This window comes from Phragmites australis, chromosome 3 (genome assembly GCF_958298935.1).
Source record: "Phragmites australis chromosome 3, lpPhrAust1.1, whole genome shotgun sequence".
NCBI lineage: Eukaryota > Viridiplantae > Streptophyta > Magnoliopsida > Poales > Poaceae > Phragmites > Phragmites australis.
In genome coordinates, this window is record NC_084923.1 from 25,504,824 (window position 1) to 25,576,912 (window position 72,089).

General features: G+C 45.0%; 2 protein-coding genes and 1 long non-coding RNA gene across 4 annotated transcripts in view; all 3 read right to left on the minus strand.

Moving 5' to 3' along the window:
• Positions 1-18,244: 18,244 nt before the first annotated feature.
• On the minus strand, positions 18,245-21,580 carry LOC133911114 (uncharacterized). Its single transcript, XR_009908600.1, has 2 exons — positions 21,365-21,580; positions 18,245-18,462 (listed from the first exon to the last, which is right to left on the minus strand). It is a non-coding gene; the product is annotated as an uncharacterized LOC133911114 (long non-coding RNA).
• Positions 21,581-25,680: 4,100 nt separating this feature from the next.
• Positions 25,681-30,299, minus strand: LOC133912733 (protein argonaute 7-like). Its single transcript, XM_062355621.1, has 3 exons — positions 29,542-30,299; positions 27,483-28,734; positions 25,681-27,356 (listed from the first exon to the last, which is right to left on the minus strand). Exons 1-3 carry the CDS (start codon positions 29,960-29,962, stop codon positions 25,901-25,903), a joined length of 3,129 nt encoding a protein of 1,042 aa, XP_062211605.1. The 5' UTR covers positions 29,963-30,299; the 3' UTR covers positions 25,681-25,900.
• A 27,853-nt stretch (positions 30,300-58,152) lies between these two features.
• Positions 58,153-72,089, minus strand: part of LOC133912734 (uncharacterized) — a 24,763-nt gene continuing 10,826 nt past the window's right edge. Inside the window, exons 6-19 of one of the 2 annotated variants that reach the window (XR_009908887.1) lie at positions 70,474-70,535; positions 70,170-70,360; positions 70,028-70,088; positions 69,741-69,918; positions 69,054-69,092; positions 68,914-68,975; positions 68,793-68,829; positions 68,043-68,092; positions 67,879-67,948; positions 59,555-59,630; positions 58,984-59,054; positions 58,820-58,888; positions 58,626-58,744; positions 58,153-58,454 (exon numbers count right to left, since the gene is read on the minus strand). Coding sequence is in view for 1 of the 2 variants with exons in the window: in XM_062355623.1 (XP_062211607.1) it covers positions 58,685-58,744; positions 58,820-58,888; positions 58,984-59,054; positions 59,555-59,630; positions 67,879-67,948; positions 68,043-68,092; positions 68,793-68,829; positions 68,914-68,975; positions 69,054-69,092; positions 69,741-69,918; positions 70,028-70,088; positions 70,170-70,360; positions 70,474-70,535 (1,026 nt within the window). In the remaining variant the exon portion in view is untranslated. Of the gene's footprint in view, positions 58,455-58,493; positions 58,745-58,819; positions 58,889-58,983; positions 59,055-59,554; positions 59,631-67,878; positions 67,949-68,042; positions 68,093-68,792; positions 68,830-68,913; positions 68,976-69,053; positions 69,093-69,740; positions 69,919-70,027; positions 70,089-70,169; positions 70,361-70,473; positions 70,536-72,089 lie in introns of those variants that run through there. The other variant, XM_062355623.1, reaches the window with a different exon arrangement.

Here is a 72,089-nt window from a genome sequence, read left to right on the forward strand (position 1 = left end):
GAAAAGCTGGACAAACTCTGCAGAGTGTAAAAACTATTATAATAGGAGACTTGGATCCTCACATGATTAGTTAGTTTGGGTTACGGTTATGGTTATGATTTTGGTGGTGGAATGGTTTTGGTATGGTAGTACTGGTGGTACGGGATGGTCATGGTTGGCAGGGTAGCTAACCTTGGAGATTACTAAAGGTTGGTTTAATTGGGTTACAATCAATGCTTTTTTAAAAGTTTAATTGTTTTCTTTACTCGCATTTATACAAATAAACCTTTGTGTTAGTCTATCATTGTTGTAAGTCTGCATATCATTATTCTCTTGTACACTTGTTGAGCGCATCATGTGCTCACACTTGTTATTTTTCCTATATCATATGACACGTGTTGTGCTGCTTAGTGAGTGAAGATGTTGAAGATTATCAAGACAAGGCTGTGACATTCTAGGTCCCGGTTAGTTGTCTGCGATGTTGTTAGGCATCAGTGCTTCTGTTCCACTGCAGATATCTTCATAGAAGACAATATGGGTCAATTGATGTAAGAGTTTAACGTTTATTTTATAAAAGTATTACTTTTTTTACTTCACCTGTGACGTCTTTATGTGTGTTAAACATCCTGGGCACACATAAGCTGAATCTGACTTTGTTCGTTAAAACCGGGTGTGACAGCTTCACCCAAATATGTCTTCTTGTGGGTCTTCTACTTGTCCTTCTTGAAAGGATTGCTCTTCTTTTCTTCCTTGTCCTTGATCTTCTTGTTAGGACACTCGGTGATGAAGTGGCCAACTTCGCCACACTTATAGCAAGCTCTCTTAGATGTTATTCGTTTGGGCATGTCTCTCTTGTACTTGCTATAGTCACATTTCTTCATGAATTTTTTGAATTTCCTCACAAAGAAAGCAATCTCTTCATCATCAGAGCTCTCATCTTCACTTGAGCTCGATTCTTCAATTTGTTTGCTCTTGCTCGCTTTGAATGCTACTACTTTGTTCTTGCATGTTGAGCTTTGATTGACAAGGTTCTTGACTTCATTTGCTTCCTCCTCCATAAGCTCATAAGCAAGAATTCTACCAAGCACATCACTTAGTATGAGCCTCTTGTAGTCTCTTCTTTCTCGGATGAGAGTGATCAATATGGGATTTCTTGGCATAAAAGCTCTTAGCGATCTTCTCACCACTTTGTGGTCATCTAGCTCTTCGCTTTCAAGCTATCTAATCTTGTTTACTAGCATCATCATGTGGTCATACATTGCTTGAGGGGTTTTATCATCTTCCATTTTATATCTTCCCAATTTCCCTTCAACCAACTCTATCTTGAATTCTCTCACGCTTGGTGCCTTCATGTGAGACTTGGAGTGTGTCCAATATCATTTTGACCTCATCAAGATGTAACACCCTAATTTTTTCCATTTTTAAAAATTCTCAAAATTTGCTAAAGTTTAAAATGAGTTTAAATAATTTTAAAAGGGAGAAAATCCTATTTTATATGAAAGAATGTATAATTGACATAGGATATAAATGATTATTTTGCATTCATGCTGAGTTAGGCAAATAGGATTTTTATTTGGTTTTTGATGAAATTTATTTGATGAGTTTTGCTCTGATTTTGAATTTGAAGTTGATTTTGAATTTAGAAAGAAAAAGAAAAAGATTAAAACCTCTCGCGGGCTGCCTTTTCTTTTTCCCGGCCCGTTTTCTTTTCGGCCTCAGCCCAGCAGCCGCTCCAGCCTCTCCTTCCACCCGGGCCGCGCACTTGCCTCGGCCCACTCGCGCGCGCCAGCCAGCACGCCGAAGACGCCCCGCGCCGTGCCGCTTTCCTGTGTGCAGCCGACGTGTGGGGTCGCGTACCTGTTATCTTCAACCCGGACTCCGCCGTCGTGTCCGAGTAGAACGCGCTGCACCGCTGCCCTGGAGACCGAGTCGAATACGCCGGCGCCCTGGATGTCCCGAGCCGCCACCTAGCACTCTCTGCTGATGTGTCGCCCCTGTCACCATGCCACGTCAGCCAAAGCAGCCCAGTCAGTAATTCAAGCCTTTTTCAGTATAAAAATAAATCTGACAATTCCTTTAATTGGTAATTTTGCAATTTAGCCCCTGGACTTTTCTGAAATAACAACAAGAGCCTATCTTTTTGCAGTTAGGTCCCTATACTTTTTCATAATTACATTTAGGTCCCTCTATTTTTACAAAAAGGTCCCTGAACTTTCTGTTTAATTCAAAATAAGCCCTTTTCTTTTTCCAGATTTAACCCTAGACTTGTTTTAGCCCTAACTTTTTCATCGTAGCTCCGATTTAAGCAATTCTTGCGCCGAGATTCGTTTTTCAGTGCTCTTTCTTTTTAACCAGTTTTTATCTCGTTGTTCTTTTGTTTTGTGCTCTATTATTAGTGTATCTTGTTTGTTTATTTGTCGGTTATTGTGCGATTAGCCGACAACGTTCCGGATCAATTTGAGGAACATCAAGACCAGGAGCAAGAATACACTGAGCAGCAACAAGGAGAAGGCAAGTGTCCTTGATCATATTGAACCTATATTTTTAAATGTTTTTTTTACAAAATTGCATGCAGTGTCAATATGATGGGTAGTCACCTATGTTAGGGTTTTCCCTAGATTTTCCCTTATCATCCCTTGGAACCTAGAAGGTTTATGGTTAGGTGTCTTTTATAGGTAGATTGCTTAGCCATGCTTTTGGGATGTTGAAAAGTGTCATAATCTTGACTAATAAACATATGCAATAATGATGGTTAATGTGTTAATGGTCTAGCAACATAGAACCTTATGCCTTGAGCAAAGTGGTGTTGATGGTTGTCATGGCTATGATGTTGGTTTAGTGTTTGCTCAAGTAACCTAAGTAAGAACCGGTTCGTGGAGCGACAACCCAAGAAGTAACTTACCAACCACGAGGCAAATATAGGTAAGGCGTGACATACTGATTAGAGTCTGTCCAGTGTGCGTTGGGTTAGCACAAAAGGGGGCTTCTGGGTAGGAGCTTTGCTTGCGTAAAGCCTGACGGTGAAACCTAGTGGGCAGACACACACTGGATTAGTCTCTGGTTAGTGGAAAGTATCATACAGTGATTCTTGACGGCACACCACTGGCGTGTGTTAAGTGTCTTGCAAACACGGTAACATGGAATTCACTAACTCGTGGGGAAAGCTGGACAACCTCTGCCGAGTGTAAAACTGTTATAACAGCTGTGCTCACGGACATGAGAGACTTGGATCCTCACATGATTAGAGGGTGGATGGTTTTGGTTCTGGTACAGGGAGTACTAGATGGTGTGGTTTTGGTCTTAGTACAGGGAGTACTGGACGGTTGTAGTATGCAGGGTGGGGAACCTTATATGCTAGATGATGGATTGTTTGGGTTACATACATTTAATACTTGTTTAATGCTTTTGAGTCCAAATGTGTTTTCATTACTCGCATTTATGCAAATACTACCATGTGTCAGCCTATTCTTGATATAAGCCTGCATGTCATTATTTTCCCACACTTGCTGAGTACTTTATGTGTTCACCCTTGCTTTCTCCTACAAAAACATATGCTGCTCAGTGGAAGACTTTGAGGATTTTCAAGACGACGACCTAGTGTTCTAAGGAGCGTGTCTTCCAGTCGGTGCCTGTGGAGTATTGGTCGCCAATGTTTTCGTCCCGCTGCCGTCGTTTAGAGCTGTCGTTTAGGATAATTTTGAGGTTGCTTAGGTGAAGTCTTTTATTTGTAAGAAGTGAACATTTAATTAAATAAAGTATTGCTTTTGCTACTTCACCTATGACGTCCTTATGTGTGTTAAACTTCCTGGGCACACATAAGCCGTTAAAACCGGGTGTGACACAAGACCATCCACCTTGTTGAACTCTTTGAGGCTCAAGGCACCAAGTAATACACTTGCGGCATGTGCATAGCGGTGGAGATTTTGCTCTTGTTCAGGAGTGAGCTCTTTATCTTCATCCAGTAGCTCAAAATTAGTACACACAATCTTCCAAATACTTTGATGAAGAGAAATTAAGTACAACTTCATTTTGTACCTCCAAGAGGCAAAGTGCCTGCCATCAAAATATGGCACTCGTCTGGACGATATGGAAATATAAGAATTAGAAGCATTTAATTTATCATAATTGAATTCAATTGCAACACCCTTGCCTTTACTGCTGTCTGACTTCAAAGCATCATCTTTGGGATTCTTCAGGCTTCCCAGACCTTCCGAACTTTTCTCCTCGGGTGTCGACATCTTCAATTCTCCAAGCGGTGAAGCCTTGTAGGATATTAGGCTCTTATACCAAATTGAATGTACTAGATGTCACCTAGAGGGGGGTGAATAGATATTTTCTGAAAAATAAAACTTCACAGTGGATTAACAGAATCTGGATACTCTGGGTTCAATCCAGAACTTTCAGGTTCTGAAAGTTTTGAGCTCAACCCGGATAGTTTGACTGTAACACAAAATTGAAAACTAAGAACACCTATGCAAGTCTAGTTGGTTCTAAATGTTACCACAGGTTCCAAAGGTCTCATAGAGGCTATTCCACCAAATACCTACAACCACAAACTCACAAACACATAGAACATGGGAAATTACCTAAAATACCAACTAGAACATGTATGAACTCAAGAAAGCAAAGGAAACATGAATTTGTTTCCTGAAGTTCAGATCCAACGATCCTACATCTCTGTTGAGGTGCTCACAAAGAGTCGAGTCTCTTTCAACCCTATTCCTCACCAAGCGACCACGAAGATCGAGTTTGGGCTTACTCAAGTGTTCCTCTTCCCTTGCGGAGGCGAGAATGATCTTCACAAACTTCCCGGGATACTTCACAAGCTTGGGTGCTCTCTGGGTGATGCCTAGCCATCTAGGATCTCCAAACTCCATGAGTAATAAACGTGAATCGATGGCTTGATGATGAACTCAAGTGCTCAACGATTGAATTTGGCTCACTTGCACTCAATCTCTTGACCTCACACCTAACTATCAAATCGTTACAAGAATTAAAGCACTAAAGAAGTGAGGAGAGCTATTGAAGGGCTATGAATGCTTTTATCTCAACATAGTTCAACAGCAAAAGAAAGGAGGAGATTGAAGGGGTATTTATACCCTTCCCCCCAAAACTAACCGTTACAGACTTTTCTAGCCTAACTCGGATACTCCGGGTTCAACTCGAAACCTCCGGGTTGGCACTTCAACGCGTAAATGAGAACCCTTGGCCGCAACTCAACTCAGAGGGTCTGAATGAAACACTAGAACCCGAAACATCTGGGTCAACCTGAAATCTCCAGGTAAAATATTTAGACCTTAACCAAGCACCCTTGCTTGGAGCATCCGGGTCTGAAAACTCCGATAACCTGGAACATCTAGGTCAACCCGGAGCATCCGGGTTGGCTTAAAAACTAAAACCGAGCACCCCTACTGGAGGTAAGCTCAAAGTCTTTGGCAACTTGGAGTATCCGGGTCAGCTCAGAACATCCGAGTACAAATAAAGACATAGAACTTCCTGATGTTCATGTGGTGATTTGTGTCTTTCATCTTTGGTCTAAATGGGTACTCTGAGCATTGAGACATCTTCAATTCAGTCTAAATGGGTCCCTCTTAATAGTACGACACACCTATACTTAAATTCAAGGATAAAATGAATTTAAATCTATTGAGTAACTACCTTTTTTAGGAACGTCAACACCTTTTAACATCTTCAATGGGACTAATACATGTTCATATTCTCATTAAACTCATTAGTCCCTTAATTATTTGTCATCAATTATCCAAAACCCACTCAGGGCGCCTAGATGCACTTTCAAAGAGTCACCAGGCAATCAAGTGGTCAAATCTCAAGATCTCCTTTGACCAAGACAACTGTTCTGAGAACTTCATCCGGCTCAGCTGCTTCCCAATCGTGATTAAGCCCACCATCAACAACTGCAAGATTTCCCAATAGCTCCTGGACAGGGAGAGTTCTCTGAACATCCTCTTCAGTAGCACACTTAGTGCGATGCAGATCCTCTGATCTGCCATCAAGCTAGTGTCACAAGCCTTCCACGACATACTACCTGGATCCTTAGCCACACCAATTGGTTAGGTCACACTTTTCGTCACCTTTGGGAAGCCAAACAATTTCTAAACAGAAAAAATTCTGTTCGATGTGGTCGAATTTGAGACAGCGTACAACGCCATCTTAAGATGACATAATCTAGCCAAGTTCATGACCGCTACATACTATGCTTAGTGCGTAAAGATCCCAGAGCCCGAGGGCATCATCATTGTTCGAGGTTGTGCCAAGTCAGGCCTATGCTACAATAAGTGGAGTTTAGACATGGAGAAGAAGCATCAAGCTAACAAGGAAACCAAGAACTCGAGGCCCAAAGTAGCCGTGAAATCTCACGGCAAAGTAAAGATTGTTCCTCTGGACCCAACTGAGCCATCAAATACTGTTTGGATCAACTTCAGCCTAAACCAAAAATAGGAACACAAGCTCATCACCTCCCTCTAGGAAAACACTTACGTGTTTGCATGGCAACTGTCTGACATGCCCAGGATCCTCAGGGAGGTGATTCAGCACAAGTTGGTTGCCCGGCCCGATGCCAAGCCTGTCAAGCAAAAGCTCTGGTGGTTCACTCGCGATCAGGAAGAAACAATCAACATGAAAATTGAGAGGTTGTTGAAGGCGGGATTCATCAGAGAGGTGGAGCAGCCCGAGTGTCTAGTAACCCTATCATGGTGAGAAAGTCAAACAGCAAGTGGCGCAAGTGCATGGACTTCATAGACCTCAATGAAGCCTACCGAAAAGACTCATTCCCTCTGCCTAGAGTAGACCAGATAATTGAGTCCACATCTGTGTGTGACTATCTAAGCCTTCTTGATGCCTACTATGATTCCAGAGTAGCATGTGTTCTGAGGATGAGGAGAAGACCTCCTTTACAACCCCTTTCGAGGTATTTTGCTATGTAAAGATGCCATTTCGATTAAAAAAGCGTCGGTGCTACGTACCAGTGTGGTAAGCATATAACCCTCTATGACTAGATTGGCCGAAATGTTGAGGCTTATATCGATGGCCTTGTCGTCAAATCGAAAAGGAAGGAAGATCTTCTCTCCGATCTACACGAAACCTTCAACAATCTACGCAAACATCTTGTCATGTTGAATCCAGAGAAGTGTGCATTTGGAGTCAACGTGGGAAAGCTACTCGAGTTCCTTGTGTCACAACGGGGAATCGAGGTTAATCCTGAGAAGATCAAGTCCATCAAGGAAATGCAATACCTTAGGTCAGTACAAGAAGTTCAAAAGTTAACCGGGTACATGGCGGTACTCAGTTATTTTATCTCCCAACTAGGAGACCGAGGGCTTCCCTTTTCAAGCTGCTACGCCAACAAGATTGTGAGGAACCGTCCAAATAGTATTCTAATTAATCATCAGGAGGATCATTGTTCATAATCACAACCCCGACGATTAACCAGAATACCATTCCGGTAGTCCCGGCACGTGTTTTGTGCCCAGGATCGGAACACATGCCTTCCAACTCAAATATCACAACACAGTTTAATAGAGAGCAAGTAATTAAGCTGTATTACAATACTTAAACATGCAACTGCTTCCACAATTTATAACAAAAGAGGAACAACAACAACTACGCAGCGGAAAATAAACCTATACAACAAAAGAGTATGGAGCCAGATGCCCTTAGGCTCCATACCAAAAGCGCCGGAGTTCGGAGTAGAAGGTGCTACTCCTGCCCGCCACCCTGATCGGCAGGCACAAAGTAGCCGAACACTGCCTCTTCCTTGCCAACCTGAGAACCTGAAACTTAAGGGCAGTACCCTTAGTACGAAGGTACTAGCAAGTCTTACACAGTATGAGTATATATATTCTCGACTCCAAGGATCATGCATTTAAAGCTGTAGCAAGGATTAAGACATGTTTAAGTTCATTAAGCGGTAAGCAACCTAAATTCTAGGTGTAAGCAACTAACTTAACCAACCACCCACTCAAACCCTGCCAACCAACTGATCAGAACAGATATATAAACAACAAGTGTATAAGAGTAAACCATTACCACCAAACCACCGACCACATACCGACCAAACCACCCAAAACAACCATGCCACAACCCACATCGAAAATCTACGACCAAAACATGGTCGCTCGGTGGAGATAAGCGATAGCAATGCTCATGACCGAGAGCGCGGCAGTTCGAACTGATTATACACCCTGCAGGGGGATACTCCTGGACCCACACGACACAAGGACCATACGGCTTATGCCACCCGCTAAGATGCACACAAGGGGGTACCTGTGACAACCTTTCCCAACCAGGCCCAACCATGTGGATCAACCATAGCTCGACGCGACGGTATTAGAACCGCTAAAAGCCCGGACTCAAACCGGACTCACACCGTCTATGACGAGGCCCACATGACCACGTCTGCGAAGGTAATCAGCTCGCCTACCATTATATCAGCATGTGGTGAGTAAGGTAAGTGCTAAAGCCGACTACACCGACGGTCGGTGCTTAACCGGTGCAAGCGGTCTATGGTGTCCGGGTTCCCTCCCCGAACGGCCTGAGGACTCCTCGTGAGCAGATGAAACCTCTAACACCACCCACACCTCGTCTCAACTCACCACTCACCAAACCGACTCATCATCAACACAACCACAAGTGTGAACAAGTAATAAGCCCTAGGCTCGCGACAACGGTGGACGCCGTCGTCGACTTCTACCGGAAAGCCTAAGTACCATTAAGCATAGCGAACTATAATTAGACCTCGACGACACCATTAGGCTCCAAGGAATAACACATGATTGAAATGGGAGAATGCATCGGCATAGGTTCTACCCGACTCGGTACCCGACACATGCAATGTATACATAAGCGTAGATATCATATTAGATTTTCAAGTAGACACGGTGCAATATGAACGATGCTTGCCTTGCTGCCCTAACTGCTGCTCACAGCTACCCGAACCACGATCACCACCGTTAGAACCTCCGGGAAAAGCCTCGCTCGCCTCTGTCGTCGAATCGACGTTCTCTATAAGAATAATCGCGCGCAATGATGAGTATGAAAGCCATACAAAAACGAAGGTGACATGCATTATGCCCTGCGCTTAAAACATCAAATATTTCCTAATTGCAATTAGCGTTAACCATTTAAACATTTCCCGAAATACTTTAAAGCATAAACCAAAGCTTAAACCAAAATGGAAAGTTAATTATGCTTAACATGAGGGTGTATATTTTTACTGAATAGGACACAATTTAGCAAGATTCACAAAATTGGATTCATCAATTTTGGGACTACCAAGATTTAACTATGAATTATCAAAGCCTAGATATATTCCATTAATTCAATAATTCACAGCACACATTTCATGGACACTGGTATTTTTAATTGATAGATCATGTCATAATAAAGCCAAAAAAATTGGTTTCATGAATTTTGGAGCTCTACACAATTTCCTACGCATTTTTCAAGATTTTAGCCGATTTATCAACTCAACAGATATTCATTTCGCAATTTCTGATTTCCTCTAATATTAAAATGGGCCCACGTCTTTTTCTACCTGCGCCCAACTAGCCACAGGCACAGACAGTGGGGCCGGGCTCATTTTGACTAGGGTCAAAATTGAACCCCGCCCAGCACACAGCGCAGCGCGGCCGGCCGGGGCTCAGGTTGTGCCCGCCGACGGGGAGCGGCGCAGTCCAGGCGGCCGGGAAGGGCAGCTGCGGCTCCAGCATGTGCGCGTGGGCCCAGCTGAGGCATACGTGGTCACCGGCGACGGCCGGAGAATGGCCAGCGGCGGCGGACGGCGGAAACTACACGGCGGCGGCACGGTTTTGACGCGCCAACGGCGAACGGCGACGCAACAAACTCGAACAAGGGTGGCTATAGCTTTTACAAGGACGCGCGGACCCAACGGCGTGGCCAAACACTGAGGAGCCCGATGGTGGCTCGGCCGACGACGTGCGCCGTAGGCAGCGGCTGCACGGCGAAAGGCGTGCCGGCGACGGGCAAAGCCCCAACGGACACGCGCGCTAGACTCAGTGGGGGACGGTGATGCTTACGGTGAGTTCGGTCACCGGGGAAAGGCAGCGGTTCGCCGGTTCAACGGAGAAAGGTGGAGACGGCTGCCGCCGTTGGGGAAGAAGACGCGGCCGGCTCAACCTGTGCGGAAAAATGACTGGGGGAGGAGGGGAAACGGCGGAGGAGCTTGGGGCGCTCCTCCCTGCGGCTCCACTGGGCTCGGGCTTGACGGAAACCATCGGCGGCGCGGTGATTCTTGCCAGCGGCCGGTGCTTGTGTGCGTGTGCTCTGCGCCGGCTGTGCGACAGGAGGAGCAGAGAGAGAGAGAGAAAGCAGAGGGCGGGGAGGGGAAGATAAAGGCACGGTGCCGTGTCCCGGTTTTCCGGTGACGTGGCCTAGCCACCGCAGTCAACAAGGGTGGCGCCGCTTGCTCTGTGAGAGGAGATGGCAGAGAGAGCAGAGAAACCGGAGGGGGGATGACAATCGGGCCCGATGAACAGTAACCGGCCGGCAAAATATCCTCACTACTTTAGCCATCCATTTGAATGCCTTCCCAAGGTCCAAAACTGGTAAAACAAATTTTGTTTGAAACTAAAATTCATAAGGAACCCATTTGAACTTGTTTGACCCAGAATGCTTGAGCCAATTTTGAATAAAAATTGTTCAAAGATGCTATCTTTTCCAACTTGTGATAATTTTTATGCCTTCTAAATATTTCCCAAAAATTTGGGAAAATTCATTTATATTCTTCTCCTGGCATCTACTAATTTCTAAAATTATCACCAGCCTTATGTTCCATAGAAGTTTTGGGAGATGCTTTACAACGCATCAGTTAAACCTGGTTTAACCAAATTCGGTTTAATCCACATTGCATGTCTATACTGCTCAAACAAAAACAAACAATGCTAATGATGCCCATTAGCACTTAATTACATGTTTAGAAACTCTGGGCCGTGACAATGATGGATTCAAGTGGTCGAATGAGGCAAAAAAAAAGGCTTTCTAGAATCTAAAAATGTATCTTTCATCCCCTATACTAGTCACTCCCAACCTAAAGGAGGAACCCCAACTCTACATAGCATTTGGACCACGAGCCGTGAGTGGAGTATTGGTGGTAGAAAGAGAAATGCTCAAACAGAAAAAGAGCTAGAGACTGGTATACTATATCAGCGAAGTTCTTCAAGGTCCAAAGGAATGCTATCCACAAGTGCAGAAATGACCATATAGAGTATTGATGGTTATCATGATAGGATAGGCTGGGTTGTACAGTTAAGCATTTCATTGAATATACGATAGATACCAATCTACCATGTTTGTAAGTGTAATTGGCTCAGTTTGTGAGACGTATGTAAGTATATAAACTTGTAATCAACTATGTGCACCTGAGTACTTGACTCTTGTAAGTGTTTTAAAAAATATAACTATGTAAATAATTTGATAATGTTATAACTTGTAAGTTCATAGTGAATGGTAGCATAGTCATTTCACACACTTCCTTAATTCTTGTGCCTATGTTTAAAAATACTAACATCACTTTTATTTGTGGTTGGAGTAACGGTTAGATATATGAGCCTAGCCCATTATATTTAAAAAAATTCCAAATAAATCTCAAAGGCCCAACTAAATAGAGGTGGGATGTATCTTTTAGTCTCGCATTGCTAGTAGAGGTGAAGGGGGTCCAACTTAAAGGAATTGTCTACGTCACCTACTTAGTAATGTGTGGATGAGAAGACTAGAAGAACACACGTGCGTGCTTGCCTCACCTCACCAGACCATGGTCGGGCTGGGGGCCAAGGGTGCACAACACATGCGTGAAAGGTCCACCGAAATCGGGTCTAGTAGCCTTCACATGTGCAGCCTTCTTTTGTAGTTTCATTTTTTTGTTGCGTGGGTAAACAGATATAGATGGAAACCGTGTTAGTTAAGAATCTGATCATGGCACGTAACAGAGTCTGATCATGACACATCTCAATCATGCAATTTTCTTTATATATATGCAATTAAGTTTTTGCCTCTTCCTCTGTTGCACCGCCACCGGTAGAGTAGATTAATCCATCCTGTTGCGTCGACATGCATCGACAAATGGGAGAGCATGTCTTCGGAACCCATTGCTCTGGGGATCCTGTAATGGGAGAGGGCAAATAAGGTTTTTGGAAAGCGCTTGGCGTGAATGCTCACGATCTACTTTCTCTATATCATCATAGTCTACTTCCTCTACATCCTCATCGTCATCATCTATTGCATTGTCATCACGGGGGCCTCTGCATCTCACACTGCCGACAGGTATTTTCACTATAATCTATCATGCCTGTCATGCATGTTTTTCTGATTCTTTCGTCCTGGAATATATTACAGAGATATATGTCTAGGATAGAAACTTGCAGTATGATAATGCTAGTCCATATATTCTTATTCATGTTATATTTTGAAATTAAATTAAATCTGAAAGTGCACTTTTATCTAGCAGTAACTAATCATGGTGCATAGGTGAGGTGAAGACCTTCTGGTGTCTATATAATGACTTGTACTGCCTAATTATTGGTCCATTAACATATTTTGCTTCCATAAAGTTAGTCATAGACTCCTTACTCGTAATAATGCAAGAATATGAAATAAAAACTAAGTAGAGGGAAGCAAATATACACTTTGCATTCATGTACAAGCCTCAAAATAACACTTCAGCTCCAAAAACAATCACTAAAAGCACACCAAGGCAAACCCTGCCTACCTCAAAAGAAAGAAAATCATTGTCTACCTTGCCAAAATCCAAACCAAGCCAAGGAGCCAAACATTGTGTACACAAGTGTAAACAGTTTTTGTTCCTTACAACTTAGAATCCATGCATTTCCTTAAACCCTGGTGTCAACGATTGTTGAACCGTCGATCTTACAAACTTGTGGGAAAAAAAGGGATACTTTGAGTAGACAAATCAAAGGAACATATAGAGGGGCTTTTAGACAGATTAAGGCCTCCCTTAAGATAATAACCCTACATCATATTTGTCTTGTATTGATATGAGCTTGCATAAGTGGGGTGCATGGCTAGCCTAGATGGATCTAAACCTAATCGGTGACATCCTTGCTCAACTCGTAGGGTCTTCTAGCTTGTGCGACTTCTAAACCCTCGTCTTCTATAGGGGCCCTAGGCTCCATATATATAGGGGGTGTACATACTCTGGAGTCTTTCTTTCCATTTTCAAAGATAAACTTCCCTATTTACGAGATACCTTGGGTACCTACAGTTAGTTTCCTTTCATCTAGGGATCCCTTTCCCAAAGATAGAGATATGCCCAAGAATTACAGAAAACCCTGGGGTGCTTAGATATAGTAGTTATCTAGTAATCAATGGCAAGCCCTTCATCAGTACATGAAATGAGGCTTCGACGAATCAAGTACATGGTAAGCAAAGACTAAAATTTTGTCCGACCATGTCATTGAGTAAGACTCGAGTTTCCGATTAGGATGTAGCATCTAACCGGATTCTAAGATCATCTATTCAGGATTTCGAGCACCTTTGAGTTGTCAAGCAAGTCCTCAAGAAGGTGTTGCATCCGAGTAGGTTTTTTGTTTACCCCATCCCCACGACATGATAGGGAGGAAAAAACTTATCACTGGTTGGGTTCGAAAGTTGGACAGTTGTAGCAAAAATTTTGAATAGTAGTGAGAATCTTTTTACCTGGTAGGAAATCATTATTGCAATGGGAAAATGCACATGCTAGGTGGCATGGTGTGTCAGGCTCCCCGGGCCAACATTCCAACTACTCTGTATGCGACGGGCACTAAATGCGACGTGATAGTAAAGCAGGAGATCATCTCCTCCAGTCATGCCATGATGTCAGTGAAGAGACGACTTGTGTTTTTGGAATTATATGAAGTCAGTCAGCTCCGCACAACATAGGTATTGGTACGCTTGTAAACCTCCAGCTTCCTTGAATTTTTCAATATGACTGTCAAAGCCTTCATCACCAAAGCAGTAATCCTAGTCACCTTCGTCACCAAAGCATCATGACCAATCAGATGGCAGACCTTTTGGGGGTTCCTCCACCAAATTTTAATACAGAATCATCTCCATGTACAGACTGACGGGGTCATAGAAGATGCTTGCCTGCCTTCAGTTCATGCCATTAGGCTAGCTGAGACTAACAGCATAGATTTCGCCCAGCCGGGGCGGATTGAATCCGAGCCTGAGCTTAATGCACAAGAAAAATGAGAGATTAGAAGATATGCGGAAGATGGGAGATTTCCTCCTTGTTGTGCGCCTTAGTGCAAAAAGACAGTGCAGTCCCCGGGCACCGTCTCCTTGTATAAAAGCAAAGAGGGATCCCACTTCACTGTTCACCCCACCGTCATTGTTTGCTTTCCATCATCCTCTTCATGCTCATCGCGCCTTTGCCTCCAAACCCCCCCCCCCCCCAAAAAAAACCCTCCTCCTCCAATCCCTCTGCCACCATGGGTCGAAAGAAGATCAAGAAGAAGAGATCCAAGACAGATGAGAAGGTGAGCACGATTCCGGCCTGGCAGGAGTCCAAAATCATGGAGGAGGCTCTGATCAAAGCAGAGATTGATGAGGTGATCCCTCCTCCAAATCCCCTGCTCACTAGAGGTGGGGTAGATGATATCAAGCCCGAACACCACCTGGTCAGTAATGTTCCTTGGCTTCTTCCGCTGCAGATTCCGCTTCCCCCCTTACAGTTTTCTCCTTGAGGTGCTTGACTCTACAGTGTGAAGCTCATCCATCTCAACCCCAACTCCATCATCATGTCGACCATCTTCATCCATCTATGTGATACCTTCCTGGGCTTCCCCCCGTCCTTGACCTATTCAGGTACTTCTATCTACTATAGGGGTTCTAGAACAAGGTTGTCGGTGGCACTGGATTTGGCTTCAAGAGGGCAAGTCGGCGGAGTACATCGACTTCTCCGCCAAGTGTTCCTAGTTGGTGTGGCATAGGAAGTGGTTCTACTACCAACCCAGTCCATCTGGACTCCCTTACCAGGGTCTTGCACTATCACTGAGGCCCGCTAAACAGAAGAGCCAACAATGACCACCCTCCGCTGGAGTCTCATCGAAGAGATCCAGCATCTAAAGCAGAGGAAGTTGATGGTGTATGACGTCACTAGAGACTTCATCAGGCGCTGTCTGAGTCCTCTGAAGTTGAGGATCACCGGTACCTGGCAAAATTTCGGACCAAGATGGATCCAACCCGAGAAGGGGAGACCTGTACCTACTGAGTAGTTGTTTTTTAAAGAATTGCGAGCTTGTTCCTTACAATTTGCTTGTCGCTTTCTGTAGTTCTCTCGTTGGAGGCAGTTGATAAGAAAACCAAGCTTCTCTTCGATGCCATCCACTTGTCCAACCACCTGGACATCCCGATCCCCACCCTACAGATGGATCTCGATGCCCAAAAGAGGATCATGTTGGTAAGTCTCACAAACCTTCTCATGGTTTGATTTTGTTTTCTTGTCGAGTAATCCCAACCATAGTGATGGCCATTGTGAGCTTGCACAACTTTGAAAGAGTGGGTAGCTTGACCCTAAGGCTGAGAATGCAGGAGCCCCAGCCGCGCACCCGGATGAGGTCATCATCACAAGGAGTACGGGTTCAAGCAGGAGTGGCGGCGACGGCGTTGTGTTGCTGGACACATCTCTCACCAGTGGCATGGTGCTAGAGGGGGATGTCTAAGTGGACGTTCAATCACCGGCGGGTGATTCTAGGCCGCCGACGCCAATAGCTCAAACCCCATTAGCTCCCGCTAATCCAGTGTTGACCTGACCAGCTAGGGATCCGATCCCTGTGATGGTCTCCAGGGGTCCCATTACGATGCGAGTACTTGGAGCAGCGGCCTCGACTCTAGTAAGTTGAGATTTTATCCAGAGCCTTTGTAACTAGATTATTCTTGACTTTTTGTGCGTTTAGCCTTTGGCCTAGGGCCGCTGGAAGGCCATCATTACCATGGTTTCGTTGGGTAGTGCTCCCCTAGCCCCTACAGGATCAAGGGCTGAAAGAGACGCCCCCGAGAAGACATTCAAGAGGTCGGCACCCCTCCTGATCCTAGTGAAGCCCTCCCTGGTCAAGAAGCAGCCTAGGTATGCGTAAGTATCATAAATACCTTTCCTAGGTTGATAGGAACATGTTATTCAAACGCTTCTTTTGGCAAGCTACTCGGAGCACCGCCTGCAGCCCCCAAGCCCCGACCCCCTCAGCCTCCGAGCGTCACCTCCTCCGTGGAAGGTGGGAGCAAACCTGGCAAGCCCTTGGCATCAGTGGGCATTAGGTAGGAATTAGATTTCGTCACCCCAGAGGCCGTTGCAACACTTATGCAGGGAAGGTATGGGATCCCTCTGGACCCAACTTGGGGCACATGGTCAAAGGAAGGCTAGGCCACCACCCGAACTCGATATTCAACGCATGCTTTATGATAAGCATCTACTTGAAGGTTAGCACTTTAATTAGTGGAATAATAGGTACTAACCTGACGCTTTATATAGTTGTTCATGCACCACCTGGGCAACTCCTGTAGTGATGCTGAGAAGGAGGATCATGTTGGTAAGTCTCACAAACCTTCTTGTGGTTTGATTTTATTTTCTTTCCAAGTAGTCTTATCCATAGCGATGGTCATCACAGGATTGCACAACTTCCTAGGCATGGGCAGCATACCCCAGATGCTGAGAACGTAGGAGCCCCAGCCGCGAGCCCGGATGAGGTCATCATCACGGGGAGTACATGTCCAAGTAGGAGTGGTGGTTGCAGCATCGCGTTGCTGGCCACATCCCTCGCCAGCGGCGTGGTGCATGTGGGGGACATCCACGCAGAGGTCTAGTCGCCAGCCGGTGATTCCATGCCACTGAAGCCAATAGCTCCATCCCCCTCAGCTCCCACTTATCCATTATCGAACCCTCTAGTTGTGGATTTGATCCCTATGATGGTCTCAAGGGTTCCCATTATGATGCGAGCACTCGAAGCAGTGGCCCCAACTCTGGTAAGTTGAGCTTTTATCTAGAGCCTTTATACCAGATTATTCTTGACTTTGGGCGTATTTAGCTTCAGCCCAGGACCACTAGAAGATCATCATTACCATTGGTTCATCGAGAGGTGCTCCTAAAGCCCTGACAAGATCGGGAACCGAAAGAGGCACCCCCAAAAAGACACTCAAGAGGTCGGCACCCCTCTTGATCCTGGTGAAGCCCGCCCTATCCAAGAAGCGGCCCAAGTATACGTAAGTACCATGAACGCCTTTCCCATATTGATAGGAGCACGTTATTCAAACTCTTCTTTTGGCAGGTTACTCGAAGTGTCGCTGATAGCCCCAAATTACTTACCCCCTAAGACTCCAAGCGTCTCCTCCTCTGTGGAAGGTGGGAGCAAATCTAGCGAGCCCCCAGCATCGGTGGCCATTAGTCAGGAATTGGAGATCGCCGCCCTAGAGGCTGCCACATCACTTACGCCGCCCCAGAGACTGCCACCACCCGGACTTGATATTCAACTCTTGCTAGTAAGCATCTACATGCAGGTTAGAAGTTAAATTAGTAGAATCATGGGTACTAACCTAACGCTTTCTGTAGTTGTTCATGCACCACCAGGGCAAGTCTTGCAATGAGAAGGAGGCCACTGAGTTGCACCTTTAGCTCTACCAGATTGTGGCTGAGAAGGAGAGAGCGGACGCTGTACTTGAGGTAAGTCTATGGTATTCCCTAGGGTGCCCGGATATGGTAGTTATCCAGTAGTCATCATCACTTGATGATTCCCGGTGCATAATGTATGTAGACACCGAGACTAAGTGATGTAGCAGAGGCAGAGAAGCCATGAATGTTGCTCATTTGGAGGCAGAATGGTGAGACCCATCCCCGATGGTAGCTACCGAGCCAAACATGTCACTACTATAGAAAATGTCATCGCTGCCCCTCATTCATTACTGATTTGGAAATAACGTGCAATGATAAGGTCTCACTATCAGTTCATAAGCTAAACCAGCAGATCTAACCTTGAGCTGTTAATCACTACCGGTTCTAGCTACAAATAGATAGTGAAGTATCACTGCCGACTCATAAGCTCAACGACAGAGCAATAATTGAGCCAATACAAACTATAAGTGATAAACCTTATCATTGCCAGTTCATAAGCTCATCTACAGAGCAATAATTGAGCCAATATGAACCGGTTGTAACACTCCGGGAGCTACAAACATGCCGAACTACAAAAAAATTGGCAACATCTTCCCTAAAAGAGAAGCTACGCGAAAGCATCAACATATATAACCAAGATATAACATAGCAAACTAGCATTTTAAAACATCCCTAACAAGAACTAAGAGTAAACATTAAGTTTAACCTCACGGCCATAGTTTAAACTTCAAGCACATGCCTCCACCAACTAAACATCCTTATTAATATAGCACAGTGGATTTTATGTGAGGACATGATGTGCAAAATGTGCTATTATTCCTCTTCCCATCATGCCAAGCATCAGGTACCTGAAAAGATTAATGCAAGGGTGAGATTAAAAATCCCAGCAAACGAACTACTATAACAAACTATTTAAACCACAAGTTCATTAAGCATCAATTTAGATATGAGGTATAACAAGTAGAGCGTAAGCCCTGTTGCTTAGTAATTTAGTTAGCCAATTGCACGAGTATAGCTACTAACATGGTAACAGATAGACTCATATAAGAAAAATAAACAACTACATAATAACTTCTAGAGAAAAGAACTCCTCATATTAATTTTTTTGTACATACTTTCACATGTATTACGCTATAAACAAGGAACTGCTTACAGCATATGTCATGAAAAGATCACCTTAACTAAAACTGAGTTTTAAGACCAAAGAAAACATAGGACTCTTAACAGACCCTCTACCTCATGCATCGTAAACAACATTCCAACCACATGGGGAAAAATGCAACACCACAAAGGTCAACTTCATAAATATATCCGCAAGTAACAAGATAACTATATATACACACTTCAACTCAACCAATCAAAAATGCAAAACTGCTTATGCAAACCAATCAAAAATGCAAAACTGCTTATGCAATGTGACATGGTGCATATGAATAATATGCAATGCAGGTACATACGTAAGCAATCATCAAGTCTGCATAAATATGTCGAACATGATCCGCAGCATATGATTATTGGAGAAATAACACTTCACAAATAACTTTTAGAACATACTTCAATAAATATGACTCCACTTCATACTTCACTTCCATGGCTTCACTTCCAACGCATAGAAATCACTTCAATTTACAAAACTTTAATGCATTCATATGCGATGCAAATGCCATGTCCACTTTTATATCGCAGCCCTCCTTGGGAATGTATGATGCGTACCAGTACGGTCGCCGCCATAAGACGGTGACATAACTTCAAATGCTCAAGAGCACTCCAAAATAGTCATATAACTTTCTCACTGACCTAGCTCCAATGCACTCCGAAATAGTTAGATGACTTTCTCACCGACCTGGCTCGGATGCACTCATGACATGAATGTGCAAGATACAATAGTATATACTGCAATACTTCAAATACCGGAAGGTAAAGGATATATATACCATGATATTCATCAATGGACAATGGAAAGAGGGGTATAAATGATGCATTCTTCATATGCATCCATCAAGGCATAAATAAAGACCTTAGGATCATGCAGCGACATATTAGGTATGAACTGAACAATAGACCACTTTATTGTATAACCACAAATGAAAAACTTATTCTATGCAAGGCTTCAATAAGACAACTAATCCCCATAAGCTAACCCATGATTAACCTTTTTTGTCTAAAAGACAACAAGATAACTCCATTCCCCTGAGACAAATAAAAAAGACAACCCCAAGATATGATCTTTAGTTGCTCACCTATCTCAATGCTTCCATTGACCTAAGATGATCATACCTCAAAACGTATTTTGAATGGCAGGTTCCTCATCAATTCAGGTCATTAAGCATAAATATGTGTGTTGCATTTTAGATTATAGGAAGTAAAAATAACAAGTTAAAGTTGTAGTACAACCGCTAAGTTCACTTGCCTTTACCGATGGTGGAGACGAGACATACACACCATGACGCAACATCTGCTCAAGCACTCATATATCAGCATCATAGCTCACCACAAGACATACAAACAGCAAGGAACACGGTCCTATGTCTGACAACCTATCAAACATACAAACTGACATCTCCACATTCATTGGACTCCAGCAGTGCTGCTTTACTTTTTCTACTACACCAAACATAGCAAACCATAACATCCCTGAAAACTAGAGAATGAAAGCTAGAACTTTCACAAAGACACTTTATTTTAGTTATGTCATTAAAGGCCTCTAATCTGCAGTGGAATACTGCTAATTGAGACTACCCATGTAGTCTGACAGAAACATGTTGATAAGCACCATGACCAAAAAATGCTCCAAACAACCTGGAAATTTTCCAGCTGATAGATATCTCCATGCTCTAACCACTTTGTTATTATGACTTTGTGTAGAAACATTCATTAAAGTTATCTAATTCATCTATGAACATGGAAAAATTGATGATTTGCCACCAAAAACTTGAGCCACTTTGATTACAATGCCATCATAGCCAATGACAAATGCCCCCCCCCCTAAGTATATGACCATGGGGTCGGGTGGAAAATAAGCGAAGCCCATTTTTAGTGGTGGCAAATCGTCAATTGGCCCTCTGAACGTCTGCTGCAAAAACTGATAGTAAAACAGGATAGCTAGATTCAACAGCTCATAACTGAAGTTCTACTCCACCAAAAATCCTAGAACTTCATGGACATGTAGATCACAACGCAAGCTTCAACTTTGGTATATTCGATCTACAGAAAAATTATAATCATGGCCTAATCAAGCTCTAAACATTCGTCACTGAAATCTGTCAACAATCGACAGCAAAAATTTTAGAACAGCATAACCAGAACTATACCCATCGAATAATTTGCCTACTATACACCATCGGAAAGCTTAAAAAATCCTCTACAACTTCCTAGTTATTCTAAAGAACTAGCTCGATCTCTTAAAAAGGTGAAAAACTAAGCGATAAACGGATTGCTCATTCTATCATAAATTCATTTAAGTCAACTTTGATAGGCAATAACTAAAAAATTACCAAACCAAAAATTCTGAAACTTCATTGGAAGCTAGATTCCACAACTCTCTACAACTTTTGAGTTGACCATTTCTGTAGGAAAAATCAATAAGGCCACAAAAATAGAAGCCCCAATGAAACTGCACATGTTGGAAGTCCAGGAACCCTAACTCGAGGTGATTTTGATGGAATCTAGAACTTAACCTCTAATTCCATGAGTTAAACCTCATCTAAGAACATGAATAGCAGGGGGAAAGAATACAAAAAGACTTATCACCTTGGAATCCCATCGTGGACAGCAATCTCCTTTTCCTTCCTTTCCCTCCACGTTCCCTCACCTTGTTGCACCTTGTATTCTCCTTCCTCTTGATTGCAGCAACATTGGTGCAACCACAAGTGATGGAGGGTGCAGGGCAGCTGCAAGGCGGTAGATCAAGAGGACGAGCAGGGAAGCAGGGGCAGGGGTAGCCAGTAGGGAGAGGCAGCCAACAGCAGGAAGAACGGCCAGTAGCATCAAGGAGGCAGCCATCAGAGGATTAGGGTTAGGGGGCAATAGCTGGGCCTAGGGCCCAAAGGTGATGGCTGGTCTGGGCTCAGGTTGGCATGACGCACTCCATGTTTTCTTTCTTTTTTTAAGAAACCATTTATGTAATATTCACCTCCTGCGATTCGCCAAAAATAGAAACAAAGCGGAAAACCCAAAAATGACTTTTTGACTTTTACTTTGTTATACCGGCAGTGATAATCCTTATCACTATCGACTCGTATTCCACCGTTGATATCACTTATGATTTGTATTCTAAACCAGCAATGATAAGGATTATCACTGCCACTTTAGAATATGAAATAGCAGCGATAATGCTTCTATAAATCCCGAGCCCATCTCCCTTAACTCCGCTCCCCATATCACTTCACTACCCATCTCCAGAAATCGATCTCGGGGAGTACTGGTGGTCAAGTGGTGCGATGGTCACCATCGCCACTTCGACTGTCTCTACCCCTCGGGCATGTCTTCCCTGTCTCCTGAGCCTCTCTCCAACCTCATGACAACGTTTAGCGCGGTTGTGCCACCCCGTTTCCCCAAGCCCAAGCCATCTTCCCCGTCTCCCAAGCAAGTCATCAACCTCACGGTCGTGCTCAATGTAATTGCACCTCCTAGCTCCTCGTTTTCCCAAGCCTGACCCGTCTTCACCATCTCCTAAACTCGTCACTGGGCTCACGGCCATGCTCGATGCGACTGCGTCACCCTGCCTCTCGAGCCATCTCCCCGTCGTTTGAGCCCGACCCATCTTTCCCATCTCCTAAGCCCATCGCTAATGTCATGGCTGCTCTCGGTGCGGTTGTGCTACGACGCCTCCTGAGATGTCTCCCTCAGCCTGAGCTGTCTCCCTGTCTTTCCCATCTCCCGAGCCCATCGCCGATCTCCTGGCCTCACTCGGCACAGCCACGCTGCCCCACCTCTTGAACCATCTCTCCTTTTCCCTAGCCCGTCTCCCCTACTAAACGAGTGGCAAGTTAAGTGTTCAAGATTATGGCAATAGGCAGATCTAAACAAGTGGAAGAAAACACATTTGCTTTAAGATGATTGTGCTTTCATCATTCGTTTAGATTTACTATTGTCACTCCAATAGCACAAGATATAAAACAGATGGTGCAACAAAACTCTACCAAGAGCTCTTCGACGTATGGTGCAATAATGCAATACTAGATCCCAATTCGGAGAGCCCCTCGTAGAGCAGTTTTGCAATATCGGTTTCTATTTGTCATTATGGTTTCAAGAAGATTGTATCGGTTTCTATTTGTCATTGTGGTTTCAAGAAGATTGTAGTTTCAAATTAGAATCAAGATCGAGCATGGGGATCAGTGTACCTTGCGGTGCAAACCCGCTCTACCAGGAGTTAGGAGGTTTGAGCAGTTTTGCACCATATAACACATTGATCCTAATGTTGATTGAGATTTTGCTACAAATTTAGATTTAGATATAAAATACTCTACCACGAATATTTCGGCATGAGGTCTCTGATTTCAAACTTGAGATAGATCCCCATACACGACACGATGGCTGATGTGGGTCGAGGGCGCGGCATGCGGGCCAGCACGGCACGACTCGTTAACTTTATCAGGCCTGTCATACCGTGCCTAGCTAGACATGTGCTGAGCTAGCCCAACATGCCTATTTGGACAGGTCTGATGCACACCTTAGCATCCCCATCAATCCCAATTGAGCCTCTTATTCTGAGCACTTACCTTTCTCACCTCGGCACAACCTATGAGACTGGCGATGCCTTTTAACAAAAATCTTCGATGACATCTATAAAAAAAAGATGTAGATCCATAGACCGACCCGTTCTCTCCACCTGTAAGGACTATGAGATCACTGCAAAGATGTCATAGGTATCCAAGGATCACGGGTCGACTATAGACCCTATTGAAAATATGATGATACAATGCATCCATTACTTAACAGTTTGACAAGCATTTTTAGATAACAGGGTGTTCTATTTTATCAAAGTAATGAAAATATCTCAGCTTTTATATCTGTAGATGTACATAGCCGATACTTATTACAAAGTTTAAAACAAACATATTGCCATAAAATATCTAACAATTGATGAAGGATGCGCAAAGTGAAAACATAATATCCACGTGGCCAAGGGAGGCGTGGAGTCTCCAATGTGCCCTTGACGTGTCTGTCGGTGTTAGGAGGCTGAAGCTGTTAGATGTCGTGGTCAAGGGGGTGGATGGTGATTGATTTGGAAGGAGCCGAAACCAAGAGCACGCGCAACCGCTCAGGAGGGGCAAAGGTAATTTTTTTTATGGGGATGAAGTGTCAAATTAAGAAAAATTTGAACGGGGTTAATGGATTATGAATAAATTATAATTATTGATGTGATATGAAATTAGCATGATAATGTTTATGAAAACCGGTATTAGTGATACTACTGCAATTGAAACCAGTAGCATTTAGGATGGAACAGAAATAACCAACCAATCAAGTGTATGAATGTTTGAGATGAGTTAAGCACGTGTACGGAACACGTCATATTTAATCGTACTTTTTATATCAGTATATATGAGATAAGTGCTAGGATTTCGAAAAGTGTGGAAGTATTATTGCATTAGAACAGTACACCACAGTAGTTTGGTGTGCCGTGACAATTGATCAAAGTGGGCACTAGAACGGAATCAACAAAGGACATAAAGTTGAAGCTGAAATGACAAGGTGATAAAATTATACTTAAAATCCCTTAAATCAGGAAAATCTTTTTTAAACGGATAACGAATACGAGATCGAGCGTTATCTCGATTGGCAAGATCACTGGCATGTGACTGAGCCTGCTTGTGTTCGAGTTCCGCTCGAAAGTAGGTGCTCATCTGCTACATGAGATTAAATACCAGATACATTCATCCCTAAGATTAGATCTTGAGCAGATTATAGATATATATACGCGTGTGCGTTCAGTAGTATTCCTCGCGTGCTTAAGGGTCTGGAAGCCGTCAATATATCCCTTAGTGTGTGTGGGTGAAATATGCCTCAGTTCCATGTGCCGCGAGAAGACAAAAGGGTGGGGAAGTTCTCAGAGACAGTGAATTGAAATTGCTCCCCTGCAGTTCAGCTGCACCAGAGCAGCTAGTACACCACATGATGCTGCGTTGAATGTACAACTCATGCACATCAAACCACATCTTTTACAGAACAAACAGTCTGTCCTTCTGGCCAGTTTAACCTTACTTTCCTACAGAGCCTAGGATGCCAGCATGTGATGTTTTGATTCTATTCTATTCTGTTCTGTCCTGCCAAAGAGAAATGAAAATCATTATCTGATCAAGTATTTGACCAGCTGCGAATTTTAGTCTCTATTTTCTGAACTTCTTTATTTTGTCCTTACTATTGTATCATACTATTTTCTAGAAGATGGAGCTGAATTTTCCAACACACAGACCATGCCAGTTTGTGGTGTAAAGCTCGTACAAATTTATTTTCATTTGGATTTAGAGGTTTTACTCTATCGATATACCAAATACACAATCCCGTCTTAAGTGCTCCCCGTTTTTTATTTTCACTGTTGATTGGTGCACGTTTCCACAGGATTACATATGGCTAGGCTGGAGCACCATATATGCAACATATGGATCTATTTATTTGAGTTTCTGTTTATGTTTTTGTTTCTCTGCAAAGTTATTTTTGAATTTTAGCTATTAGATTTTATAATAATTTTTTAATTTCTCAGCACACTATTTCTTAAAAAAATTACTCTCAGCTAGATTCTCAGCTTCTAATTTATTTTCTCAGAAATTTGATTCTCAGCTTCTAATTTATTTTCTCAGAAGTAAACTTCTGATTTCTCAGTTTTTAATTTATTTTCTCAGAAGTAAGCTTCTGACTTGAACTACTTTTCGGTTTCTCCGGGAGTTCCCTCCGAGAGTAGAGATGCCGGAACGTTTTTACCGCCACTATATAATGATCAAAACGGGAATAGCAAGACGACAGCAAATACTCGGATACTCCAGGACCAGTGTCACTGTCCGGACAGTACAAAATACTAAGCCCCACCATACCAACACGGGCCCCTACCAACACCAGCACATCTATGGAAAAGCCCACAGTTACGTATCAGAATTTTGCAAAGCCCCAAGTACCAGCATGCTACCACTGCAAGATGTAATCATGCAAACCTGATTGCTCTCCAGAAACACTATACATGTTTCCAAATTCAGACAAATACAGAATACTTCAGAATAAGGCAAGCGATATACCGCAATGAGAATATATATGAGAAATACAGTTTATAACCATTATAAGGCACAAGGGTCAGCAGTAGAACATCAGACTCTTCACACTGTCCCTAAGCTTAGGGAGCGGTGCTGCTGGTGCAGTCTGCATTGGAGTCGCTCTGTACAAAGTTGTCTGCCTGGTGGCCGTTGCATCCGATCTATCAAGGTACAGCCTACCTCTATATGCAGCAAGGTGTGCATAGTACACCGGTGGAACAAGAGAGACTGGCCCGGTGCACCGTGCAAAAGTGTAGCAAAGATTGTAAACCATCTGCTGCATCTCATCGGACTGGAAGTTGTTCTCATCCCACAGAACATGGTAATGCGTCGGCCTGCTCGTCCCCTTCGTGCCCCAGTGGCTGCACAGGTAGAAGTCGAACTCCCTTGGGTGCGTGATCACAGTGTCAACCACCGTTCCTGGTGGTACATTCTGGTCAGAGTAGTGTGTCGAACAGCCATTCTTCTCCCTGCGGAAGAGCCTAGTGTGATGCCTCTTCTGAACTACGACGAATGTGACCGATGGCTTGTAGCCTGGGTATCTCGAACATGCCAGATGCACTGCACGCAGCTCCTCCTTCATTACCTTGTAGAACTGCGTCTCACTCACACCGTCTCTGAAGACAATAATTCTACTTGGAAGCTTGCCAACTTCTTTCAGGAACTCTTCAATCAGTTCACCAGCCATCACATCAAGGTGCTCGATGATTTCTTTCCGGTGTGTCTGGGACCTCATCCTGGAGATGTACTTATTTGCTGATGGCCAATTCATGCTTGCAACTACAGCGGCCACTGATGGACTCCAATCGTCTAGCGGATGCGGGTGTGTCACATCAGCACCCATGAACATCACTGGCTCCTCGTCTGAAAATATTCTAGGAATTTGGCATGACAAGCTGTTGTAGAGGGCCACATTGGATCCACCAAGCTTTGCATTTATCTTCAGCGCTAAATTGGCCAGGAACTGAAAGGTCAGCTTGCTTAAGTTGGCGTACAGGCAACACTGTGTCACAACACCGATAGATGTTTCTGCAATACGCTTCAGATCAGCATAGCCCCGGTGCTTCCGCTCCATGACACAGATTAGCAATTGTAGATTGCTTGAAGCAGCTTCTTGAATTTTCTTGAGCTTGCTCTCCAAAATGCCCTCATTGTTCAGGAGTTGTATCCGTTCAAACAACGGGCTAACAACAGTTTTCCTGTTGAGTAGAATTCCAAGCTGCTCACATCGGCTTGATAGCTGGTTGACAAACTTTGGAATTAAAGAATGCTGCTCTGGGGTGCCACCAAAGCTTATCAAGGACCAGCTCATGATCTTGGAACCCTCGGCAACATGGCTGTCCATCAAGTTCCATTGCCGATCAAATCTATCTGGTGTTACATCCTTAATACGCCCACCATTACCGAGTTTTAGTTTTGGTGGCAAGAGAACCCTCCCCGAGAGTTGTGTCATGTCCTTTGACACTTGGAGATTGAATTGATCAGCATAAGAATTGCTGAAAGAAAACAATGTAGATATTGTTACATTTTAAAGATCCAAAGTAATCTGAATAAGAAAAAAACAAACTTCAAAGTTTGCAACTTCTACAAAATATAAATATAACAAGAACAAAGAATCATACCTTCCTGCAGAAAATGCTCCTTCGACAACACCCTTTATGATCCCCTTTCTTTCACTTGGTCTTTGGCACCCCATTTTGAGGATCTTGGAGGTTCGTTCATCTGAGAGCTTGCCAAGAAACTTCTGGCCCTCACAAACCACACACAGCTCCATTGGCACGTAGCATGGCTTGCTCCTACCAACCTGTAAGCAAGGCAGGTTCCTGAATTGTATATCATGCTTGTAGTGCTCTTTGAAGTAATCCACCACCATATAATCCTTCCCACTTCGATCTCTAAACTTGAGATTCTCAGTTGTCTGCTCAGTCAAGCTTTGCACAAGGTACCTTTGGTCAGTCTCACGGTGGCACACAAAAACCCAAACATTCTTCAATGCTTTCTCCACGTCCCTCCTCTCATCTTCTGACAAAGCCCTAGTCTTGTTCTGGGAAAGGTCCTTCAAGAAGTCACAGCGTTTCTGCAAGTATGCAATTATGCATGTGCTCTCATGGAACGCTGTGAGTGAGAGATCAACATTAAGGGCTAGACCTTGCTTAGTCGCCTTCAGGCTCTGAAAGAAACCTCTTAATACAACAGCCCCACCACCAATCTCCCTTACTTCTCCTATGGAGCGTGCATAAAAAGACCGGCCTACAGGAATAGAACTTTCCATAGCACCTTCTCGCAGGATGATATCCAATACATGGAGGTAATCTTGAGGAAGAGGAATGCCATCCTTCTCTTCATTCAAATAATTGTTCAAGTCCTCACCACTTAGCTTCGAAACTAGTCGGATGTTCACCCTGAAAAGCTTAAGTTTCTGCTTGTTAAGGCTATGGCTCTTCTCTTTAGCTTCTCTAAATCGCGCTGATGCAACTGGAAGACTTACAACAAACTCAAGCCTGTCCCGTTGAAACTCAATAGGACTATACAGGTTCTTGCGACCATCGAAGGCCGGCAGGGCACCTGAGAGAACACTTGAATTTTCTTCAACTAGCTTGTTCTTGATCATTCTAGCTGTTTCCTTTGACGGGCGTGGGGATATGTCAACATCATAATGGAAAATCTTCTGGCTGGGGTCAAATTGCACAAGGAAATGATTTGCACAAAGAGGTATTATGGTTCCCTTAACCCCACCCATGTCAGGTCTGGGTGCAATGGTAGGTCCCCCTGTAGTGGTAGAAAGATTCTGAAGGGTGTTTACATGATTTGCTTGAATGTCAGATTTTTGCTTCTCATGTATGAAGAACTTTTTGTGCTGAAGCACCTCGGCATCTGTTGGTAAATTGATATTGTAAGTCATGGAAGGAACTAGACAAATCTAAACATCTATGCCAATTGTGATTAAAGAGAAAAAAGAGGATCTTCCATATCAAAACGTTATATTGAAAGGTACAACGTGTTAGTGATGAAAATCATCCTATTTTAGCACAAACACCAAGATAATGGCGCATCGTTGTCCCAGGTAAAAAGGAAGAAAATGATACCGGTGCATTTGTCAGAACAAATCCTCCCAAAAAGATAACCATCATATATGTTTTAACCCCTTGTTTGAGGTGGGGAAAGGGGTCTGACCGTCAAAACAAGAAAGGCGTCACCCACAGTACCACAAATAGAGCTTTGTCTGTGTCTCATATTAAACATTTGTGTGCCCTCCTTTCTCAAGAAATGTTGTATCAATCCAAATATAGGATAAAAACGGGGAACAGAGAAGCATATAAGCTTAAGCATGGATCCATGCAATCACAATACTCCTAAGGAAACAAATGGAACTAGACCCAATAACTCCCTCTTGTCATAAAGCACTGTGGCGTTGCTTCGAAAACTACAGTACAACATTATGTTTGTATGACAAGCCATTAACCACCAAAACATACAGCAAACAATATTTTGATACTATCTAGCTACTTTTCTTTTGAAAAAAAAATGAGAGCTATGGACACTAGCACACATTGATCAAGAAAGCAACAGCACTATCAAGTTGTACGAACTGGAGTACTGGACAAAGTATATAAAAAGGACACGTTGCGGAACTGGTGCAGGGTGCAGGAAGTAATCAACCAAGAAAAGAGCTAGCTTTACCCCGCGGGAGCGGCAGCAGCGCGGCGGTGACGGCGTGCGGCGGCGGGGGCGGCTTCTTCGATCTCCACATAGCCCCCCTACTATGCGGCGGGCCCCCGTTGGGCTTTCCGTAGCACCAAGCCGCCGCCTTGGGGAGCAGGGGCAGCAGCGGCAGCGGCGGCGGGGGCTGGTGCAGGTACAGCAACACCGGCGGCGGAAGAGGCAGCGTGACGGCGCCGTTGACATGCGCGTGCGGGGCGTGTATAGGCAGCGGCAGGAGCGCCGGGTAGGCCTGGATGATCGGGTGCTGCCTGTAGCCTCCGCCGCCGCCTCCCTTCCACCTACTCCTCCCATTGGTGCCACCACCACCACTACTAAAACCAACCGCTCCGCCACCGCCTCCTCCCTTCCGCTCGTTCTTGGCTACTCCCTCCCCGTCCATGGCGGTAGCTCTCACTACCAGTGGGCAGCACCAACCCAATCCAATTTGTTTGTACTAGTATGCAGCTTCTGGGCTAGCAGTATCACAGCTTCTTGGCTTCTGTTTTGGCGTGGCGTTGGGGCATGGGTGGGTTGGCTTTGTGGGGGTTTCTTGGATGGTTGGAAGGTAGGGGGGCAAAAAGGAGGGAGCTGGGAAGGGGGTGGAGTGGGGAGGGGGATGGATGGGGGTTCGTATTAATGGGGTATTGGGGTGGCAGAGGTCAGAGGTGGGGGAGGGAAGAGAAGAAGCCAGGCAGGCAAGGCGAGGGAGCATCTACGCGACGCTGTGCCCGTGCCTGTTCCTGTGCTGGTGCTGTGCTATCCTCCTCCTCCCTGCACCCTTTGCTGCCGCTTTAAAAAGTTTCCTCCAATCTGCTGCTGTCCCGCTGCGCGGCCTCCCGAAATTCTCAATGCGGGAACGGGATAATTTATGGCTGCACTAAAGGGATGGCTCTACCACTGCGACCGTCTGTCATCCCCTTCTGCTCACTTCTCTCCTGATGTTAACGGCAAACATGGCAGGGGCAAAAATGTTTACACATTTCAAAGTACCTTCCGTGCAAATTCGACAGGAAACCACCACTTGCTAGCTGCTTAACAGGCTCAAATTTTGATGCCTCTAATTTACACACATGCCAGTGTTTTCGGTAATAAAAAAATTTATAGGCATGTGCATCAACTTATAATCTCAACAGAGGAAAAGATTGTTAGAAGCAAAATTGCATTTTTATTTAAAGTTCTATGTGTTTCGGAAAATGGATTATGATCCCCAAACATTTTTTGTCTCCAAAGTTTTTATTTCTTGAATTATAATTTTTGTGCGCTCTTTCATCACTAGCCCACATGATGGGTGGTGAAGCGGTTAGATAATCAATTGCATTTTAGATTTTTTTTCTGAATACTATATTTCTATAAAGTTCATTTATTTAAGAAAAATCTTGCAGTCTATAATTAATTTTCATAATTTAAAAGTTATAGTTTTGAATAAAAAAGTGAATGTGATGTTATAGTAGGATCTAAAGTTTTAAAATTTGCATCCAAGAATATTTGAAGGCCATGTCACAGAAATTAAAAAGTTTAAAACAAATTAGGAAACTCGGAACAAATCTTTTGATTTATCTTTTGTTTTAATGGGAAACTTTGTGTTCCTAACGGCATATGTGAGTTTAAATGTTTACATACTAGGATATTTGTAATGTTACATGGAAATGCTATGGTTATATTTGTCTTGAGTATAATATCGTAAGTAGTTTTGCTAATGTATAATTAAGGTTGTGTCAAAAGAAAGCGACATATAACCTTAAACCAGTCCCTTCCTACATAATTATCAGTAAAATAAGTATATTGAAGACTATCTATGTCCAAGGTAACAAGTAAAAGGGCTGAAGCTCGTTTTTCAGCTTAACCTGAGATTCAGCCATGTTGGGCAGATAAACTTTTTCTCTTCAAATTTTTATTCAAAGATTGTGCATTTAAATCATACCAAATCATATACACCTGTAAAGAAAGTATGTTCACTTGTGCATTGTGCACAAAGAAAAAGAGATTAGGCTTATTTTTTTTGTGTTATCTTTTGCTCTTTTTTTTTACAGCTCGCATATGAACATATTTTTGGAGGCGTATATGATTGGTTTGATTTAGAAGTATAAATGTTGGAAAATGTTTTTCAAGTGTACATCTAGCCAAAATCGGTATGTTTGTCTTGAGAAGTAGTTACATCACTAATTATGGTTGTGTTAGAAGAAAGCGAAAAATAGCTTAAATCGGTGCATTCTTACATAATCATCTGCCAAATGTGTATATTGATAACCATGTCGATATCCAAGTTAACAACTATAAGAAGTGAAACTCATTTTCAACTTAACTTAAGATTCAGCCATATTGGGTAGACAAACTTTTTCTCTTCAAAGATTGTGCTTGTATATCATACCAAATTATATAGACCTGCAAAAGTTGTGCACGTGCGCAAGAAAAGAGATGAGACTTATTTTGCGTTAACTTTTTTCTTTCTTTCAGCTCATATATGAGCATATTTTCTGTCCACAATGGTTATTTCTAAATCTCCTCTGCCTCGTCTAACCACTAAATCACACGTTTGGGACAAGTCTCATCCGGGTAGCAGCCATATTATGTTGATTGTGAAAAGTTCTACATACAAATGTGGTCAATCAAGATACACTGTACATATTGATATACATTCTAGAGCAAACTATATTTAGAGATTGAAGAAGTGATTTTGTTTCTGTTGGAAGACTCTGCTTTTTTCTCTTTTTCCTAAACTTTTACAAAGCAAAAGAAAGGTGTAAACAGGTAGAATGATGGTATTCTCTTTGGTAGGTCTCTTCCTTCGCTCTTTCTTGCGGTTGCCCAGTCCCCCACCCCCCGGTAGCCTTAGAGTCAGCCCATAGATTAGCCCATCCCCATCAATGCACTGAAGCCATCTAGGGATTTGTTGAGAATCTTTTTACTTTCTCCCGGCGGGGCAAACCTTGTAATTAAAATGAGGACAATGCATGTTAAAAGGTGTACTACCCATCACTGCACCTAGTTTGCCACAAGCCGTCAGTGTTTACTATCATTTTTTAAAGAGAACAACGCATAATGGTAAGATTAGTTCTTTTCAGAGCAAGAGTTCAGTTTGATCATTATGCATAATGGTGGTTTAGTAGCATGCCGGTCTCCTTTTAGAAAGACTTGAATTCTCACTTGTCACCACCTTTGATCCTTTGACCTGAAGAAACCATGCAGGTTGCACCGAAAGGTGAATGATTCCAAAGTTTACTTTTACCGTAAAAAGAGAGAGAAAGAGAAGCGAAGTGAGGAGAGAGAGAGAGAGGGGGGGGGGGGCGAAGTGAAGGACCATTGCCCATTGGTTCGCATATAAAAACTTGCTTCTCTGCATTGAATTGAATGGTTGCCCCCTACAGTAGCATAGGAGCAGCAGCCTCCTATACTGAATCTGAATGCTGGCAGCAGCTTTGCCTTCCCCAAACCGCCCATACAAACCAGAGTAAAGAAAAAAAACACTCGCTCTTCTCCGCTTTTTGCTCCCTATCCCCACAGGATTTTATAGTTTTTCACAAGGCAGCTTAGCAGCAGAACTCGCAAAGTAACTTTGTCACATGTCATGGCAGAGTGGATAATTGAATAGCGTGGGCAGGTGCTCCGATGCTCATCAGATCCTTGTTTCATTTATCTCGGACTGGTTTGGGCTCGGCTCAGTTTTGCCTATAATGAGTTGTGCTGGGCTTGGACGCTTCAACCCTGGGTCGGATCAGGATGGGCTTCGCCTAAGGTTAGCCGGGAGCCCATATTTTGGGGATGAAGTATGGGATAGCAATTTATCATATGCTCCCTCATTTGAGAACCAACGCGTAGCTCGGTCGTTAGGTGTGACCTTGCTCGTCTCACTGCTCGGGTTCAGGGTTAAAAACCGACGGTAACCGAGCAAAAATCGTGATAACCGATCATCTCGGTCCGGTTCGGTTTCAAAAACCGAACGGTAACCGAATTTGAATTCAAAAAATTCGAAAAATAAAAATAATAAAAAATTCAAAAAAATCTTAAAACAAACTAGACACAATTCTAAGACCTTCTGTGAAAAAACACTTCAAAAATATATCATTTGCATCATATTCTATAGGGAGGAAGTTTGAAAAAAATTGAAGCGTGCAGCTCAGTTATTAACTCATGTTAAGAAAAAGTTTAACATGCAAACACATATTTTTTTTTTTGTAAAACGTATCTTAAGAAGATCTTTAAAATTGATTTCACTTTATTTAGAGTTTTATTAATTTCTCTATGATTTTTAGAGAGTTCACAAGCATAAAAGTGAATATGTTAAGAAACAGCATTGTAATTAATATTTTCATGTATACTATTATTTTTTCTACGTAAATAATAGTATAAATAAACTAATAAAAGTGGTTTCACTAATTTTTGAGGTGTGATGGGTCAGTTATGAATTAATCTAGTCGCAACACATTTACACAATCCTGTATGTTACAATAACTAATTCATGATTTTATGTATTTTTAAAAGACATAGGATCATGTAAGAAGACTAAAAAAATTAGTTTCATGATTTTTGGATTAGCAAATAGTAAACTATGCATTTAACTTGGTTTAACAAATACAATTTCTCACAGAAAATTTTGAACTTTTTTATGAGTATAAATACTTTTATCATGTAGATCATGTTACAAGAAATTTGTTTCACTTGATTTGAAGCTCAGATGAATTAGTTATTGATTTTACAAGATTGAGATAATTTTTGGGTTTTTTTAACTTCACTGAAAATCGAGAAAACCGCTCGATAAATCGAGAAAACCGAGCAGTTACCGACAATGCGGAAAATTCGAGAAAACCGCTCGATAAATCGCAAAAATCGCTCGGTAACCAGTCCCGAATGGCTAAAATCGCGATTTTTTTCCTAAATTTCAAATTTTTCCAAATGAATTTTATCCGAATTTTTTTGAATTTTTAACCGGTTACCGTGGTAACCGCGATTTTTCAGTTACCGAACTCCGGTCGATAAGCCAAACCTTGCTCGGGTTCGATCTGGGGGATTTATTCCTAGGGTATATGTGCGCGTGAGTTCAATAGTTACTGCACGTTCATACTCACTAGAGGTTTTAGCCTCACTGTAGGGACGCGTATATATGTAGTGTGAGTGTAGGGACGCGTATATATGTAGTGTGAGTGTAGAGTGCATGAGTAATGTGCATCTCCTTTATACTTAAAAAAATATGCTTCCTTTATTTTCTTTTTATAGGGTGTATTAAGATTTAAGAAAGGCTTTTATATGGCGTATTAAGATTTGAGAAAGTCTTTTAAAATATATTTTGATCATTAAATTCTCTTACAATATATTATTAGTTGCTACGAAACCAAAGATGGCCAAACGGGCCAATCGGGCCGGCCCGGCACGGACCCAACTCGGCACGGCCCGAAATCGGCACGGCCCGAAATCGGCACGGCCCGATTGGCCCATTTACTATTACAGGCCGTGCCGTGCCGGCCCGCATGCCGAGTCGTCGGGCCACGGTACGGCCCAACTGTCACCGTGGGCCCGTTCGGCACGACGAGCCCAGTCGGCACGGTGGAGGCACGACGGGCCCGTTTGGCACGATGGGCCCGATCGGCACTGTGGAGGCACGACGGGCCAGGTCGGCACGGGAAGGCACGACGGGCCCGGCTGGCACGGTGGAGGCACGTTCGGCCCATCAGCACTCCGAAAAATAGGAAAAATAAAAAATAATAGCTAAAAAAATCCAAAAAAACAATAAAAATATAGAAAATAAATACATAAGATCTTTATTGATTGGTTGCCTCATTAAAAACCTTTCTACTAGAAGGAAAAAAGAGTACAACCTACGATTATGCTCCGAAAATTACATAATTTCATTAGAAACCCCAGAATTTTGCTTGCAATATTTAATATGCTTCCTCAAGTATCTCGTTCCATTTGGAGATCTGGCACCTATTTCTTTGCTGCATATATAGCAAATCTTACATGTTCCCCGTTAATTTCTCTGAAGACCTTTTCAAAATGTTGCCACACCCATGACCATGCACGCGAGTTCTCGGCGTCTTGATCCATGAATTGAAATATGGAATTGGTTTCTTGATGTGAAGTGGCTACTGGCTACTTAGCTAGCAACTAGGAAAAGAGAGATGGGTGACCGATGAGATTACATGGAGTTTAAGATGGAGTAGATGGTATTTATAGGCCACGATGAGAGGAGAGGTGGGTGGGGCCGTGGGGCCGTAGGGGTTATTTTAAAAAAAATAAACAAAAAATATGAATAAAATAAAAAAAAACTTAGAAATAATAGGGGCACATGATTAATTCTAAAAATGAGCTTTTATTGATAGGTTGCCTCATTAAAAATCTTTCTAGCAAAGGAAAAAAGAGTACAACCTAGCTCAGAAAATTTGAAATTACACGTTCTCATCAGCATCTAGAAACAAATTTTGGAATGATTCTTCAAGCTCAGTATTTTCTGCAGTGTGTTGCATTTGTGCTTCAGCTTGTTCCAATCCTTTACTATGGTGAGTATTTCAACCATCTCACTTGACAGATTTGTTCTTCTCTCTTCGATTATCCTTCCTGTAAGACTGAAGGCAGCCTCAGAAAAAACTGTAGATACAGGAACCGTTAACAAATCTCGCGCTAACAGTGAAAGCACTTGATAATTCGTCTTGTGCTCATGCCACCATTGCAGTATGTTGAAGTTTTCTTGTTCGTGGCTGATAACGTCACTGTCGATGAAGTTAGTTAGCTCCCCTCCGGATGTTGGAATTCCGGTGCCCGTAGACGATCGTGACAAAGAGTCTGAACTTCCTGATGAAGAACCTGCACCAAATATTTTCCCCCACGTTGTCGTCTTCTTACTTGTTGTGGGTGCTAGTGGAGGTCGTTGCAGGCGAACTCCGCCATACTTTGTTTCATATTTACTATAAACTTCGAATAACTTAGAACGAATATTAGTATAATAATTAGAATAATCATGGCCAAGAGCATCACCTAGAATTGCGAGTACTCTACAGAAAGCTACAATTTTAGCTCTAGGATCTAAAATAAAGGTAAAGGCATACAACAAAGGAATTTCTTTCCAATACTTTAAGAATTTAGATTTCATAGGAACTACACAATCTCTTAGAAGATTATCATTTTCATAGTTGTTTAAATGAGTAGCAATTTCAACAATATTATGCACTACTAAACAAGATGTTGGATAATAAACTCCTGATAAACTCACAGTTGAATCATAAAAAAATTCAAGAAACTCCAGTATCCTTTCAGCAACATACCAATGCGCTTCCGTGAGTAAAGTTTGACCCCCCATGCTGATGGTAATGTGTATGAATAAACACACCAAATGTGCTCTTATATGGTATAATATTTTTAAGCATCAAGAAAGTAGAGTTTCATCTCACCGGCATGTCCTGAGCAAACTTACGTGGGCGCACACCCGTTGCAACACAATACTGTTTATATGCTACAATTCGTTGGTTAGAGGAGTTCACAAAAGATATTGCAGTACGAAAATCGTCTAAGTATCGTGACAACCTCTTCAAACCGGATTTTACTATAAGATTGATAATATGACAAGCACAACGTTGATGTAACAAGAAAGATTCAGCATAAGTACTAAACAATGGAGTAAGAATATCCATTGCTCTAGAATTTGCACCGGCATTATCTAAAGTGATAGAAAATATTTTATTCGCGAGACCAAAGTCTGCAACTACTTGAGATATTTTTTCAGCAATATTTTCACCGGTATGCGCGTTGTCAATCAAACGAAAATCTATTATTCTCTTTTCTAATTCCCAATCATTATTAACAAAATGAGCAACCACACTAAGATAATCCTCTCTAGCCCTACCTGCCTATATGTCCGAGGTCAAAGCAACTGAAAATGTACATGTTTGTAACATTTCTTTAAGCTTGCTACGACACGCATTGTAGTATTTTACCATATCCCTACTAGTTGTCTATCTAGAAACATGCGTGAACCTAGGATTATGAGCTTGCTTAATGTAATCTTCAAATGCAGCAGACTCACCGATATTGAGTGGTAGATCCGCTCTTGCAATGAAGCGACATAGCTCTTTTCGAGCATTGCCAGAGTCGTACTCCCAATGATGAACAGAGCCGTCGGGGTTGTACTGCAACACCGTCTGCTTCATAGCTACTCCACTCTTTCGCTTGCAACTTATGGCGTGCCTCTTCAAGTGCCCCGTTCCACCCGAGGGCTTTGTAGATAATTCATTTTTACAAATATAACACCTAGCATACCTGACACTTACCCCATCTTCCTCTTTGTAGATCCTTTCAAAGTCTTGCCAAACTTTGGAAGTACCGGCTCTTGATCTTTTAGACACGCTGCTTGGTAATGTGTGCGCACTTGTAGAGCCTGACGATGGAACTGCTGCTACATCACCTGGATCTGGATGTGAACCAACCGGAGGTTCACCGTCGGGTCCATCATCACCTGCAGCACTGGTATCAAAGGGGCCGTAGTCCCCTGTGAGTCCTTGGAGAAAAAAATCATGATCTATGGATGTATCATGATCACCGGCATCCATGATCAATGTCGAATGACACTACAAAAATTGCAAATATTCAGAGTTAGAAATAATCAAGTAATAAAACTAATAATAAAATAAGACTCAACAACGATGCAAAAAAATCACCAAGATTTCTTCAACTTCAAGATAGCAAGTCAGCAGGATGACGGTTTTGGAATTACTCGGATTTTTTTGCAACAATTCAAACTAATTTTGCCAAATTATCGCTAATTCTCAGGAACTTTGAGACAATAATGAGAGGAGGAAACAAGAGAGAAAATGGTGTTGCTGGTGTGGAATGGAAGGGCAAGGTGCTCCTCTATTTAAAGGTGAAAAATGTTGATTTTTGTAATTTTTTTCGAATTTTTTGGAGCTCAAACGGTCACAAAACGGCTATAAAATTCAAAAATATCGGGTTAACGGGTTAAACGGGCCGAGAACGCCCGTTTAACCCGTTAACCCGCGTGCCCCCGCGTGCCCCCTCCGGCCCATCGTGCCCCCACGTGCTGGCAGGGCCGTGCCCCCCTCGGTGGGCCGTGCCGGCCCGGCCGTGCCGTGGGCCGTCACGTGCTGAGCCGGCACGGTGGGCCGTGCCGTGATGGGCCGGCCGTGCCCAGGCCGTGCCGTGCCGGCCCGGCCCGGCCGTGTGTAACACCCAAATTTCAATATTTGCAATAATTTAAAATTTTGCTAGAAATTAACTCAGGTGTTGCAACTTAGCTCAATAGGAAATTAATTTCTAAATTAACTTGGCCTAGGATAATTGTTTGAATGCATTCATGCCGTTGTAGATACAATAAGGTTTTATTGGGTGGAAAAAAAAAGTTTGCAAAATTTCGCTAGAATTCGCCGCTTTAAAACCTCTTTTGAAATTTGATGAAATTCAATTGGAAAAAAGTTTTGGAAATTTAGAAAATACTCTCGGGCCAAAATCCCCCTTCTCCCTCGGCCCAAACCCCGTTTTCCTTTCCCTCCCGCGTGGGCCGCCGACCTCCCTTTCCCCGTGCCGACCCACAGGCCGAGCCGGCCTGCTGGAGTCCTGAGCCGGCTCTCCGCTCTCGCTGCCGTGTGTACCCGCTGAGCCGCGCGCCAAGCCTCGAAGCCGACGGCTCTCCTTCTTCTTCCTTCGTCCGCCCGCCTCCCTGCTTAAACGCCGCCGCCGCCGATTTCATTTACGACCTCCCGGTTCATCTCCCCGCCCCGAATCATCTCCGCCGCGTGCACGTGCCCCTCCCCCTTCATTTCCCCTCCATTTAAAGCCGTTTTAGTGCTCAACTCAGAGTAGAAACCGTCGGCCATCAAGGCCATGACCGCCGCTCCTTTCCCCTTCAAATTCCGGCCACTCCGGCCACCATCTCCCCTATTTAAGCCACCCTCTACCTTCCCGGCAAGAGTCCGCACACCACACACTCGCTCACACCTCGCTTTTCCGCTCGGAGCGCCGTCGCACCGAGCTCCGAGGTCGTCGACCGCCGTTCTTCACCGCCGACCACCTTCGGATCCTCTCCGCCGGCAAGAAGCCCACCGTAAGACTCCCCTTTGCCTCCTCTATCTTTTGCGCCATTCCCCGCCGAGGTCCGTGCTCGTTTGCGCCATTCCGGTGAAGGTCCGGCGATCCCCGCCGCCGCTGGTTGCCGCCCGCGCGTCGCTGTGCCGCCAGCCAAGTCCCCTTCAACCTCGGCCGCCCGATCAAGATCCAACGGCCCAGATTATTTGGTGCAAACCCCTTTTGAATCCGGTGCACCGTAGGCATGGACCGGCCTTCCAGGCCGTGGTCCATGGTCCCGTAGACCTTTTCCATATGATTTTGTTTTGAGGAATAAATCTGTTTCGCTTTATGACGTCATAAATCCAATTTCTAGTATAAAAACAATTCGGATTTTCTCTGATAATAAGGAAATTTTGCAGAAACACCCCTGGAACTTCAAATAATCATAACTTTTTGTTCGTAGCTCCGATTTAGGTGATTTTCGAGCTCAAACGATCGTAGCATCGCGTAGAATCTGTTTATAGGGTTTTCGTCTAGTTTTAGGAATGTTTGGTGTACTGTTCTTATGTTACATTGTGTGCTCATGTAGACGGTTCAGCTCTGGAGTTCGGCAACTTTCAAGAGGAAGATTTTGAAGGTCCTGTGCAACACTTCGACGAAGGCAAGTGTCTTGACCATGTTGCAAACCCAGTTTTTATATAAAAATAGTCTTTGTCAAAAATGCATGTTGTTTTACAAAATGGGTAGTATAGCAAACACTAGTGTTAGTTGTAGATGTTTTATCCTTAAAATAACATCATGTTTATGCTTAGCCATGCTTTTTTTTTTATGAACATGTAGCATGTGGGTGATGAATCATGATTTATGAACTAAAATTTGATATAGGAAGTATGTCATGAAAACTAATGTTGTTAAGGGAGTTAACAACAAGGATATTTGGGGTTTTGGGCAAGAAAGGGTTATTCTAGGCATGGTTGGTTGAATGGAGATGTTTGGTAATCTACCCTTATGGGGTTATTGGCGATCTTGCCCAGACCATTTTAAGGATCGGTTCGTAGAGCGACCATCCATGACAACAGTGCAACCACAAGACCAATATGGTACGGCTTGGCCTAGTAATTAGGTGTTCTCCCAGTGTTGTATGAGCCAATTGGATGTGTAGATAAGAAAGGGTTACTTCCCGATTCTACCCGGCACAAGAGGGGGCTTCTGGGGTGGAGGGTTACTCCATTTATGTACGGCGGTGAAACCTCAGTGGGCAAGTGCATACTGGGAGACTCTTTGGAAAAGCCTCGTAGTGATCTCTTGGTGCACACCTCGGAAGTATGTAAGGTACCGACGGGTACTGGCAAAAGAGAAGATCACGACTCGTGGGTAAAGTGTATAAACTCTGCAGAGTGTCAAACTGAATATTCAGCCGTGCTCACAGTCATGAGCGGCATGGACCCTCACATGATTAGTTGGGTGGTTTCGGATGTGTTGGTTGGTCTTTAGTTGGACCGGGTGGTTCATAGTGGTGGGAACTGCGATTCGACCTTGGTTTTGGTTTCAGGTGAATGGAACATCAGTTGAGGAGCAAGGTGGTTGGAACCTTGGCTCAAGCCTCAAAGAATCTTTTATGTAGTAAATAGATTGCTTTTATAACTGATGTACTACTAAAATGGCATTTTATGCAAATAAACCTCTGAGTTAAGCCATTCTTGTTATTAGCCCCATGTCATGCTTTCCCACACTTGCAGAGTACGAAATGTACTCACGCTTGCTATTTTTAATAATAAATGCTGCTCAGTGGGAGAAGACTACAAGGAAATCAAGGAAGCTAAAGACCATTGTTTGGAGATGGAGTGTTCCAGGTCGCGTTACCCCTAGTCGATTGCCTGTGGTGTGCCCAGAAGATTCATAGGAGTCATCTTGTGCTCTTCCGCCGTTGTCTTGTAACTTTGGTATTTTTTCCAATAAAGTTGTTTTTGATCGATATAGAACTGTATATCATTGATATGTACCGCATGTATGATGAAACTGATCCTGGTATACATGTGGAATGCACCTGGTTGTTTTTTTGAAAAACCAGGCGTGACACCGTGCCTCCTGGGCCGCTCGTGCCCGAGCCAGGCCGTGCCGTGCCGGGCCGTGCCCGTGCCGGCCTGACTCGGCCGGGCCGTGCCGTGCCGGCCCGCCGTGCCTCGCGCTCGACCCAGGCACGGTCCGTGGCCTCGTGCCGTGCCGGCCCGGCCCATCTCGGCTCGGGCCGGACCGTGCCTGGGCCGTGCCTATAGTTCCGTGCCTCGGACCGGTCCAGTAAGCACGACCTATTTAGACATCTTTATACGAAACTAACATCTTATTAAAGATATGTGAAATATGAATCTATTAATACATATTTTATACACTAAACATATATATAATTTAACTAATTGTTAATAAAAAAATATAAAGTTTGATTTTATTGAATCCTAATACGGAGGAAGTACTTAGATATCACTAACTTACTTGTAAGCAAATATAAATGAACTTGTAAGTGCGTTAACTCTAAGTAGTGACAACAAACTTGCACGCAGTGCAACTAGTAACTGTACATGACTCATGACTGCCTTGTAAAATAATAAAAAGAAACACTACATTCGTTTAGAATTCATGCCGGCAAACTTCGTTCGCATTCCATTTTCTAGTCGATAACTACAATATATTTTATTCATTTAGAAATAGTAGGTGTATTTAAAAAAAAATCAAACTTTGTATACTTTGTCTAATATTTAATTAAATTATAAGAATATTTAGTGTATAAGAATTATATAACTAAAATTACAATTCAAAATGATTTTATATTATATATATTTTGTAACTATAAATAATATATTTTATAAAAAATCTTAACTAAAATCTAACTTTAAAGATCGAGGCTAAAAAAAAATATAGCTACTATTTCTAAATAAAAGGAGCAGATAATAAGGATATACCATTAGAACTGCTTCCAACGAGACAGCTGGCCTCTACAATGTTTCCTGTTCGATTTCAGGCCTGTTTCAATTATGTAAAAGTCAAAGCGTTTCGTAAGCAAAGAAGCGAGCTGTAGGCAGAACGACACAAGGTGGAGGCCTAGGCCGGCCGCATCGCCGGCGACCATACAGAGTGGAACATGAAAGAAGCCCAGCACCACGTCGGCCGCATCCTACATGTCAGTCTCTGCACGGCGCCGGTATATCTACCCGAGACCCAGGGCGATATAGGGCCGTTTGGTTGCACCTAACATGGCTCGTATTCAGTGAGCTAGACTCATTTAAATTATATTGATATATGTAGTACTATTTATTTGGTTGATTATATATATTTAGTTTGACTAAAAAGAGATTGTATTTAATTATCCATATAAATATATATTGTATGAGATTAAAATTAAAAAAACAAGTATCAATATGTTTATTTTTATAAATACACTATATAATATTTAATTTATCATTAGATCTTAATCAAATTTAAAATATACTAATATAAATTAATACTCACTAAATATACGCTAATCACGTCATTAGCTGACCTCCCACCGGCCTAGCCCGACAGAAATGGATTTTGTTTCCGCTGGGCCAGACTGACTCACCGATTTTGCAAGCATGGGTCAAGCCTGTTCCAACATATAAGCAACCAAACGCGCTAGGCCTACACACATAGGGCCAGGCCAGTCTTGGAACAGGCTATCAAATAGGAGTTTTTTATTTTTATATTTTTTATTAAAAATTTAAATAAATAGATTTTTCGTAAAAAAAAATTAAAAAATAGACGTCTGCAACCCCTAAGAGGGCGGTTAGGTCTGATAACCGCCCCCTGAGAGGACAGGTGGCCTAACCGCCCTCTCAGAGGGTGGCAAGGGGTGCTCGCCTGTGCCCAGGCCTTACCACCCCCTAAGGGGGCGGGTACGGCTCCTTGCCACCCTCTCAGAGGGTGGTTAGAGGGGCTGCCCGCCCGCGCCAACCGGCCTCCACCCCTTCCGCCCTCCTCTATAAAAGGGGCTAAAAATAGCCCAAAATCACATTTTATTCAAAAAAAAGAAAAAATTGTGAAGAGGGAGGAGAGGAGAGGAGAGGAAAGGGGAGGAAGAGAGCCCGGCGAAGCCCTGCTGCATTTGATCTGTGGATTTGAATATCACTTTCCGGTAAGTCCTTTTTTTCTTTTTATTGTTGTTAATTAGTGTAGTAGTAGTATATGACATAGGTTTTAGACATGTATGACCTAGGTTTAGAAAATGCTATGTTTTGTAGAAAATTGTCAAATTTAATTAGAACATGGTATGATAGCAGTGAAATATAGAATATTATTTGTACTATGTTAGTTTTGGAAATGTAGATTTTATAGAATAATAATTGTATGGTTGTATTGTGAGACCTAGGAGCTAACACTGTATGATAATAGGCGAACCTAGGATGTAGCATTTAGAAAATTGTAGCATTTAATTTGCACACGGTAGAATAGCTAGTAAATGTAGATTGTATAGAGTAATATTTGTAGGTAAAATTTGGGTAGGACTATTATTGAAAATCTATTGTTATGTATGAATCGGTGTCGGTAAATTATTTTTTCCGATAATGAGAAATATAGTTCGTCAGTCTTAACATTGGTTATATTTGCGGGTGTTTCTAGGGATGACAGATAAATTAATTTTTCAGATATATTATGGTGAGGGTGAAATTAGGTACGGTCCTAACGGTGTAGATCTGCCTGGATTTTGTCATATCATGAAGGGTCTTAGTAAAGCAAATGAGAGGACCATTATGGGTGTGTGCAAATGGCTCATACGGTTTTTCCAACTGGATCCGCAGCAACATGAGCTGAAGCTGAAAGCTGTCCTCAGCCGTGCTAGTCATGGATATTTTGGCGAGCTTGTTTCCATCGGAGCCACATCAACTTGGAGGCAGTATATAGATATATCTTGTGAACGCGGCTTGCCTCTGGTTTTGTTAGCTGAGGCGTACCTGAAAGATCAAACTGAGGTGAACTCTGCGGAAGCAGTAGCAGGACCAAGTAAGACAGTGGAAGATGAATCAGAGTAGGTTAACGTCGGGACCGGGGAAGATGTTGGAGATATTCTAGAGCTGCAACCGATGGGTGTAGCCGATGAAGGGGAGCATACCCCTAGCATCATTGAAGAGATGGAGTTGGAGGATGAAGAGTTGGAGGAAGGCCTTGCCGATGGGGATTCATCTGACGAGGAGGGTAATACTTTAGTGCCTGTAGAGTGGAGGGATCATGAATTTTTAAAGCTGGTGGTTAGCGAGGCTGATCGGACACCGTGGCAGTACCATGATAACGAGGTGTCCCAGGGTGCTATATACCCTACAAAGGAGGCAGTTATTGATGCAGTTAAATTTTAGTCGTTTTCTCTTCGGAGGCAGTTCAAGGTTGTTAAATCGAGTAAAAGAGAGTATGATGTGAAGTGTTTGGTGCCTCAGTGTCCTTGGCGGGTGCACGCATTCAGAGGAAAATGGGTAGACTACTGCAGTGCTCAATAGTTAAGGAACATAATTGTCACATTGAGGAAATAGAGTTTGCCCACCGAAATCTGTCATCTACCTTTATTGCAAATGTTATGTATAGGGAGATTGTGGATAACCTAAGGTATAAGCCACGATCAATAATCCGTGCTATTGAGCAAAAGTTTCAATACACAATAAACTATACGAAGGCATGGAGGACGAAATAAAAGGCTATTGAGATGAGGTTCGGAAAATATGAAGATTCATATCACAATCTACCTCGTCAATTAGCCACAATTTGTGGAAGGAACCCAGACAGCTATTATGATATCAAGCATTACCCCTCGACTGATGTGGGGTACAGCGGGAAAAGAGTATTGCAGCGTGCTTTCTTTGCATTCGCTGCAACCATCAAAGCGTTTCGGTATTGTCGACCCATCATATGCCTGAATAGAACATTCTTGACTGGAAAGTACAAAGGACAGATATTGTCTGCAATTGGGGTCGACGGTAACAACCAAGTCCTGCCACTAGGGTTTGCTTTCGTGGAGAGTGAGAACGGGGACAGCTAGTATTGGTTCCTTGAGCGGGTCAAACATGCTATTGTTTTTGACCGACTAGATATATGTCTGATTCATGATAAACATGCAGAGTTGTTGCAGGCTTTGCTAGATATGGAACATGGTAGTGTTCGACGGGGTGTAGCAGCACAGTGGCCCGGCCTCATGAGCAGGTGGTGCATGCGCCATATGGGTGCGAACTTCTACAGATAGTTTAAAAACAAAGAGTTGATGAAGCTTTTCAAAAAGTTATGCAGTCAAAACCAGCAACGGAAGTTCAATGCCCTATGGGCAAGACTTGATGAGCTAATTCTAAAACAAACAGCGGAGGCTGCACCAAATGGTGATGAACCGATAGCTCTTGGACCTCTTTCAACAGATACTCCGCAGATAGTAAGGAGGTCAGGTTCAGCTATTAGGAGCTTCTCACAGTGGATACGTAATGAGCCAAATGAAAAATAGGCTTTGTTGTACGACAGTGGTGGTGCAAGGTATGGAGTAATGACAATAAATCTTGCAGAGGTTTATAATTGGGTCATGCGAGGAATTGTAGAAGGCATTTTGCATGGGACTTGTAAGTATTTTATTGATCGGTATGCAGCTGCTAAAAATGTAATGGAGGACAATCGTATGCTTTACGGACGGATGCTATGTGAGTATATGAAGAAGGCCACTAAGAAGGCCCACATGCATCGCGCAAATCAAGAGGGGACTGTGGAGCACAGGTTCAGTGTCCTATGCTTGGATAAGGGTCGGAGGGGTGGAAGACGTGAGCGGCATGTATAAGAGTGTGTGCTAAGGAGTGGGACATGCATTTGTAGTTGCTAGAAGCCACAATTACTCCACAAACCTTGTACACACGTCATAGCTGCGCGTGCGGAGCACCATATGCTTCCCAGGCAATATTGTCGGTGTATCTGGAACCGGGGGTCCCTGAATCCCGAGGCCAGGCCAGCCATCCGCCACATGGCGCCATCCCGCAAGGTCTCTCCTGAAGGATGAGAAAAGCTTAAGTCCCGGGAGAAGGTGCTCGGGGCGACAGTCAGTGGTCCCCGGGCACCCCAGTTCCCCGATGATCCGCAGAGTCTAAGTACCGGGAAGAAAGTGCTCGGGGAGGTGCCCGGTCACCCCCGAGCACCCTAGTCCCCCGATGATTAGAAGAGCTAAGTTCTGGGAGAGAGTGCTCGGGGCTGCGAGCGGCGGTCCCCGAGCACTCGGTTCCCCAAGGATCCTTACAAAGAGTGTTCGGGAGAGAGTGCTCGGGGCTGCACGTAGCTACCCTCGAGCACTCGGTTCCCCGAAAGTCCATGCAAGAGTGCTTGGGAGAGAGTGCTCGGGGAGATGAACGGTGCCCCCGAGCACCCGGTACCCCGAAGACAAGGATAGGCATTCTCGGGAGAGAGTGCTCGGGGAGGTGAACAGTACCCCCGAGCACTCGGTGCCCCGACGACCCAGAATGGCCCCCGAGGGGCCCACCGATGAGGTGTCCACCAGTCAGAGGTCTGAGGCCGCGTTTAATGAGCGTGCGTGGCCTGACAGATCCAACTACTCCCACCACAGCGTCAGTTCCTGCCATGTTTTGGCAGAGATGCGTGGGGTCATTAATTGCACGGGTCCCGTCCCGCGTCATCCGGCTTGCCTTGGGATAACATCGCGAGGATCAAGGCGTTCTGTCTGCCGCCCTGCTGTGGTAGAGGAACAAGACAGGGCGGGCACGCCGGGTTGCTCTACGGCTGCACGGTGGGCCCTCTCCACGGCGCCCGTTGCCAGGGCGTTTTATGGTGATAGGTGACCGGGCGTGCGACGTTTTTTCCACCCCCGGTCACTTCACCCAGAAGAAATGATGACGCCTTTCCCAGTCATGGCGTCTTGGAACTTATGCTCCCTCCTTCCTGTTCGGGGCATGTCTCGGCCGGTAGGTACTTAAAATAGCCGGCAACACAGAAGCAAAGAGACCGACGACGAACAACAGAGGACGAACGAGAAGAAAAGAGAAACAGAAGCAAGAAGGCTCTCTCTGGACTCACTCCCGAACAAGACCAAACACAACACCAAGAACGAAGAACCCAGGCGAGAGTAGACACTGTGAGCAAGGTTGAGCATAGTTCCAGCCGAAGAACAAGGAGCCTCAAGCTCTTAGTTAGACCACAATTCTTGTAACCAGCAACATCCTTGAGGGACTTCCTCGGGACAGTTATTGCATCCATACAGGAGTAGGATATTACGCCCCCGTGCGGCCTGAACCTGTCTAAATTCCGGTGCATTTACTTCTTCTTGCACTAGGCCAACACCCCCACCACCGGCCGTTGCATTCATTCTCATTTATTTCTCCGACAAACTTATTCAGGATCATCCCCCCACCGAATCTCTAAAAAGGGGTTTCTCAGGATCCCTGCGACAGGAGTTAATCCTCCGACAGCTGGCGCGCTAGGTAAGGGGGAACATCCCTGAATCTGTTTGTTTGTTTTCTTCCACAGGAAAAATGGCTGGTGGTCATCGCCTCCAGCGTTCTGGCTCCAGTTCCAGCGAGGAAATGCAGCCCATCGCACAGGAGGCCCCAGTCGCTGCTGCGTCCCAGCAGCAGCCGCTATCTGCACGCGCGGCGTTCCCCTCCCAAGGGAACCAGGGCGCAGGGCCCATCCGGGCCTCCGCCGCTGCCGCCGGTGCACCTTCCGACCCCCAGCTGGTGATCGAAACTCCGGCCGCCAGGTCCGCATCCGGACAGCGTCGGGCGCCTCTCCGGCGTAGGCTCGCTTTCGGCGAGGCTGGCCCCGGGAGCGTGCTGCTTGCGGCGCACGCTCTCCTCAGGCACCCGCCTGTCCAGGCGACACCGGAAACCCCGGAGGGCCGCTGGATCCAAGAAGTCGCTGCCCTAGTCGGCACTGCTCGCCGCCAGGTGCTGGCTGAGAGTTCTCGCACCACCACCCAGCGTGGCGCCGCCAGAACCGGCCCATCGTCGGGTAACGTTCGCACAGGCCGGGGGGCCTCCAGGCGGAGCGCCGCCCCCTGGCCGCGTCCGAAGCCTAGGACCTCCGCTTGCGTCTCAACGAGCGGAGGGGCCACGAAGATGCGCGTGTCACTCTCGAGCGCCAGCGGGAGACCCGGCAGGAGGCCGAAGCTGAGGACCAGGCTTCCTCTTTCCCGGCCCATGAACGCCAGGATTCCCCGGCTCGCCGGCGCTCCCCGCCAAGGAATGCCACCCGCGCAACAGGGTACGGCACCGGGTGCCGCGCCTTCACCGCTGAGCTCCACCGGGTCAAATGGCCCTCCAAGTTCCCCCCAGAGCTGCCGGAGAAGTACGACGGTTCCATCAACCCTGTTGAGTTCCTCCAAATATACACTACAGCCGTCCAAGCGGCCAGGGGCAGCGAGAAGGTGATGGCTAATTATTTCCATGTTGCCTTGAGGGGCTCTGCCCGTTCTTGGCTCATGAACTTACCCCCAGGATCTATTAGCTCCTAGGATGATCTCTGCCACCAGTTCGTGGCTAATTTTCAGGGTACGTTCACACGCCCCAGCTTGGAGTGTGACCTCCATGCCGTCAAGCAGCAGGAAGGGGAGACGCTGCGGCGCTTCATTCAGCATTTCAGCCAGGTCCGTAACACTATCCCACGGTTAGCCCCCCACGCTATTATCGTCGCCTTCCGGCAGGGTGTCCGTGACGAGCGGATGCTCGAGAAGCTAGGTACGCACGAAATGGAAACCACTGCGGAACTCTTCGCGCTGGCCGACAAGTGCGCTAAGGCGGCGGAGGCCCGGGCTTGGCACGCTCCGCGTCCCGAGCTCCCCGCCGCCGACCAACCAAGTTCTTCCCGCTCCGACAGGCGGGAAAAGAAAAAGAGAAGAAGACGCGAAGCCGCTCCTGTCGAACCGGCCCAGGGCCCCGTCCATAGGCCGGTCCAAGAGCCCAACCGCCGGTAAGAACGCCGGGCGGCCACCGACAGACGGCCTGCGCCCGTGAGAGCCCCAGCTCCCGCCCGGGCTCCCGCTCCAGCAAGGGCTCCCGCTCCTGCGGGGCCCGAGCCAGGCAAATGGTGTCCCATACACCAGACCAGATGGCATGACCTCACGGAGTGTCGTACGGTCAAAGGCCTCGTCGAGCAGCGCCAGAGGGAGCGCGACGAGTCCCGCGGGGGAGGCGACGCTGAGACCACCCCCGGCAACGCAGAGCTCGGTTTTCAGGAGCCCGAGCATACTGTCGCCTTCATCTATGGAGGCGCCTATACGCCTTCCTCGCGGCGTGGTATCAAGGCCATGCGGCGCGAGGTGTGCTTGGCAACCCCGAGCGAAGAGGCCGCCAGGCCCCTGAGATGGTCGGACGCTCCGATCACGTTCAGTATGGCCGATCACCCCGCCAGTACTGCAGGCGTGGGGCGACTACCCTTGGTGGTGTCCCCTACCATCTGCAATGTCAAGGTCAGCAAAGTGCTGATCGACGGGGGTGCAGGCCTCAACCTCCTCTCCAAGGAGGCCTTTGAGAAGCTGCAGGTGCCCTCTAGGCGCCTAAAGCCGTCGCTTCCATTCTGCGGAGTGACACCCGGGCACTCCCTGCCCCTCGGGCAGGTCGAGCTACCCGTGACCTTCGGGAGTCGGGACAACTTCCGTACGGAGAACGTTCTCTTCGACGTCGCGGAGCTCCCCCTCCCCTACAACGCCATCCTAGGGCGTCCGGCGCTCGCTAAGTTCATGATGGCTGTGCACTATGCCTATCTCGCGGTCAAGATGCCGGGCCCAGCAGGCCCCATCTTCGTGACCGCCGACTCCGGTGGTGCCATCTCCTGCGCCGAGCAAACATACCAGGCCTTGGTCTCAGCTCAGGCCGAGGTTGAAGGCTGCCCAGGGGGCCCGGGACCCTCTTCATCCAAACCCCGACTCGCTGCCAATGCCTCCGTTCCTACGAAGAAGGTCGTGGTGGGCGAAGACGCTTCCCAGGTCGTCCGAATCGGCGGTGACCTGGACAGCAAATAGGAAAGCGCGCTCGTCATGTTCCTCCGGGCTAACGCAGACGTGTTTGCATGGCAACCGTCCGACATGCCCGGGATCCCTAGGGAGGTGATCGAGCATCACTTGGCGGTGCGTCCTGACGCCCGCCCGGTGAAGCAGAAGGTCCGGCGGCAGGTGCCTGAGCGCCAAAAATTCATCCGGGAGCAGTTCAGCAAGCTCCTTGACGCCGGATTCATCCGAAAGGTCCTCCACCCCGACTGGCTGGCAAATCCAGTTATCGTCCCGAAGGCCAACGGCAAGCTCCGCATGTGTGTGGATTACACTAACCTAAATAAGGCTTGCCCTAAAGATCCTTTTCTCTTGCCCCGCATAGATCAAATTGTAGATGCAACCGCGGGATGTGATCTTTTGTGTTTTTTAGATGCAAACTCTGGGTATCACCAGATCCGCATGGCCGTAGAGGATGAAGAAAAAACTGCTTTTACCACCCCGGTGGGGACTTATTGCTACATGTCAATGCCTTTTGGTTTGCGTAATGTTGGGTCCTCTTTCCAGCGCGCCATCCGTAGCACGCTCGATTCGCAGGTTGGCCGCAACGTCGAGGCCTACATCGATGATCTCGTGGTCAAGTCCCGAGACCGCGCCACCCTGCTCGAAGACCTTACCGAGACTTTCAACAGTCTCCGCACCACCCGCCTCAAGCTCAACCCCGAGAAGTGTATCTTCGGGGTGCGGCGGGCAAGCTCCTCGGTTTCTTGGTTTCTAGCCGAGGGATCGAGGCCAATCCAGAGAAGATCCGGGCCATCGAGCAGATGCGACCCCCGGCTCGACTCAAGGAGGTTCAGCGTCTCACCGGCTACATGGCGGCCCTCGGGCGCTTCATCTCCAAACTTGGGGAGCGGGGGCTCCCCCTCTTCAAGCTTCTGAAGAAGACCGGTCGTTTCGACTGGACGCCGGAGGCTGAGCAGGCCTTCCGTAATCTGAAGAAGTATCTCACCTCACCACCCGTGCTAGTGGCTCCGTCCGAAGGCGAGCCACTACTACTCTACGTATCGGCCACCCCTCAGGTCATAAGCATGGTGCTGGTGGTAGAACGCGATGAGTGCGCGGGGCCAGGTGCTGGGTCCCAGCTCCCGGTCGCCCCCGGGCACTCCACCGTCCTCGCGGCTCCCCCCGAGCAGGGGGTCGAGCCCGAGCACTCGGCTCCCCACGAGCAGGGGGTCGAGCCCGAGCACCCAGTCAGCCCCGACCACGTCGCCAAGCCTGGGGGCTGTAACAGCCCCTCGGGTGAGGCCGGGCTCTGGGCCCGCCGGGTGCAGCGACCGGTGTACTTCGTCAGTGAAGTCCTCCGGGAGGCCAAAATAAGGTACCCCCAGGCTCAGAAGCTGCTCTACGCCATGCTCATCACTTCCCGGAAGCTGCGCCACTACTTCCAGGCGCATAAGGTCTCGGTGGTTACCACGTACCCACTGGGACCTATCCTCCGGAACCGAGAAGGCACCGGGCGTGTTGTCAAGTGGGCGGTGGAGCTGGCGGAGTTCGACCTGCACTTCGTCAGTCGCCAGGCGGTCAAAAGCCATGCGCTCTCCGACTTCGTGGTAGAGTGGACACCCGTCCCCGAGGTGGTCCCAGAAGAGATTTCTGCATATCCCGGGCACGATGCGCCCGGGTACTGGATCATGCATTTCGACGGTTCCCTCTCGCTGAAAGGCGCGGGGGCCAGAGTGGTTCTCACCTCCCCAACGGGTGAAGAACTCCGGGACGTTGTGCAGCTGCAGTTCCGCGTATCCAACAACATAGCGGAATATGAAGGTCTCGTCGCTGGCCTCCGAGCCGCGGTGGGGCTCGGGATTCATCGCCTCCTGGTCAAGAGAGACTCCCAGCTGGTGGTCAACCAGGTATCCAAAGAGTAAGGAAGCTGGAGAAGCGCTTCGATAGCCTGGAGCTGCGGTACATCCCTCGCCGCGACAACGCTCTGGCCGACAACAAGCGCTTCGTCTTGGAACTTGTGCCCCCTCCTTCCCGTTCGGGGCATGTCTTGTCCGGCAGGTACTTAAAATAGCCGGCAACACAGAAGCAAAGAAACCGATGACGAACAACAGAGGACAAACGAGAAGAAAAGAGAAACAGAAGCAAGCAGGCTCTCTCTGGACTCACTCCCGAACAAGACCAAACACAACACCAAGAACGAAGAACCCATGCGAGAGTAGACACTGTGAGCAAGGTTGAGCATAGTTCCAGCCGAAGAACAAGGAGCCTCAAGCTCTTAGTTAGACCACAATTCTTGTAACCAGCAATATCCTTGAGGGAATTCCTCGGGACAGTTATTGCATCAATACAGGAGTAGGGTATTACGCCCCCGTGCGGCCCGAACCTGTCTAAATTCCAGTGCATTTACTTCTTCTTGCACTAGGCCAACACCCCCACCACTGGGCGTTGCATTCATTCCCATTTATTTCTCCGACGAACTTATTCATGATCATCCCCCGGCCGAATCTCTAAAAAGGGGTCTCTCGGGATCCCTGCGACAGGAGTTAATCCTCCGACAAATATGTTTCAAAGTACTTCATGAAAGATCAAATACTGAACACCTGGAATCATGAGCTGTATGGTTACGGCATTGTTGACACTTTTACAAGTAATCCAGGGCCTGCAAGAATCTATGTGCCTGATTTGGAAAAGATGAAGAACGCACCTGACTGAAGACAAACTCGGCGGATTCGTAACGATATGGATGAATTCGAGGCGGGCCCTAGGGTCAAGCGATGCAGTCAGTGTAATAAAATAGGTCACACATACAAGTATTGTTCGAAAAATGCACCTGTTGATGCACCTGTTGTCTAGGTGAGTATTATGACGCGTTGTACTCGATTTGTAGCATTTGAACCTTCATTTTTAAGTAAATGTCGCAATGTGTTCATGTTGCATATAGTTGTATAGTGAATTTGCATTCAATGTATATTGTTTCTGTCTACATCTAGCAATGCATTAATATACATGTCTTTCAAATGCAAATATGGTGGACCCTGCGACCCCTGAGCTTCTGGACCCTACAGTGGACAAGAGGCACCGCAGCTTCTTGTCCGCTAAGCACCAGACGGAGTTAGGAGTGTTCCGACCATGTAGCCTACCTCTTAGGCCTACCTTGCACTGGAGCTGCGGTTGGGGTCATCGATATAGATGCTGACTGGATCAACGTCATGCATCAGCGCTTTGGCCCAGTTGGGCGGAAGGCGGACACACCCCCTACGTGCCTGAGTTCTTGTCCGATGCACGAGGGCCAACGAAGAAGTGGATCCTACAGTTTCAGGTTCAGTACAATACAACGTGTCATTTACTATTCGAGTATCTAGTTATGATCATTATTGACACCTGTCATATTTGCAGCCGGCGTACATATACCCACAGGCCAACGCAAACTCGGTATTCAGGCATTTGGAGGCATATCTGCTTTGGCTGTTTGGGTGTGTTATGTTCACCAGCGGCCAAGGCCACCTAGTTGCTAGGACGCTTGTGCCATACGCCAAGTTGATAGCGGATGCTGATGACGAGAAGGTACCGCAGTTCAGCTGGGCATCTGCTGTCCTTGTTGCGACGTATCGGGCGCTCTGCGACGCATGCACAAAGAAAGAGCCACTAGCCACTTTTGCCGGGTGTCCACTTCTTCTGCAGCTGTGGTCCTACGAGCGGTTTGCCATAGGCAGGCCAGTGGTGGACCGCTCCCTATACCCCGAGGAATGGTACGGCGAGCCGGATGAGGACGCGCCTACCATGGCCTCGATGTGGTGCCGTCGTCGGGTACGTACTTTTTATTAACACTTTTGTTCGCACGCTTGTTACCTCTAATGATTTCTAACGATATTTGTCACGCAGCTACACTGGGCGCATGAGTAGCCTCGCAGCGCTTACGAGCATTTTCGGGCCTAGTTCGACAGGCTACGTCCGGACGACGTGGTATGGTAGCCGTACAACATCTTGGCCGTCCAAGGCCGTGCAGGTTTGGGTTTATCGCCATTGTGTACCCGCGACGAGGATTACTGGCTTACAAAGGCACCGCTTGTCTTCGACATCTACGTTGTGGAATACTCACCGCACCGCGTCATGCGGTAGTTTGGCCGTCACTAGGCATTCCCTCTCGTCCACATTCATACTGTCCCCGTGCACGTCCACATGTATATATGCATAATTAAAATTTTCGTAACCTTTGTCTTACTGTGACTTACATTTACCATGGTTCATTTACAGGTACACACGCAAAGGCCAGCCCGCTGGCAACCTCTGGGCAGATTGCTTGGCCCCTTACGTGGCAGCATGGGCCCAAGCGCTACAGGATGTTGTGGAGGAGGCGCATCCTTCAACGAGCAGAGCTTCAACGACTACCTACGGTGGTACGTTCCACGTACACGCACATGAGTCACCTACACCTCTAAGGGTGTCCGGCCCCACATCGCGTCGACTACGGAGGCATACCCAGTGCATTGGAACGAGGACGCTGTATTAGCAGTACGTTTTACTTATAAGTCAGTAGTCCATACTCAAGGAAAAAACCTGTACATTTTAATTGTTTTTTTCTTGTTCGTATCTGCAAGCCGATATCATTTACGATGTCTATAGGGATGCAGCTGGTGCCATGGACCGCCTCTGGCAAGGCCAGCACCTCATTGCGTCGGATGTTGTGGGCTTCATCAAGCGGGTTTTCGACAAGACCGCGCGCGCCTTGAAGCTTACCTCCTGCCGATCCACAACAGATGTAGCTGGAGCGCCTCCCAGGTCTAGTGGTGTCCACGCCGAGTCGTCTTGGTGGTTAGATGTGCACCGCCGTTCATCGGTGTTGGCACCTACACGATCCCTTTTACCACGTTATGCAGGCTCGGAGCAAATAGGTACGAATTTTTAATTTGCACGACATTTAAATATATTCGTTTCTTACTAGTGCATTCATTATTAAACTTTTATTAGGTGCACCTACCCCACCAGCAGCGTTCGAGCCATACTACGGCACGCCCGCCTGGCCTTTTTCTGCTGCACCGACATACCACGTAGGTACAATTGTACATTTTTTACTACTACTTTCATTTCCACATTGTTCATATCTAACATAACTATTTGTTCGTAGGCCCCTCCAGCTAGTACACATGGACTCCAGGAGAGCCTTCACAGTCCTCGTACCCTAGTAAGGGGGATTAGGCTGGCCCGGACCCCGCATACGACCTCGTTTGTGACTTCTTCGGAGGCACACCTGACTACGACGTCCTCCAACAGTCCCAAGTTCTAGTGCTCCCCTTCGGACACAGCCCATGCAGGACGAGGCCTCGACACCGGTGCTCCCTACTAGACCTACCAGACATGTCGGTCCACCCGACCCCCTCACCTACTCCAGGGACCACGTGAGGGTCAACCAGCGGCATCGAGACCACGATGGGGGGCACGGCCGATGGCAACGGGGGTGGCAGCAGTAGAATTTTAGATTTGTTTGTTGTAACTTACATATGCATATTCGATTCGCGATATACTCCTACGTATTCAGCCACGTTTACTCTTTATGGTCCACTTAGCATGTCGTAACTGCATTTCATATTCCAAAATGATGGCATCCTAGTTGCATTTCTTAATCTGATATGATAACACGCTACATTCTATTGTCGTCACCAATGTATATCTTACAAAGCTACTTATGCAAGAAGTGACACCTTGCTTACTCTGTCGGGAGTGTAACTTTAATCACGAAGTGACCACATTATTGAATTTTAACTATGACATGACAACACATGCCTCCTTACGCAGGCTTTAGACAAGAAGTGATAACACTGGACAGCTTTTACCACACAATAAATGACAACACAGGTACCAATAAACATGGAATCTCTGTCCATCATCAATGACACAACTTTCCCATTCTTCAAGATGGAATCCAATACTCCTGCCACCATCTGAGCCCCTGCACTTACTCCTTTCTTCAAGAGCGAATCCAATGCTCCTGCCTCCCCCAACCATAAATAGCTGAACCTCCATACGTTGATGCACCACTTGTTTCTTAGATCTCTCAAGTGCAATGTCTTCCTCAGCTCCACCAAGCCCACCAAAGAAACATTGGGGGATTTTCATCCCTCAAGGTATCGAACCACCGATGTGCTTCTATGGTGACCTTTGCAGGCTCCGCGAGTCGCAAGACATCTCATACACCTATAGGCTGTGCTTCTTCATGTGTGCCAACTACGAATATGACAAGCCTCAACATAGAACATATGAGTATCCACCGGTATAACAACAGATATCAGCCACATCTCTGCCGATTTCGCACCCTGTTTTACTAACCGCTCATCTTGTTCTATTTGTTCAGTCCCCTCCACCGCTCTGTGATTTTATTCAATGGCTCGACAATAAGCAAAATGAGGAACAGAAGCAGTGGGTCAACATGAACATTAGGTGGAGAAGGGAAGCGTACACATGTCAGAAGTACGAGCAACAGCAAGAGAAACTTCGCCTCAAGCGGGAGGAAGAAGAGCGCATGAGGAAGGCGGCGCACAACCATACCGTGGCTCAGGCTCGGGAGGCTGAGAGGGCAAAGAAGCGGGAGAGAGCCCACCGTGTTAAGGTAGCAGGTCCCGATGCCTTCCGAAAGGGAAAATATCTTAAATGCACTCAGTAGAGAGTATCTAATGTAACCCGATATACTTCCACTCCCTAAGGCATATTATGATTAGGAGCAACACACTAATAAGTAGGTCTTAGTGTGAATCATACTCGTCGTGGCTACAGTCTTATGTAATATTTTCACCCTATGTTTAATACTATATTTGTCATTGTTCGCACCGCATACCCACGTAATATGCTGCGAGTGCTAATTACTAATTTTTTATTCTCCGACTATTACATAACCTACTCCAAATTTTAATTCCAAATTTTCGTAAAATCCTATTTTAATTATGATGAAATACATAAAATTTTACAATTTTCGGAAAAAAAAGTCATTACCGCTCCCTCAGAGGGTGGTAAGAGGGCTAACCGTCCTCCTATAGGGGCGGTTAGCAAGCCTAGCGGCCCTCTCAGAGGGCTGCAGGCGCCTAATTTGTAATTTTTTTTCACAAGGAATCTATTAATTTAAATTTTTAATTAAAAAATATAAAAATAAAAAAACTCACCAAACAACCCCATACAGTCCACACGCAAGCAAGGCCACATAGTTTCAGACTGAAGCGAAAGTTCCGACTCTGGTCTTTTCTCCATTTCCTCTCCAGAATAGTTGAGTCAGAACCTGGCAACCTGCCTTGTCCCTCGCGAATTTGTGATTATATATGATAGACAAGCAGCCAAGGTTTATTTGTTTAGCCACTACCTGCTTACAGCAATTCCCCTTTCAGTCCCTGTACTGCAGACCTATGATATGTACCTGACCGAATACGTGCGTGTGCAATTGGCACAACTGCACGTGTGGCTATTTCAGGCAGCTATCCTCTTAACAGAAGGCATGCTTAATGAACCAAGCAAAAATGCATTTTCCAAACGAAAACCAAGCGAAAAATGATGATTCGATTAGATTGGGGTTTCTCGTTACCTGTCACGGCTACGGTGGTACAGCTACGAAGTCGACGGCAGCCAGGATGTTTCCAGGAGATCATTGTGCTGGCTTTGTTGGTGTGTTTGGACTCACAGAAAGAACATTAATTTCAGTGGTGGTCAACTTTCTACCACTGCGTGGTAGAGAGAATTCAAGGCTGAACTTGCACGGATTATTCAGCGGGCAAACAAACACTTGAAAGTTTGAACGCAATATTGGCCGAGTAAATTCTCTTTCTTCCTGTACATAACACTATCTTTTAAATGATGATCTCAGTAGGGGCCTCCCTCCTGGTTTCGTTTTAAAAAAAATTGTGGCAGCGTACATAAGAACCCTAGCAGAGACTCCCATCCCCAACCCCTGCAGAACACAACATAGTTTTGCCGAGTCTCAAATGGCTTTAGGAGAAAAGGATTATTACATGAATGATAATTTTTTTCACTTGAGTGAAATGAAAATTATATAGTACAAAATCAATTAAATAAAAATATGAGAATTCATCGACATACATATCAGCTGCTCAGTATATACCTCTAGGATAATAAATTGACCTGTGAAAAGTGGAATATGATGCTTGGACAACAGCTTAGTCATTGTACACGGCAACCTTGTTCTGCATCACCCAGCAATCTCAGGCTGCGGGAAATCCTCTGAAGAGACGACAATAATGCAAATTTAAAACATGATCTCTTCCATAAAAACAGAAATCAATTCTAAGAGCTTACCTCCCGAGTATCACGGAGACTTAAAAGATCTAGCCTGTCTGATGGCCTCAAATTTATCAAGTTGACTAGCTGCAAATAAATAAACAATAATAATAAATAAATAAAATATAGCAGCAACGAATATACATCTTTATAACTTCAGCAAAAGCGGGCATGCTGCCTACCCAGAAACTAAATTTTTCAGGATCATGTGGCCCAGGCATGCTTTCAAGATCCAAATGTCTAGTTCGCCTCACTGCATTCAGTAAAAGTTAGAAAAGAATACTATGTAGCAGCAAGTAATCTTAGAAAGAATAGCATCCGAGACAGTCATTTATTCTGGTCGACTGAGAACTAACTTGGGACTGATTGGATCATACCTAGATTATACATGCTAACATTTGGTCCTGAAATGGTTGCCCATGATTTGCCTAAGGTTTCAGCTTGAAAATGAACTGAGATATCAATGGGAACAGTATCTTGCCAAAACTTTTGGTAGGAAAGCAACTGGAAGCCAAATACCACCAGCACGACCAAATTTTAGCAACCCTAGGCTTTCGATCAAATGGGACTATGTTAATGTGTAATTTGAGTGTTATATTACTTTGTTACTCTAAAATCAGGTGATTCAAGATTTAATGCAACACTAGAAAATTAGAATACAGGTTCTTACATCTTCTCTAGTCAGTTCAGAAACTAGTTCTTCACAACAGAATAAACTATTTCACCATGTAGAGTATCTGAAAATGAGCGTACCGGGCCGTACTGTTTCTCTAGCACGCCTAATATATCCCCTGGCCAGCTCTGATGCCCCATTGGCCATTTCGATTAGCTGCAAAGAATTGAATCAATAGATCCACTTAATATGTGATAAAGACAGCATCATGATCATGTTGTGGTGTAATCTGATGCCATTTTTATCACTTAAACAATATTGGTAATATGTAACATGGATCTAGAAGCATAAGCAACTGAGAGAACGACCAAATAGTCAAGTATTACCAGAAGCCACACTAATGTAAAACATTATATATAAGAATATGGAGGCCATGTCACGTCCGTGGGGAAGTGACCGGATGGGGTATGTGTGGAAGGTCTCCGGCCGATCCTTGGCTGGTTTCCTCCCCGTGGTGTTGGAGAGAACGCCTGCTGGCGTCAGTTGCAGCAAGAGGGAGAGGCGCAGGCAGCAGGGGATGAGAGAATAGAGAACAGGAGGTGAGGAACAGGTGATTTATTGCTTGATTCCAAAGGGGTGCCGGCTGCTCTTTACATATAGAGCCCAGCCCTAAACAATTCCATCTAACTTAACCTATTCAGACTCTAATTTAATCTCCAATCCGATTACAACTTCTTTATTCTTTCCTAACCGAATATCTTTCCTAAACTGACTTTTCCTAATTTTTCTCTAACTGATCCCAATTTCCAAATCTTACTTATCTCTTTCTAAAACACCCAAACTGGCTTATCTCCACAATCAGCCGCCAATATCTCCTTCCCTGTTGGCACCCTTTTTCCTTTCCTTCTGTGATAGGTAATATCGCACATAACAGACCAACTCTGGATTTTTGCTTGCCTTCACATAAAAATAATACTAGTACTCATAGAACCTGTGATTATTTGCGTCAAAAACAGAACTTGGAATTAGCTGCAACTTGCAATAGCTATGCATCACAAAGGCTCTGTTTGGCATAACTTATTGCTAGTGTATGCTTCTCAGAAGGTATAAGCTGAAACAAACAAACTGTCTTATTGTCGTCTTTTGAAAAACTGAAAAGGTGGTTTCTGATGAAATGAACTAAAAGCTGATAAGCTGACTGAGAGTTGCTATTTTGAAAAGCTGGTGTGCTGATAACTTAAAATTTTCTTGTAAAAGCTAACAACTTTTGGCATAAGCTATAAGCAACTTTCAACAAAAACTCATAAATTTCAGCTATGCCAAACAAGACCAAAGAAAGATCTTGACCAAAAGAAGTATTATCTGTCATGTAACTCTGTTAGGTCTAGGGCATTACAATGGCATGACATGAGCACCAAAATTAAACTTTTTATGCAATCATGGGGACTGAGTAATCTGCCAGACTACAATTCATAAACAAAAATAGATTGAATTCAACACATACAGAATTTATTTCCTAAATTTGGTAATGTTGATTTTGATCCGAACATTCTCAATTTTTTGCATTTTCATCTTAGCTGCCAACTTCACAGATATTATATGCATTGCAAGTATATTTAGGCAACTTCACAGATAATTTGTTGTGTACTTTAATATGTTCTAAATTGAGACTTTTAACTTATTAATTATGTTATGTAATAGAATTTAAGTAGAATATGTGAGTAACTTATTTATGTTTTTTCTAAAATGTAAACGTATCCGCGTTTTTTTTTTTTTTTGGAAAAATGGCATATCCCCGTATCCGTATCGGTGTTGCATAGCTTTACTTTAATCACTTCGATGTCGTTCTTACATTGCAAGGAAGTCTTTAATAGTTTAATACCATTTTGGATGGTACTAATATGATGAATCATAACTAGCGGATGATACTATGTATTGTTGCTGTTTTCTCAGGCTTAATTATAATTTTCAGATATGGTTAACCTGATCAGCTTAGTATCTTTGTTAAAGATGAGTGTTTAATCAACTGTAGCTAAATAGCTTGTTAAAGCAATTCACTTGCTGAGATTTTCGAATCTCACCCTTACTATCTTTCCAAATGCGGCTTGAGGTGACGTCGAGTATACAGGATGGGTAACAACACGACTTATGCATGACAATTTGGTGTCTCATAGCTGTTGTATTGTATGTCTGTTTCGTGGTGGTATGGTTGTATGATTGAGACATCTGTTAGATATATATGTATATTTGTATTTCCCCATTGTATAAGGGGTTTTCTGCATATTTGCATAATCCTGTACATGTATATATTTGGGCCCTGAGCCCCTATTATGAATACAAGTGCTATTCATAACATGGTATTAGAGCCTAAAACTAGGGTTAGGGTTCGTTCTCTCTCTCCCTAGCCGATTTTTTTTCTCTCTCGCACGTTGCACTTGCATGCTACTGTTCCGCCGGCTCGGATCTCGTCGTTGCCGTCGGCATCCGTCCGTCGTTGCTGCAATCGGGCCGTCGCCGGACTCCACAATCCTGCCGCCGCCCGTTTGCGTCGCTGCTCGACGTCGCCGCCGCTGGTCGTCGTTGCTGCTGGACGCCCGTTTGCGGCGCTTCGTTCCGTCGCCGCCACCGAACGTGCGCCACCGACCTCGCTTCGCTCCATCCCGCTGCCACCGACTGCGCGCCGCCGACCTCTCCAGCACCGCCGCTGCCCGACCTCTCCAGTACCGCGCCGCCGGCCTCTTCTCGCCCTCCGCCGCCGGTATCTCGCCACTGCGTCGGGGTCCGTCGTGCCTAGGTTTCCGCCGTCGGGAACTCGTCTTCGCCGCTCCTCGCCGGACTCCGCCGCCACCGGACTCCATCGCCCTCCCCTGCTGGCGCCGTGCATCTGCTCTGCCGTTGGTTAGCGTTTTTTAACCGAGCCGAGCGCACCAGCAGGAGGAAGAAGAAGTAAAAAAAAAAAAAAAGCAAAAAAAAAAAAGGGGAGTGCTGCCGCCGCCGCTTCTGTTCTGCCCACTTGTCGTCGTCAAGTGTTTTGCTTCAGGATGTCGTCCTCAACTCCTTTGTCAGGTGGTCTCCAGGTTCCGCGATGTCCGGTGCTTTTTAATGGCACTAATTATCGTGACTGGGTGCCCCGGATGACGTGGCACATGAAGGGTCTTCGTCTTTGGGATTTTCTTACTGGTGATCTGCCATGTCCAGCCAAGCCTGTATGCCCTATTCCGCCAGTGATTCCAGAGAATGCTTCAGAGGATGACAAGGCGAAGCTGCTTGCCTCTTATGATGATAATCTGTCAGCTTATGACACAGATTTTGTTGCATACCGGACTTGGTTGGATGAGGATGCTCGTGCTGCCTCTATTCTTGTTGCCAGTATGGAAGAGCGTCTTGCTGCGGACATTGTTTACTTTGACTTTTCACATCAGATGTGGACTTCTCTTCGTGATCTTTATGAGCCATCTGGTCAGTCATTGTATATTGATGCCTTACGCCAGGAACAGCTGTTACAACAGGGCGATGCCACAGTTGAGGAGTTCTATGCACAGATGTCTGCTGTATGGCGTCAGCTTGATTCTCTTAGTCCTCAGTTATCAGTTGCCACTTGTGAGTCCTGCAGGGGTCAGAAGAATGCTTTGTTGGTACGGCGTACATATGACTTCTTGACCCGTCTTCGTGCTGAGTTTGAGCCGCTTCGTGCTCAACTACTTGCTCGTCAGCCTTGTGTGTCTCTGATGGATGCTCTTGCGGCTATTCGTAATGAAGAGACACGCCTTCGTAATGCAGGCCTGCTACAGTCTCCTTCTGCCTTGGCTGTTCATTCGCCTCCTCCTCCGCCCGCGACGCCTTCTTCAGTGGCGCCCTCTGCCAGGGTTAGAGGGAGTGGCGGTCTTCATTGCAAGTATTGTGATAAGGATGGACATGTGGAGGATTATTGTTACAGGAAGAAGAAGGCTCAGGGTCGTCGTGGTGGTCGTACTTCACAGGGTGGGAGTAATGCTCGTAGTTCTGGTACTGGAGGTTCTCAGAGGGGTTCTGCTAGTCCTGAGACACAGGAGATTCTCATGTTACTTCGTCGCCTTGCTACCTCTGCACCTCCTGGAGCTGTTGGTTCTGTTACTCCAGCCTCTGCACCGTCACATCCTGCTGCTGCTGCTTCCCCGTCTTCCACTGAGGGACCACTTTCCACTTCCGCCCCAGGTACTTTTCCATGGATTCTTGATTCTGGTGCATCTTTTCATATGACTCATGATCGTACCAATCTTTCTTCCATTAGTACTCCATCTATTCCTATCACTGTTCATACCGCAGATGGATCCCCCCTTTCTGTTGTAGGGCGAGGCACTCTTTTGTCTGATTCTTTTCATGTTCCTGCTGTTTCTTATGTTCCTAAACTAACCATGCAGCTCATCTCAGCTGGCCAACTCACTGATCATGGTTGTCGTGTCATTCTCGACTCTGACTCTTGTTGTGTTCAGGAACGCAGCACGGGTCTCCTGGTTGGTACTGGCCCTCGTCGACGTGATTCTCAGCGCCTTTGGGAGCTTGACTGGCTTCGTCTTCCTTCCGCTGCCTCTGCCAGTCTCGTTGGCTCTGCTTCTGCTGTTTCGTCTTCATCGTCCTTTGCTCAGTGGCATCATCGTTTGGGCCATCTTTGTCGTTCGCGTCTGTCCACATTAGTTCGTCGTGGTCTTTTGGGATCCGTCTCTGGTGATGTATCGTTGGATCAGTGTCAGGGATGTAGGCTAGGTAAGTAGATTCAGCTTCCCTATTTTTCTAGTGAGTCAGTTTCCAAGCGTCCTTTTGATCTTGTTCATTCTGATGTATGGGGTCCGGCTCCCTTCGTTTCGAAAGGGGGCCATCGATATTATATTCTTTTTATAGATGATTTTTCTCGCCACACATGGGTTTATTTCATGACACATCGCAGTGAGGCTTTATCTATCTATAAGGCTTTTGCCACCATGATTCGTACTCAGTTTGACACTGCTATTAGGATTTTTCGTGCTGATTCTGCCGGGGAGTACCTTTCTGGAGCCCTTCACCAGTTTCTTTCGGAGCAGGGCACTCTTACCCAATTCTCTTGTCCTGGTGCCCATGCTCAGAACGGTGTTGCTGAGCGTAAGCATCGTCATCTTCTTGAGACTGCTCGTGCTCTTATGATTGCCTCTTCTGTTCCACCTCATTTTTGGGCTGATGCTGTCTCTACTGCTACTTATTTGATTAACATCCAGTCTTCATCAGCTCTGCATGGTGGGATTCCATATGAGCGTCTTTGTGGGAAGACGCCTGACTACTCCAGCCTTCGTCTTTTTGGTTGTGTGTGCTATGTGCTCCTTACACCCCGAGAGCGCACCAAGCTGACCGCTCAATCTGTTGAGTGTGTCTTTCTGGGATATAGTGCCGAACATAAGGGGTATCGTTGTTGGGATCCTGTTGGACGTCGGATGAGGATCTCTCGGGATGTTACCTTTGATGAGTCTCGTCCTTTCTATCCTCGTCCTTCTTCAGATGCTTCTCATGCATCTGTAGTTGAGCCGCTTTCTTTCCTGATACTCCTATTGTTACTGCTCCGTCCTCACGCTTGGTGCCCTCTCCTTCTGATCCTTCTGTGGTGTCATCTTTGGAGCCTTCTTCTCCAGCTCCAGTTGGTACTATCTATGATCATAAGCCGCCTGTGACACAGTTTTACACACGTGACCGATGTGTTGCACATCCATCTTCTGCCATGCCATTCTCTACTGTGCCACCTTCTTCTGATGCATCTTTGTCTGATGTGTCTTCTTCTGAAGAGGATTTTCCTCCTGAGTCTCCCCACTATGCCCTTCGTGATCGTCGTTTGATTCGACCTCCAGACCGGTTTGTTGCTGGCACTGTACTTTTCGAGCCGACCTCTTACCACGATGCTCTTCATCATCAGGAATGGCAGCATGCGATGGCAGAGGAGATTGCTGCTCTTGAGCGCACTGGCACGTGGGATCTTGTTTCCCTTCCTGCACATGTTCGTCCTATCACGTGCAAGTGGGTTTACAAGGTTAAGACCCGATCTGATGGTTCTCTTGAGCGTTACAAGGCTCGCCTTGTGGCGCGTGGTTTTCAGCAGGAGCATGATCGTGACTATGATGAGACCTTTGCTCCTGTGGCTCACATGACCACTGTTCGCACTCTTCTTGCTGTAGCCTCTGTTCGTGCGTGGTCCATCTCTCAGCTTGATGTTAAGAATGTCTTTCTTAATGGCGAGCTGCGTGAGGAGGTATACATGCAGCCTCCACCTGGCTATTCCGTCCCTAAGGGTATGGTTTGTCGCCTTCGTCGCTCTCTTTACAGGCTTAAGCAAGCTCCTCGTGCTTGGTTCCAACGTTTTGCTTCTGTTGTTAGTGCTGCTGGTTTTTCTGCCAGTGCTCATGATCCGGCGCTTTTTATCCACACTTCGTCTCGTGGTCGGACACTTCTCCTTCTTTATGTTGATGATATGATCATTACTGGAGATGATTCTCAGTACATTGCTTTTGTGAAGACACGCCTCAGTGAGCAGTTTCTCATGTCTGATCTAGGTCCTCTTCGTTACTTTCTTGGGATTGAGGTTTCTTCCACGCCTGAGGGTTTCTATCTGTCCCAAGAAAAGTACATTCAGGAACTTCTTGATCGTGCTTCTCTCACTGACCAACGTACTGTTGAGACTCCCATGGAACTTAATGTTCGTCTTTGTGCCACCGATGGTGAGCCTCTTTCTGATCCCACACGCTATCGTCACATTGTAGGGAGTCTTGTGTATCTTGGTGTTACTCGTCCTGACATTTCATACTCTGTACATATCCTCAGTCAGTTTGTTTCAGCTCCCACTCAGCTCCACTATAGTCATCTTCTTCGGGTTCTGCGCTATCTTCGTGGGACTATCTCTCGTCGTTTGTTCTTTCCGCGTTCCAGCTCTTTACACCTTCAGGCCTATTCAGATGCCACTTGGGCTAGTGATTCCTCTGATCGTCGTTCTCTTTCTGCCTATTGCGTTTTTCTTGGTGGTTCCCTCATTGCTTGGAAGACTAAGAAGCAGACAGCAGTTTCTCGTTCGAGTGCAGAGGCTGAGTTGCGAGCTATGGCTCTTGTGACAGCAGAGGTTACATGGCTACGGTGGTTGCTTGAGGATTTTGGTGTTTCTGTTACTATACCGACTCCTCTTTTGTCTGACAGTACAGGTGCTATCAGTATTGCTCGTGATCCGGTGAAGCATGAGCTCACTAAGCATATTGGTGTTGATGCTTCTTATACACGAGCACAGGTACAGGATAATGTGATTGCTCTTCGGTATGTGCCTTCAGAGCTTCAGTTGGCAGATTTCTTCACGAAGGCACAGACGAGAGCTCAGCACAGGTTTTATCTCTCCAAACTCAGTGTTCTTGATCCACCCTGAGTTTGTGGGGGGGGTGTTAGATATATATGTATATTTGTATTTCCCCATTGTATAAGGGGTTTTCTGCATATTTGCATAATCCTGTACATGTATATATTTGGGCCCTGAGCCCCCATTATGAATACAAGTGCTATTCATAACAACATCTTCCTCGTTTGCTAGGATGTTCGATACTGTTAGCGCGATGTTATTTTTATCTCTCTATGTGTCGTGATTGGTTAATTATACCTCTAGTTACAGGAGAGATGTTGGCAAAAATTTTTATTGTTCAGCAGGCTTGTAGGTTGGTTGGTTTAGTAGTGCTCTGGGCTTATGGTGGTCCCTGTGGTGTTACATTCACAATCCTTAGGTGAAGGCCATCTTGCCTTGTCTCTTCCCTATCTTACAGGAAAGTGTGAAATACACACCCTTGTTGGTCAAAGCGGACTCATATGCCTATTATGATGCAGAGGGATCAGCCACCTCTTTCTTATTTCTATTTATTCTTTAAATAACTATACTAAAAACTAAGAAAATCATTTTGCATGATTCAAATGAAAAATCTTTCTCATTAAGATTATATCAATAACGGTACGAGATCACCTCATATTGATCGGCAACCGGTATGGTATTTACATGTCGTATAGCCGGTATGATTGGCTTCTGGTGGTAACTGGCCAGTTATCACTGGCTTTTTTTTTATCCCTGGTTGTGTATCTAATCTGTCTTGTCCAGTTTTAAAAGCTATGCTAACACGTTATAATTATGACAATCCACAGTAACTTAACTACATCTCACTGTGGTAACAGCAGATGTACTTATTTTGTTGAAAACAATTCAACTGGATATCCTGATAAAAATATTGGATGAATCTACTATTATCAGAAGTAAACAAGCAAATCGCAGTTCTGTAGCACAATATGTACTGATCAGCTTTTTTATATAAGGTTAACTTAATTTCTTTAACATCATGTAATATGTTGTTAATATTTTAACATTTTCATCATTTCATATGCAATATCTCACAGTAAGCACCTCTATTGACAAAACAAACATAAGCATGTAAAGGTAATAAGATTTTACATCTCTTCTCTCTTGCGATCCTTCTGGCAGAGGTATATCTTGCAACCATTCAACTTCAGCAACTCGATACCTACAACAGAAAACAATAAAAGTAAGAATATTTATAGAGGTTGATCCGGTATTTTCTTCCAGATAAATTCAGTAGTGAAGCGTGCTATACTCACCCATCTTGGTCCCATGATCGCAAGATACGAAACCTGCGTGTACCTTCAACCTATGATCAAAAATATTATTTCTCCCCACTGAAAGTAGCTTAGAAATTTACAATTTAATTTGTTATGTTAGCTCAATGTGAAAAGGGTGTCACATCCCCAATCTGTTTGGGATTACTCTCTTTTGCACAACAACAATGGGGGCTGTAGAGAGAAAGGCATATGAGGAGGGTGACACTTGCAAGATACTTTTGCTGCAGCCAAGCGAAAAGAGACTTTGCGTCACATCCCCAAACTGTTTGGGATTACTCTCTTTTGCACAACAACAATAGGGGCTGTAGAGAGAAAAGCATATGAGGAGGGTGACACTATACAAGGTACTTTTGCTGCAGCCAAGCGAAAAGAGACTTTCTTATACACTTTTCCTTCCCTCACATCAAATTTCTCTCAGATGCAACAAGATTAAGGGCTCTGTTTGGTAAACATATAAAAAATATTCCAAGAATTAAAAAAGATCTTAGGATCTACTACCTAGGCTCTAAGATAATATTGAAACTAAAAGTGTATTTGACATTCAGTTCAGGACAGTCAATAAGAAGAACAAGAATACTTGATTTTGTCAACAACAAAAATGAGGTCAACCCATAAGCTCACAGAAATGTACGACGTGCACACAGACAGCAAGTAGTTCAAAATCTAATACGGAATGGAAGGGATAAAACAATGTGATTATAAAATCCGGCAATAGAATATTAAATTTACCTCTAAATAAAAACGTCCATCTGGAAGTGGTTCGCACCTACAAATTTATGAAGAAATTTGAGAATGAAAGCCGTAAATACTTCCATAAATCTGAAGGCAAATAATGAACAACTGAACTCACTCCAAAATTTCCACCTCACAACCACATTCAGCTACAGTACCCGTTGCTGAATCAAGAGCAACCTGCAGTATTCAAGCCAATAATCAATGAAAGAACTCATTCATAACAAACAAATGGATGATTTGACATCAGTTCCTAACCATTCCCATTCGATGATTCCCTTCCATTATCCTCCTTACCTGTTTCAAATGGGGAAAATGAAATGTTGAAAGATGGTGCAGAGATAAATAATATGGATTGTTGAAATGGAAAATAAGCACTAAGCAACATGTCTTTCCTTTTCTCAAAGAAAAAAAGGTTGCATGTATTTTCTCAAGTTCATTACAACTTAGTGAAAAAGGTTGGATAATAACAAGATTGAGGCATGCAGAAAAGAAATAATATCCTTTGATATCCAGCTGGAAACTGGAAAGTAAACATGTTGACTGAAGCGCATGCAAAAGGTGACGAACAGAAAGAATGCCCCCTCTTCTATATTCACTACAACCAGGATGAGCAGAAAGATCAGGTACTATCTCTTCAATTTCTCTAACCTAAATAGTTTTCCATGCTTTGAAGAAAAACATCCAAGTCCTTTTAAGAAAATGTTTTACAAATGGAAGAATGATTTTACATGTTTACATTTGAGTATAACACATCATTCAATAGACAAACTTTGTTCAGCAAGATTTTTCCAAAGAAATATTATCTTGCTAAGTTATTTCTGCAAGTTATGTGCATGCACAAATATGTATGGTATCTTCTTGATAAATAAAGAAGATATTTTGTTGTCAACAAATTACAAGTGCATCTGACAAAAGCATATCAAAATACTGTGACATTTGTACCATCAGCCTGTAGCGAGGCTCAAATATGTTCAGGGCCATCTTTTGGCAGGGAAGTACAACATCCATAACAAAGAGAGGCATCAAATCAAGGCCTGCATATGTCATAGTCTCAAGTTCTGACCTCCTCTCAGCATATTCTTCTGGAAAATTTCTCTGAATTATGTTGCTCAATGTTACACTGAAGCATTTAACCATAACTGCCATCAGACGTCAGGAAAAAATATGGATGTATGATGGAAATGGTACCTCGAAGCAAATGAATTTAACTTTGCAACAGATTAGAATACCTTATAGGGTAGGTTCTTGGACCAATAAATAGCACTGTCCGACACATGGGGCACTTATTGCCTGTTGGAAATAGCACACAATGGCAAGTTCAGAATCAGATACAAGTAGCTAATCAGGCATGTGAACATTTGCTAAGCTCACCATGATCCATTGACTGATGTAGGCAAGAGCGACAAAATGAATGTCCACACGGAGTAGTGACTGGCTCAAACAATAGCTTGAAACATAATGTGCACTCAAAATCATCAGTCCTATCTAACCTTGCACGCCTTGCCCCAGCTGCAATATTTGTATTTCTATCCAGATTGCTAAGACAGGTTTGCAGCATATGGCTGTATATGTAGAGAATGGGTGTTATACAATGTGCTAGATGATCAATATTAATTTAACATATATCCACTAGCTAGGAAGTAAAACATCAAGTATCTGACCAACAAAATCGTACCTGAGAGGATCAACTTGAAGACCAGCAAGAAGGGCCTCACGTGCCGCGTGGTAACGCTCCAGCTTCATATCAAGGGGTTATTGCCATTAGATAAACAAACATGGAGGAGAAACACCTTCAATATAACTGTATTTAATATGCAACACTGATAGTCAACAGATTGTAGTTAAAGAGGAACAGAAATGCTATGAAATTTGTGCAGCAGTAATATCAGGTCAGCCAATGGTTGTTTTAATGGTGTACAACTGCAAGGATAAAGCAACATGACAATAGGAAGGAATATTTTTCTGAGAAGAGTACAAGAAATCACATCCTTTTGGGAAAACTAGATACATAATGAAAGTTTGATACACCTGTGAGGAGGTGGCGTAATTTCAGGAGGCTATTTTTGATCCGCCATCGCCTCAACCACGGCAGCAGCCTCAGCGCTTGCTGGCGGCAGCCTTGCCGCTAGTGAACGGCGGCCAAGATCTCCTTGTTTCCTACTGTTCATCATCCGACAAGGGACATGTTTGAAGGTCAGTGGCGGTGGGGCCTATGATCTCTCCAATTTAGCCATGGGCGGTCCGGCCCGTCACCGACTCACCCTCGGCCCAACTAAATCTTTGTCGACGGTGGTCCATCGAAGCTCGAGACTTCAGGATGGGGTCAGAACGACGTCCAGAGCGGCACTTGATACCGATTTGGCAACCTATCGCTACAAGTGCCTTACAGATCAAGATATCGTCGAGAGCCTATGGACGGATGTAGCATCTAAGCCTCTAGATAAGTGGTAAGTGTTTCGGTGATTAATGACAATTGTATCATTGTGACTAACATGTATATTTTAAAGGGAATAAAAAATTTAGTTCACAATGTTAATTGAGTATTCTTGGTCCCTTATGGAATTATATTGGACGATCAGAAGACATTTGCGTCAAAATTAAGAATCTTCTAGTTCTAAGTGTCATAAGGAGATGAATGACACTTAGAGTAGTATTGATTCCTTTTTTATAGTTTTTTCACTGTACTATAAAGAGATGCTAAGAGTAGTAGGTTGACCTAGGTAAGTCTAGATATGGTTGATGCACACTTGTGAAACTCTAGCACTAGGTAGATCAGAGAAGCCCATGGATAAGTTGCTGAGAAGTTAGAACTCGAAATTGGTTGAATTGGATGAGTTCAGAAGAAAATACCTACACCAGATGGTCTGGCGATCTTGAAGATGAACTTGACAGAGTATTCTTGGTTCAATTCAATAAGTTGTTGAGTGCACCGGATGGTCCGTCGATCTACAAAGTCATTTACACCGGAGTATTTTTTAGGTGACGTGGTCAGAAAAGCAACAAGTCCACATCGGATGGTCCAGAGCTCTACGGGATGAACATGCTGGAGTGTTTACTCAGAAGGGCAGTCTCGAGTCTACACGTCGGATGGTCCGACGCTCTGCGGGATGAACACACCGGAGTGTTTTGACTCAGAAGGGCAATTTTGAGTCTACACGCCGTATGGTCTGGCGTTGAGGATGAAGAACGCCAAAGCATTTTACACAGAGCAGGATTTTCGGCAGAAGAATTGAGTGTGCACGCCGGATGGTCCGACGCTCACTGGATTACATCGCCGGAGCAATTTCTGCC

What these genes read in the sequence shown, in the direction of transcription:
- LOC133912733 (XM_062355621.1), bottom strand. Translation starts at nt 29,962, where the DNA reads ATGGACGGGGAGGGAGTAGCCAAGAACGAGCGGAAGGGAGGAGGCGGT. An exon ending in GCTGCTGCCGCTCCCGCGGG is followed by an intron (nt 28,735 to 29,541) that starts GTAAAGCTAGCT and finishes ATTTACCAACAG; the next exon opens with ATGCCGAGGTGCTTCAGCAC. An exon ending in GGAGCATTTTCTGCAGGAAG is followed by an intron (nt 27,357 to 27,482) that starts GTATGATTCTTT and finishes GTTTTCTTTCAG; the next exon opens with CAATTCTTATGCTGATCAAT.